This window comes from Globicephala melas, chromosome 10 (genome assembly GCF_963455315.2).
Source record: "Globicephala melas chromosome 10, mGloMel1.2, whole genome shotgun sequence".
Lineage (NCBI taxonomy): Eukaryota > Metazoa > Chordata > Mammalia > Artiodactyla > Delphinidae > Globicephala > Globicephala melas.
This window is the reverse complement of record NC_083323.1, coordinates 94366232-94438320: the sequence shown is the minus strand read 5'-3', so window position 1 is coordinate 94438320 and position 72089 is coordinate 94366232. Positions and strand designations below refer to the sequence as shown.

The 72089-nt window shown below is 35.9% G+C and overlaps 3 protein-coding genes across 3 annotated transcripts; 1 reads left to right on the top strand and 2 right to left on the bottom strand.

The window, feature by feature from the left end:
- The first annotated feature begins 12143 nt into the window (after positions 1 to 12143).
- On the top strand, positions 12144 to 15820 carry LOC132598037 (natural killer cells antigen CD94-like). The gene is made up of 5 exons (XM_070046455.1): positions 12144 to 12208; positions 12356 to 12418; positions 13861 to 14012; positions 14782 to 14885; positions 15700 to 15820. Exons 1-5 carry the CDS (start codon positions 12163 to 12165, stop codon positions 15818 to 15820), a joined length of 486 nt encoding a protein of 161 aa, XP_069902556.1. The 5' UTR covers positions 12144 to 12162.
- A 10633-nt stretch (positions 15821 to 26453) lies between these two features.
- Positions 26454 to 62872, bottom strand: LOC132598036 (NKG2-A/NKG2-B type II integral membrane protein-like). The gene is made up of 11 exons (XM_060306990.1): positions 62737 to 62872; positions 61532 to 61630; positions 51155 to 51306; positions 50089 to 50177; positions 42514 to 44557; positions 42024 to 42122; positions 41487 to 41540; positions 40809 to 40960; positions 38802 to 38902; positions 38370 to 38486; positions 26454 to 26580 (listed from the first exon to the last, which is right to left on the bottom strand). Exons 5-11 carry the CDS (start codon positions 42698 to 42700, stop codon positions 26454 to 26456), a joined length of 837 nt encoding a protein of 278 aa, XP_060162973.1. The 5' UTR covers positions 42701 to 44557; positions 50089 to 50177; positions 51155 to 51306; positions 61532 to 61630; positions 62737 to 62872.
- Positions 55283 to 58544, bottom strand: LOC115850731 (YTH domain-containing protein 1-like). Its single transcript, XM_030852403.2, is given in 3 exon segments — positions 55283 to 57159; positions 57214 to 57294; positions 57297 to 58544. Coding segments are annotated over 3 exon segments (2133 nt in total). The 5' UTR covers positions 58192 to 58544; the 3' UTR covers positions 55283 to 56002.
- Positions 62873 to 72089: the final 9217 nt, after the last annotated feature.

Genomic DNA, 72089 nt, shown 5'->3' with positions numbered 1-72089 from the left:
TAATATATATTATATATATAATATTATAAATATTAATATTTCCTTGATAAAACATTGACGATACCATAAAACAGCATTTTTCTATCATGATTCACGAAGTTTTGTGGCTGTCAGGAAGGCAAACCCTTTAGTTCCAATGATCAATATTAGAAGTGGATTGAACAGAAAGAATACTCACCACCATTTTTAGAAGATAGTGTGGGAACAGGTGATCTTTTTCAGTTTTGTTCTTCTCTGCTAGAAAATACTGTGGTAAAAATTATGGTAGTAATTAGTTCTGTATAGGACAAAATAATTAAGACAACGTAAAAATCAGTCTTGAAAGCAAATCATTGAAATGTATTATGTTACTGATTTTAATAAAAACAGATTATTTTCTTAATTACTTACAGTTTGCAAGCGAGGCACCCACTGTTGTCATCCAGACCACACACAAGATCCCTAGACTCCCAGCCACCAGTTGCCATGCTGTAGATGGGTGGTGTAACACTAAAGAAAACAGAAACAATGATGAAGTTTCATCGTTTCCCAGAAGTCATCAAATGTAAAATTTAAGACCATTGTGTTTCACCCTTAGAGGGCAACCATTCATTTTCTAATTCTTGAATGAGTTCATCCTGAATAAAACTATTTCTCAGCCACATTGAGAACCCTAGTTCTTTGATACGCAAATTTCCTCCCTATTAGCTTCTTGTTGACTTCAGTTCTTTCTTATCAGAAATGGACATACATTTCGTATGTACCTTTCTTGAGTCTTCCTCTACTCAAGCCTTATATGTTGCTTTTCTCTATGATAGACTTTTCACCCCCATCATCTCTATTTGCAACCTTACCTACTGAGTCTTTCCCACCCATTTCCATCCTCTTCTGGAAGATCCAGCCTTTTAAATCTAATTTCATTATGGACCTTGTCCTCTGAAGTGATCAAGAGACAATTCAATGCCATATATGATCTGACTTTTACTGGATTAAACATTATTTTTCTTAATGGTGAGTAAGATGATTAACTACTTAGTCACTTAAGCTAGAAACCTTGTTATCTTATTCTACTCATTTCTCACCTTACCTCCAACTTCCAGTTAATCATGAAGTCATATAAGCTCTACCGCCAAAATACTTTTTTTCTCCATAATCTGTCTTTCCCCTAACAAATTCTGTTAGTTCTTTGAAGCTAAGTGGTTATTGCTTCTTCATCTTTGTAGGTACCCTAAGTCCAGAGCAGGCCCACAGAACAAATTCAGACATAGTTGTGGGACTGAGTTATATTGAACTGAATTGAAGACTAATATCAAGAATTATTTTAAAATAACACAAAAAAAGTAATAGAATTTTCACAGTAGTTCTTACAAGTAATGCAATTCTGTAGGAATTTGAATCAATGCTATTTTAGAGGAAATGAACATAGTGAAGGACTATTTAAGAGACAAACAATTCCATGGTAATATCCTAAAATAATTAAGGAGAGTGTTGAAGATAGATAATTAGTGTAATGAGGCAATTTTATAGCGGTTTTGAGAAAAGTAATCTTCTAAACCCAAGAATCAAGATCTAGCAAATAACAAAATATATATAATATTGTACCTTTTCTTTTTTTCCTAAACAACCGTTTTCTGTGCTGAAGGTGAGAGGGCCTTGGAAACTTCAGTTCCGTGTAGTTTACTTGCTGTTCACTTGATTTGACACTTCTCTGGTTTGCCTTGGGTATTTTTTGCTTCTGTTGAGATTTGGAAAATTTTGGTTCTGTGTAGGTTACCTCTTGCTTGTTTACAATACCCTTGTTTTGCTTACTCTTAAACATTATTTTTTGGAAAGACTTAGATTGTTTCAGCTCAATCTTGATATCTTTCTGTGTCTCTCTTTAATATCTATGCAATAGAGAAATGTGAGGAAAAGAGTTACATGGTGACTGTATCAGCTCAGACAGTGAAAATTGCCTTCATTCTGATGTACAAGTAAACATTTAGGTATAACATTAAAAGGGTAAAAAAGGGAGGAAATGAGAGACTAAATCTCTCTCCCAACTTTGCAGTCCTTCTTCAGAAGAATAATTTTATTCCCCTTTAATGAGATTATACATTTCATTTCCTCTTTGAATCAGGTTTTGAAAGGAGCAGATTAAGGAGTAGATATGTTTTTCCCTCTCAACATTCTCTGTATAATGAATCATGTTGACAATGTGTAGACTATGGCTAAAACACAACTACATTAACAAAGTGTTGATTATTTAAATTTAATATTAAAGTTTTTATTTCAAATCAGGTTGGCATAAAGTTTATTGTATCACTGAAATAACCCATTACTCAGTAGATTCTTTACTAATAGAGGAAAACCCCAACTCTTTCAAGAACTGGGTAGAGTCTACATTTGTACAATAACCATGTATCTCTCAATCTGCCAGCCTAACGTCTTTTTTCTACTTAACTAGATTATATTTACCTACAGGCACATACTCACACACAGAGGCAGACACACAGACCATCTAAATTAAAGAGACAAGGCCAATGAATCACCAAAAATAAACAAAAGAAATTAAAAGGTAATGTATAAAATTTTTTAAATTTATTCAATCTCATTAATAAAGAAAGAAAGCAAATGAAAAGAATAGAACAACTTTCACCTGTGAGAACACTAAATAACTGATACTTTTCTGAATTGGCAAATGACTGTGAGTATAAAATTGTCGATAGTTATTAAAACATAAAATATACAGGCTTTTTACCAGCAATTCTATTTTAAGTAATTTATCTTACAAAATATTTTTTAAATATTCAAAGTTGTGTAGCACCTGTTTTTGGTTTTATTTACTAAAAGCTAAATTGGAAAAACAAAAGAACAAAAAGTTGTCAAGAGAACGGTTCACAATTAAGGGAGTTGTTAAAGTTATGAGACATTTATACCCTAGTATACCATTGTTTAATATAACAAATATTATTTTAAATTTTTATTTATTTATTTATTTATGGCTGTGTTGGGTCTTTGTTTCTGTGCATGGGCTTTCTCTAGTTGTGGCAAGGGGGGGCCACTCCTCATCGCGGTGCGCAGGCCTCTCACTATCGCAGCCTCTGTTGTTGTGGAGCACAGGCTCCAGACGCACAGGCTCAGTAATTATAGCTCACGGGCCCAGATGCTCTGCGGCATGTGGGGTCTTCCCAGACCAGGGCTCGAACCCGTGTTCCCTGTATTGGCAGGCAGATTCTCAACCACTGTGCCACCAGGGAAGCCCAACAAATATTACTGATGTGTAAAGCAAAATAATAGATTTGTAACGTGCTATGTCTTTGGTGGTTACTTGTAGGTAGAGTTTTGGCAGGTTTGCACTGCTCTCAATTTTATTGAAAATTAAAGAACATATGTTAAAATCTATTTAAAGGTGAAAATTTGAGTATTTAAAAATATTGAATAATAAATAATTTTATACATAGGGCCTTTTCTATATTTACCCTTCTATAAATTTACTGAGTAAACTCAAAACAACTGGGATAAAGTTATTTTCAAATTAAGAATTTTTTACACTTCCTCAAATTGTTTTCTGAAAGTTTTGACCAATTCATTTAGCACCAGCAAAAATGATATTTAAGAGGAACTGGCATTGTAAGAATGTTGCTGTTTAAATATTTAGAACAATTAAACTATTTTTGGTACCAGAAAAGGAAGGAAAATGACTATTGTTTTTGAAAATAAATAATTGAATAAGCTGATCTAGAAAATGTTAAAAGTGATAGAATCAGGTGGAATATTGGTTCAAATTGAAGCATTACATAGACTTAGATCTCTAATTTCACAACATATAATTGAACAAATTTCAGATAAACTGAAATGTTAAATGTAAACCATGAGATGATAAAACTGATAAACGACTGAAAGAAAGTGTAAGTAAATAGTTATAACTTTCTAGTCACACACAGACAAGAAAGAGAGTTAGGTTAAATTATAGAAACATCATTTTCTTGCTAATGTAAAGATTTTTATCAATAATAATCACACTAAAAGACTTTTATTTCATCACTAACCAAAGAAATACAAACTACTATATTAATGATATACATTTTCACCTACAGAATCAGTAAATATTTATAAGCCAAATGCAACCACACAGAGTTGGACAAAGTGCAGGAAAACAGGCATTCATTTACACGGACTTTTGGTTAATCTAAATCTTTCCCTTCTGGAAAATAATTTGTCAGTATGTAAATATCAAAACCAAATAATAAAAACATCTACTGATAAAAGATTTCAAAATAATGTGAAAATGATGGGTTATTTCAAAAAAGAGCCTAAATAGTTGGAAAATAAAACGACAGAAAAATTCCAAGACAAAGAAACAAAAAAGTTCAAGGGATAGCTGGGTTCATACTCCACAACATTGTTTACAAAATGAGCATGTAACATAATTTTACAAAAATTATTTTTTCCTAAACTATCATTTAATACATTCTGAGTTAATTGTTGAAAGTAGTGTTAAAAAGTTACATACATTTTTAACTTCTTGAGAGAAGGAAATAAACAAAAGTAATACTCAGTGACTTGAAGAATAAATTTAAAAATAAATTTTGTAGGGGCTTCCGGGAAGATGGCGGAAGAGTAAGACGCTGAGATCACCTTCTTCCCCACAGATACACCAGAAATACATCTACACGTGGAACAACTCCTACAGAACACCTACTGAACGCTGGCAGAAGACCTCAGACCTCCCAAAAGGCAAGAAACCCCCCACGTACCTGGGTAGGGCAAAAGAAAAAAGAATAAACAGAGACAAAAGGATAGGGACGGGTCCTGCACCAGCGGGAGAGAGCTGTGAAGGAGGAAAGGTTTCCACACACTAGGAAGCCCCTTCGCGGGCGGAGACTGCGGGTGGTGGAGGCGGGGAGCTTCGGGGCCGCGGAGGAGAGCACAGCAACAGGGGTGCGGAGGGCAAAGCGGGGAGATTCCCGCACAGAGGATCGGGCCGACCGGCACTCACCAGCCCGAGAGGCTTGTCTGCTCACCCGCCGGGGCGGGCGGGGCTGGGAGCTGAGGCTCGGGCTTCGGTCGGAGCGCTGGGAGAGGACTGCGGTTGGCGGCGTGAACACAGCCTGCAGGGGGTTAGTGCGCCACGGCTGGCCGGGAGGGAGTGCGGGAAAGTCTGGAGCTGCCGAAGAGGCAAGAGACTTTTTCTTGCCTCTTTGTTTCCTGGTGCGCGAGGAGAGGGGATTAAGAGCGCTGCTTAAAGCAGCTCCAGAGACGGGCGCGAGCCGCGGCTAAAAGCGCGGACCCCAGAGACGGGCATGAGACGCTAAGGCTGCTGCTGCCGCCACCAAAAAGCCTGTGTGCAAGCACAGGTTACTCTCCACACACCCCTTCCGGCTGGTGCAACGTCACGGTGACCTCTGCCGCCGCTGGCTCGCCCCGCCCTCCATGCACCCCCCCCCCCCACCGCCCGAGTGAGCCAGAGCCCTCGAATCAGCGGCTCCTTTAACCCCGTCCTGTCTGAGCAAAGAACAGACGCCCTCAGGCGACCTACATGCAGAGGTGGGGCCAAATCCAAAACTGAGTCCCCGGGAGCTGTGAGAACAAAGAAGAGAAAGGGAAATCTCTCCCAGCAGCTGCAGAAGCAGCGGATTAAAGCTCCACGAACAACTTGATGTCTGTGGAATACATGAATACACAACGAATCATCCCAAATTGAGGAGGTGGACTTTGAGAGCAAGATTTATGCTGTATAGCTTTGCTTCCACCATTTGTCCTAGGGTTCTATCCGTCCGTTGTTTCTTTGGTTTTTTTTCTTTTTTTTCTTAATAATTATTTTTTATTTTAATAACTTTATTATATTTTATCTTACTTTATTGTATTTTACTTTATCTTCTTTCTTTTTTTCCTTCCTTCCCTCCTTCCTTCCTCCCTCCCTCCCTTTCTTTCTTTCTTTCTACTTCTACTAATTCTTTCTTTCTACTTTTTTTCCCTTTTATTCTGAGCCGTGTGGATGAAAGGCTCTTGGTGCTGCAGCCAGGAGTCAGTGCTGTGCCTCTGAGGTGGGAGAGCCAACTTCAGGACACTGGTCCACAAGAGGCCTCCCAGCTCCACATAATATCAAACAGCAAAAATCTCCCAGAGATCTCCATCTCAACACAAGCACCCAGCTTCACTCAACGACCAGCAAGCTACAGTGCTGGACATCCTATGCCAAACAACTAGCAAGACAGGAACACAACACCACCCATTAGCAGAGAGGCTGCCTAAAATCATAATAAGGCCACAGACACCCCAAAACACACCACCAGACGTGGACCTGCCCACCAGAAAGACAAGATCCAGCCTCATCCACCAGAACACAGGCACTAGTCCCCTCCACCAGGAAGCCTACACAACCCACTGAACCAACCTTAGCCACTAGGGACAGACACCAAAAACAACGGGAACTACGAGCCTGCAGCCTGCAAAAAGGAGACCCCAAACACAGTAAGATAAGCAAAATGAGAAGACAGAAAAACACACAGCAGAAGGAGCAAGATAAAAGCCCACCAGACCTAACAAATGAACAGGAAATAGGCAGTCTACCTGAAAAAGAATTCAGGATAATGATAGTAAAGATGAACCAAAATCTTGGAAATAGAATGGTCAAATTGCAAGAAATATTTAACAAGGACCTAGAAGAACTAAAGATGAACCAAACAATGATGAACAACACAATAAATGAAATTAAAAATACTCTAGATGGGATCAATAGCAGAACAACTGAGGCAGAAGAACGGATAAGTGAACTGGAAGATAAAATAGTGGAAATAACTACTGCAGAGCAGAATAAAGAAAAAAGAATGAAAAGAACTGAGGACAGTCTCAGAGACCTCCGGGACAACATTAAATGCACCAACATTCGAATTATAGGGGTTCCAGAAGAAGAAGAGAAAAAGAAAGGGGCTGTGTAAATATTTGAAGAGATTATAGTTGAAAACTTCCCTAATATGGGAAGGGAACTAGTTAATCAAGTCCAGGAAGCACAGAGAGTCCCATACAGGATAAATCCAAGGAGAAATATGCCAAGACACATATTAATCAAACTGTCAAAAATTAAATACAAAGAAAACATATTAAAAGCAGCAAGGGAAAAACAACAAATAACACACAAGGGAATCCCCATAAGGTTAACAGCTAATCTTTCAGCAGAAACTCTGCAAGCCAGAAGGGAGTGGCAGGACATATTTAAAGTGATGAAGGAGAAAAACCTGCAACCAAGATTACTCTACCCAGCAAGGATCTCATTCAGATTTGATGGAGAAATTAAAACCTTTACAGACAAGCAAAAGCTGAGAGAGTTCAGCACCACCAAACCATCTTTACAACAACTGCTAAAGGAACTTCTCTAGGCAAGAAGCACAAGAGAAGGAAAAGACCTACAATACCGAACCCAAAACAATCAAGAAAATGGGAATAGGAACATACATATCGATAATTACCTTAAATGTAAATGGACTAAATGCTCCCACCAAAAGACACAGATTAGCTGAATGGATACAAAAACAAGACCCATATAGTTGCTGTCTACCACAGACCCACTTCAGACCCAGAGACACATACAGACTGAAAGTAAGGGGATGGAAAAAGATATTTCATGCAAATGGAAACCAAAAGAAAGCTGGAGTAGCAATTCTCATATCAGACAAAATAGACTTTAAAATAAAGACTATTAGAGGAGACAAAGAAGTACACTACATAATGATCAAGGGATCGATCCAAGAAGAATATATAACAATTGTAAATATTTATGTACCCAACATAGGAGCACCTCAACACATAAGGCAAATACTAACAGCCATAAAAGGGGAAATCGACAGTAACACATTCATAGTAGGGGACGTTAACACCCCACTTTCACCAATAGACAGATCATCCAAAATGCAAATAAATAAGGAAACAAAAGCTTTAAATGATACATTAAACAAGATGGACTTAATTGATATTTATGGGACATTCCATCCAAAAACAACAGAATACACATTGTTCTCAAGTGCTCATGGAACATTCTCCAGGATAGATCATATTTTGGGTCACAAGTCAAGCCTTGGTAAATTTAAGAAAATCGAAGTTGTTTCAAGTATCTTTTCCAACCACAACACTATGAGACTAGATATCAATTACAGGAAAAGATCTGTAAAAACTACAAACACATGGAGGCTAAACAATACACTACTTAATAACAAAGTGATCACTGAAGAAATCAAAGAGGAAATAAAAGAATACCTAGAAACAAATGACAATGGAGACACGATGACCCAAAATCTATGGGATGCAGCAAAAGCAGTTCTAAGAGGGAAGTTTATAGCAATACAATCCTACCTTAAGAAACAGGAAACATCTCGAATAAACAACCTAACCTTGCACCTAAAGCAATTAGAGGAAGAAGAACAAAAAAAAAACCCAAAGTTAGCAGAAGGAAAGAAATCATAAACATCAGATCAGAAATAAATGAAAAAGAAATGAAGGAAACGATAGCAAAGATCAATAAAACTAAAAGCTGGTTCTTTGAGAAGATAAACAAAATTGATAAACCATTAGCCAGACTCATCAAGAAAAAAAGGAAAAAGACTCAAATCAATAGAATTACAAATGAAAAAGGAGAAGTAACAAGTGACACTGCAGAAATACAAAAGATCATGAGAGGTTACTACAAGCAACTGTATGCCAATAAAACGGACAACTTCAAAGAAATGGACAAATTCTTAGAAATGCACAACCTGCCAAGACTGAATCAGGAAGAAATCTTGAGAATGAAAAACGGAGCTGGAGGAATCAGGCTCCCTGACTTCAGACTATACTACAAAGCTACAGTAATCAAGACAGTATGGTACTGGCACAAAAACAGAAAGACAGATCAATGGAACAGGATAGAAAGCCCAGAGATAAACCCATGCACATATGGTCACCTTATCTTTGATAAAGGAGGCAGGAATGTACAGTGGAGAAAGGACAGCCTCTTCAATAAGTGGTGCTGGGAAAACTGGACAGGTACATGTCGAAGTATGAGATTAGATCACTCCCTAACACCATACACAAAAATAAGCTCAAAATGGATTAAAGACCTAAATGTAAGGTCAGAAACGATCAAACTGATAGAGGAAAACATAGGCAGAACACTCTATGACATAAATCACAGCAACGTCCTTTTTGACCCACCTCCTAGAGAAATGGAAATAAAAACAAAACTAAACAAATGGGACCTAATGAAACTTCAAAGCTTTTGCACAGCAAGGAAACCATAAACAAGACCAAAACACAACCCTCAGAATGGGAGAAAATATTTGCAAATGAAGCAACTGACAAAGGATTAATCTCCAAAATTTACAAGCAGCTCATGCAGCTCAATAACAAAAAAACAAACAATCCAATCCAAAAATGGGCACAAGACCTAAATAGACATTTCTCCAAAGAAGATATACAGACTGCCAACAAACACATGAAAGAATGCTCAACATCATTAATCAGTAGAGAAATGCAAATCAAAACTACAATGAGATATCATCTCACACCAGTCAGAATGGCCATCATCAAAAAATCTACAAACAATAAATGCTGGAGAGGGTGTGGAGAAAAGGGAACCCTCTTGCATTGTTGGTGGGAATGTAAATTTATACAGCTACTGTGGAGAACAGTATGGAGGTTCCTTAAAGAACTACAAATAGAACTACCATATGACCCAGCAATCCCACTACTGGGCATATACCCTGAGAAAACCATAATTCAAAAAGAGTCATGTACCAAAATGTTCATTGCAGCTCTATTTACAATAGCCCAGAGATGGAAACAACCTAAGTGTCCGTCATCGGATGAATGGATAAAGAAGATGTGGCACATATATACAGTGGAATATTACTCAGCTATAAAAAGATATGAAACTGAGCTATTTGTAATGAGGTGGATAGACCTAGAGTCTGTCATACAGAGTGAAGTAAGTCAGAAAGAGAAAGACAAATACCGTATGCTAACACATATATATGGAATTTAAGAAAAAAAAATGTCATGAAGAACCTAGGGATAAGACAGGAATAAAGACACAGACCTACTAGAGAATGGACTGGAGGATATGGGGAGGGGGAAGGGTAAGCTGTGACAAAGCGAGAGAGAGGCATGGACATATATACACTAACAAACGTAAGGTAGATAGCTAGTGGGAAGCAGCCGCATAGCACAAGGATATCAGGTCAGTGCTTTGTCATCGCCTGGAGGGGTGGGATATGGAGGGTGGGAGGGAGGGAGACGCAAGAGGGAAGAGATATGGGAACATATGTATATGTATAACTGATTCACTTTGTTATAAAGCAGAAACTAACACACCATTGTAAAGCAATTATACTCCAATAAAGATGTTAAAAAAAAAAGATGTAAAAAAATAAAAAAATAAAAAGTAAATAAATAAATATTTTAGAAAAAGGAAACTTATGTGTGGAATTTTATTATACCAAGTAAATTTACCATTAAACATGAAAAAAACTTCCTGTCACCTTCTTTTGTGATAGTCAAAGGGTGTGCATTGCACAAGTTCAGTGAGAATTTCCTGTATTGTGGTTCCAGAAACATTTTAGAAGATAGTGATTTTACTGCTTCTTGTTCATACTACACATCTGTGTCTCATCAGCAGATGATGCACGCACACTTGAATACACAAGTTTTCTTTTTGAAAAAATTTCTTCATACACAACTTTCAGGTTCCTTAGCCTACAGCTCAGCTCCGTGATCTAACCCAGTTCTTGAACAAGCAGCCATCGTGCCTTTCCTGCATGAACACTGGAACAACATTTCATATGGCAGGTATGTGCAGCCCAAGTCATAAAATGAAAAAATTAAAATAACCAGGAAAAATATCTTGTGGGTATGGCTAATTTGAGGCAACGCTGTAGGACAAAAGTATACATTTTTAGGCTCCCCATGTATCTGTACTTTCTACTTTAATTTCATTTTTCTGATTCTTCATTCTGTAACTTAGAAATGATTTTGTGAAGATTTTTCCAACAGGTTTAAAGAGTGGATTCTGACAGGGATAGCTCTAAATTCTGATTGGCATCTGAATTTACCAGGAAAAATATAAACAACATAATTCTAGCATGAAAATATATAGAGAATGTTAAACATTATCAACAAAATGTTTAAAAGTGTTTTTTTTTTAATTTACCATTTGTGTTGTGACATCCCCCAAACCACCCAGATTAACAGTTTGACACATTGAACTGTTGTGAATGACGACACCCTTTGGGAGTACTCTAATGTTAATGCAGAATCTCCTGATGCTAAATTATTTTAGGGGAAATGCCTGTGAGCAAGTAATTTTTGGTATGAGAAGACGTAATACATGTAAAAAATGGTTCCTGTAAAAAAGTGGTTTTTTACGTATCATAATTCAATGTACTGTGAAATGAACTCAGGTTCCCAAGTTATTAGCGCTACATTGGTTGGGGAACCTCTCATCACACCATGTCTTCTCTTCACAGTACAGCCTCTACAAAGCTATGAGCAGCCTGACATTTCTCAGAGTAGCGAATACACTGAGATTAGCAGAAGGACACACTCCCAAGTAGTATTAATATTATTGTAACAATGATGGAATACATGTCATTTAAATGAAAGACTCTGGGTCTAGACAAACTTTCATTTGATTTCTGACTTGGGTACTTAATAGCTCTGATTCCTTGAGAAAATAACATTATTAATGGATCCTACATTTTCTCAGCTACCTAATGGGAATCAGATTCTCTATCTTGTGATTTTTTTGTTGCTGTTACAAAACTAAGAGTTTGTTATATCAGCCCACAAGACCGAACTTGGTGCCTGTTGATCTCTTTTTACTACAGATCTCTAAACTTCTTTGTCAAATTTAAAAATAAGTGGTAAGTACAGTTTGATAAGATAGAGCTGATAAAGAGGAAAAGGTATGGCTAATCTCACTGAAGAATAAAGTACATCATATAAAATTTTTGGTATTGGGTGGAGTTCTAAATGGAATGTCTTCATTTTCCAACATTTCATTGACAAAATTATGGGGTTATTAAACCAAGGAACTTTTTGGATTCTCTCACTGGTTTCTGCTTTTAAGAACTTCAGCTCCTGTGTTTGTTCTTTAAATCTATACCCTATCTCTCTTTCTTTATAGCTTTTCAGACCATTCCATGGAGGCTGATTTCTGGGGTCTTAGGAGTAATGTGCCTTTTGTTGGTGGCTGCTTTGCGAGTTTTGTTGGAAAATTGTAAGTTTTTCTAATCAAGACTATATAAAAAGATCAAAATTGTGATGAAACTGTCTTACAATAAAGGTTTCATTTTGCTAATGTGTAATATTTTGTTATTTCATAAATCTGTGTCTGATGAAGTAAATTTCTAATTACTTCTTACAGCATTTACTAAACAAAATGTTCAGCCGACATTCTCTCCAGGACCCTCCACAGATCTCCAGGAAGGTGGGTTCCATACTTTGGAAAACTTTAGTGCTGTTAGAGAATGAAATATTCTTGTTTTTCTCACACAGAAGCATGAAGGGATATTATGCTTAGTAATAGAAATTATAGGATAGTCTCATTTTATGGCTAACTTAGTTTATTAAATTACATTGAATGTGTGTCATTTATATATTAAGTAATAAGGAAAATATTAGCCGGAAGTGACCTATTTTTCCTATGTGACTGCTCATGTTTAAGTAACAAAAGCAAATTACAGTAAATATTGTAGCTGATCCTAAGTGCCTGTTTGTGTTTCATAACACATACTTTGATACCTCTTTACCTGTACCTCCGCTTCTTCCATAACTCAGAAAGAAGCACAGAGATTTCTGCAATTCTAAACTCTACTTAACCAGTGAACGTCAGCTCAAAGATATTTTTAAACATATCTTTTCCTAAATGATGTCTCATCATCTTCTGTGTTCATATAGCACTTCATTCATATCTTTTTTCCCTCAGCGTTTTTCCAACTTTATTGAGATATAATTGACATATGACATCGTGTAAGTTTAAAGTGTACAATGATTCACTTATTACAATATTATTGCCACCATAGCATTAACTAACACCTCCATCATGTCACACAACTATCATGTCTTTTTGTGGTGAGAATGTTTAAGAAGCTCTCTTGTAGCAACTCTCCCAAGTATATAATACAGTACTGTTAACTCTAGTTATAATGATGCACAGTAGATCCCTAAAACTTAATCATCTTCTAAATGGAAGCTCGTACCTTTTGACCAACAGCTCCCCATTTCCCCCACATCCCAGCCCCTGGTAGCCCATTCAACTCTACAATCTCAGCACCACTCATTTGACAAAGATTTGAGTGCCTACCACATAATATGACTTTTATCACTGAGGATGGTAAATGTTGAAGACACTATCACTAGTAAACTGGATGGTCAGACTTCAAGCTAAGTGCTTTATTAACTTCATTTTGAAATAAAATATCCAGAATTATTTTCTGACTCAGGAAGTATGCTAAAATGCTTTCCTCCTTTAAATATCTCTTTTATCTAGTTCACTTTTAATTACACAGCAGAGATCAACTTTGGGTCACTTCCTCAAAAGAGGTTCTTCTAACCGCCCCCCATCCTATACTCTGCTACACAGTATTTTAACATACTGAATTTCTTGTGTATACTTACACAAATTATCATTAAATATAATTCATAAATGACTGAAATTTGTATAATTCTGTCTCTATCTCTAGACTATAATCTTCATGAGGAAGAAGGGTCATGTCTGAGTCATTCAGATTAATATCCCCTGAACTGTGGTGTATGCAGTAAATTCTCAAAGAATAGTTGTAGAAAAACATTAAATAACAAATGAGTAAATAGCACTGAAAACAACGGAATCTCCAATGTCATCAAGTCACGTTTTGTTTTTTCTCTTAGGATCTGGCTGCTGTTCTTGCCAAGAAAAGTGGATTGGCTACCAATGCAGCTGTTACTTCATTTCTAGTGAATCAAAAACATGGAAAGACAGTAGAAATTTTTGTGTTTCTCAGAATTCCAGTCTACTTCAGATACAAAACAGAAATGAACTGGCATGTATTTAATTCTGATTTTTCTACAATTTTTTTGACCTAGGAAAATATTATCTAAGTAAGCTGAATACTTTGATTCAAGTCTTTAATCAGATAGTAAATAGGCAGTTATATTTGAACTAATTTCCTACACTTTGAAACAGTCAAACAATATACACAAAATTTCTCAAAGATTTACATTATAGGAATGTGACAGATAAAGTACAAGAAACTTTTTAGAGAGAATTCAAAGAATAAATAATAGATCATTATTTTTATTCAAAGGACTTTGAATTTTTAGTTCATTAATTGAATTTATAATTTGTTTTGTAATTATATAGCTTTTGTTATCACTCTTGGAATGAATATGAAGAATATTATAAAACAATTACCCAACTCTTAAGAAAAAGTGAAAATTTTCTCTAGCTCCATGCAGAACCTGTGCTAAGATTTATCCCTCAAGATACTGTTGGTTTGGGATCAAATTTGATTGCTGATCCCCTGTGAAGGAAGTGTTCCATGAAAGCTCTAATTCCCTTTATGACGTTTTTCATTCTTTCAAGAAGTGAGATTTTGTGGTACGTTTTCCTCCATAAATGAATGGGCCTGATGAATGAGAACTATGAGGCATGTGGCTTGACTATACCTCCTAAATTAAAAGTTAAAAATGATTTTAGTTTGTATAATTGAAAAACTGAATCTGAATAATAGACACTGACTTTCTTAAAAGTACCTGATCCCTAGAGTAGATTCAAAATAGATTAATATGTTGGTCTTTGTTTCCAAACAGGATTTTATGAAATTCATTTCCTATCATTACTGGATTGGACTCTCTTACAGTGAAGAACATCATGCCTGGTTGCGGGAGGATAATTCTACTGTCTCCCAAGATCTGTAAGTTTCTGGCACTCAAAACCTTTTTCTGTTCTTTTTGAGTTTATCCTTAGATCTGATCAGAGAACGTAACATCCAGGAACACTGTAGGTAAGATATCCTGTTTAGGACGTGAGAATACAGAAAAGAGAATTGATACAACAGAATAACAATTTTAGTCCCAACCACAACACCCAAGTGTATGCTCAAGTGACATGAAGTTAGTGTACTTGTGACTCTAAAAGAGCTTTTGATATATGCTTTTATTTCCTGCCTTGGTACAAGCACTTGGATATGTATGTACATATACAGATTCTCACATACACAAAAGCCATCCAGAGAAAAGAGTATATCCACTATTTTCCTTATTCTGGTGGAGCCCAATATTCTCAGCATCATCCCATATTTCAAACATTCTGGGCTTATTTTCTGTGTATTTGTAATCTTCAAATCTCATTTTCATTCATAAACATGGGATTTACAGTATCATACAATGACAGGTTTTATGCTCTGATTTTTTCCCTAGACTAGATTAGCAGATGCATCTTAGAAGTAAAGTATATAACATACCCAAACCATTAAAAACAACAGCAAAAACAAAAAAATCCCCAACTTCATTGCTATTGATTATTGATGCAATAGCCGAGTTTTTGTAACATTGTACTCTGAAATTGTGAAAACTGACTTGAATGGAAAAAAGATAATGTCTCAATGTGGTAATATCTCATTAAAATGCTTTTAAAATGTCTGTAGTTCTATCATTTAACAAAAACATCATCCTTGAACATTCTCATTTCCTTTTCCCAATATATTAAAACATTATTCTTCATTACAGATTTCCATCCTTTCACCCTCTAAATCCAAAGAACTGCATAATATATGACCCAAGCGGAGGAGTTTCGGATACAGACTGTGGGAGTCAACATCGTTATGTCTGTAAGCAACAGCTTATTTAGATGTCTCTTGGGGCAGAAGGGGTGTGCAATGAAGATTCAGTATACTTAGAATGGTAACATATATTACTAACTACCTACTTCTGGGATCTGTAAAATGTTTCAAATTGTGTCTTATCAATCATAATTTTCATGTATTTGAAAATGTGTTTAAATTTTTTATCAAGATATAATTGACATATAACATTACATTAGCTTCAAGTATACAACATAACAATAACTAGACACTAGGTCTAATTAACATCCATCATCATATATAGTTATAATTTTTAAATTTTGCCATGTGTCTTAAAATGGATGAAAGGTGTGCCTACACCTAAAATTATAGTCCAGACAAGTAATTTCATGAATATTAATGTATATGGTAAAGAGTGAATTTAATAGTTTATACATATATTCTTGGAAACTCTCTGCAGAAATTTAAATAAAACTTAATTCATGCCAAATAATATATATCACATCGTATCAGTCCTTTGTGTGGCATATGAGTTGAGAAGTCCCATCCTCATCTCTCTTTTTCCGGAAGTAAAAATAATTTTAGTGTTCCTTTTCAGTTCTTTCTGCATTTCTATACATCTATATGTTCTAATTTAGAGCTGGAAGTGCCATATAATAGTTTCTTCATATGTGTCACCTGGCCTCAGAGGGGAACACATTTGTGTGTCTTCTCTTGATGCTACAGAGTTCTGCAGAACAGTTGGAAGTCTCTGGCCAAATATATGGTCTCACGTGATTGCTTTCATATTTTGCAAGAGGCAAGGGCATCTAAGCCCTGATCATATAAATTTATAATACTTATTTCTTTACTCCACCTATCTTTCTTGCCTATGCTTATCCATCAGTAAAAAAAAAGCCATTCTTACATGTACATTGAAGATTTTAATCTCTAGCCAGTCCCCAAAGCCTTTTCCTAAAAGTATGTACCAAAACTAAATACTGTAAGATGTTACAGAAAAACCCAAATGAACTTCTGGGCCAACCCAATAATTACCCTTTTTTTTGGGGGGGGGTGGAGGAGGGGCTAGCTCATTTTATTGAAGGATTTCTAAATAGGTAAAAGAAAGGGTGGGAACACAATGAGTTCTGATGCCCGTCTGACCTGGAAGAGATTTTCCCAACCTCACAGATATCAAAAGCCAATTCCCTTTTTGTAATTGTTGCATCTACATCTTAAAAATTGTGTATTGACATCTATATTTGCTCTCTAGTTTTATATTTTAATTAAATAATAATAATTAAGAACCCAAAGTTGATTTTTAAAATACAAAGAGTCAGGAAGAGGAAAGAGCCTCTTATGTTTTATTTCTCAAAATATAAATATAATAGTACTACAACTTGAACTCTTCACATTCTTGTATGCAGGTTGACTTAGGAAAAATGCACTTAAGTTATACTATGCAAAATTCAGGATAGACTATAACATCTTTCAAATGTTTAACTTGGACTAAGTGAACATGCATTGCACTTTCTAGATATTTGAAATGTTTTGCCTGTGCTGTCCATGTGATTTTCATAATAATATCGTTTAATTGAATTTAAAAAGAACATTATAGGCAACCTTATAATGAAAATAAATACTTTTCTGTTCCAACTGTCCCATCAATCTGTCCTCTTCCCACAAAAATTTCCTCTGAGTTTTTTGTGTGTTTCTTTGTTTTTTCCTACCTGGAGTAGTTTTCTCTGTAATGAACCAAGGATAGTCTATTTTCATAATTTTTGTCCAGGATGAATCTCAACTGTATTTATTTAGCCACATTAAAGTATAGGTTCAAATTGTTACTTTCATATCATTACACTATGAAGTGTCCAGAGTTCAATCAGCCTTTTTTTTTTTTTCCTGAGAACTCATGAACATTTATTACAATGCTGCAAGAACAATGAGGGAACGGAAGGTGTTAAATATGACAGATGATGTCTAATTTCAGAGAGTAATCTATGTCAAAATTGTCTCCATCGAGGGAAGAAAATTCCTGTTGCCACCCAATTATAGCTCAGATGTTTTTTTAAGCTCCCATATCTTTTCAGGGCATTGTGATGGAAAGTGCTGATTCGAATGAAGAGTACTGGTCACCCATGGCAGTGGCCTGCTCACATCTGGCCCCATCATACTAATCACAGTCAATCCAGGAGCATCTGACCCATTTCATTTTTATTATTTTTTCTGCCACTCTTACCTGCATTCTATTTTCCTTCATCCTGAAAATATCTTTGTAGTCCTTGGGATGGGAACAACATTTTTTTTTTTTTTTTTTTTTTTTTTGCGGTACGCGGGCCTCTCACTGTTGTGGCCTCTCCCGTTGCAGAGCACAGGCTCCGGACGCGCAGGCTCAGCGGCCATGGCTCACGGGCCCAGCTGCTCCGCGGCATGTGGGATATTCCCGGAGCAGGGCACGAACCCGTGTCCCCTGCCTCGGCAGGCGGACTCTCAACCACTGTGCCACCAGGAAAGCCCTAAAATAAGTTAATTCTTAATGTGTAATGAAATATAACATAAAAATAAAGACACTATCATGAAAAAGACAGGGATCTAGGGCATTAGACATGTGTTTAATTCACAGAGCCACGTTTACTAAGTTAATAATTTCACAAATTGCAAGAAGAAGAAAAGAAACAAAGAAAGAAACGGAGAAAGACAGAAAAAAAGGGGGAGAGGGAGGGAGGGAGGAAGACAAAGAATATTAACAAAACCTGGTGTGGGTATTTTAAAAAGTAAAAGAAAATGAAATGCATCTTGTATCAATAATGTAAATCATGTAGTAAAGTTCTTTATAGTGAAGGACTTACAAAGAATAAAATAGTAGGTTCTAAAATTTTAGGAAAAAGACAAGTAAAGAATCTCGCCTCTGAATAACACGAGTGAAAAATAATTTTTTTTCTTTTTGAAATAATCACTACTGAATATGTAAGAGCCTTTTATAAATGAAATGTGAATATGAATTACATTTTGCACCTAAAATTAAAACTTTTTTTAGTTTATACATACAATATGTAATTTAATTTAAACTTCATTATTAAGTATGTGGAAAATGTGGGTATTATTTTATTTCTTATTTATGTATTATTTAGGTAAATATTTATTATTATTTTATGGGTGAAGAAATTAAATCTTAGAGGCGGCCAAAATCATACTGCTTATTCAGTATAAACCTATCAGCTATGAGTAATTTATAATATTTTTAGTTAAAAAAGCACTTTTAAATTTATGTCACTTGAGTTGAATATCATAGAAATCCACTAAGGTAAATATGGCATGTCTTATACCTCTATTTAATAGAAAAGGAAACGTAAGTCCATAGAGGCTGTTATTGTCCCAGATCTCAAAGCTAGAGACTGGTAAAATTTTGATTAAAACCCAGTTCTAACTCCAAATACTAAGGCTGTTATCTCAAATTGTGAGATACATTCCTTTAGGTAGTTATTGAAATGAAGGAGGAAAAAACCTTTCAAGTTTTTGAAGCCAGGATTTAAAATATAACATGACCATAATATAAAATGAACATAAGTGAATCATAGTAAATTACTTTTCTATGACTTATATGCTTGTATCAAATTCTGGGTATCTTAAAATTGTACAGAAAGACCAAACTACATTTATGTGGAAAGTACATACCCACGCTGTGATGGGCCTACGGATCTCGGACCAACCCCATCATAGAATTATGACTGCCCATCTATCCCACAGATGAATCCAAATGCTTCATTTTTTACAAAGGATTACTGAATAAAATAAAAATGTGAATTTTTTTCCTGTTTCCTCTCCTTGGGGTGAGTTGATATATTTAGATTAGAAAAGTGAGAATACAGAAAACTTTCACCCATGCAGACATGAAAAAGGAAAGAATGGAAATGAGAATTCATATAGAGCCAGGTAAAATTACTTTTAAATTTTCTCTTACTATAAAATAAAAAACAAAATGTTAAAAAATGTAATAGCTGTTTTTAGTTCACCTACACTAAGATACTTAAAGATGTTTTTCATCACTGATAGTGAATGATAACACACACAGTTTTTTTTTTTTTTTTTTTTTTTTTTTTTTGCGGTACACGGGCCTCTCATTGTTGCGGCCTCTCCCCGTTGCGGAGCACAGGCTCAACGGCCATGGCTCACGGGCCCAGGCACTCCGCGGCATGTGGGATCCTCCCGGACCGGGGCACGAACCCGTGTCCTCTGCATCGGCAGGCAGACTCTCAACCACTGCGCCACCAGGGAAGCCCCACACACAGTTTTTTATTTATAGTCGTCTTATTTTATTTGGTGGTAACTTTATTGGTGGTAATTGCTTTCTTTGCAAGGTACGTCTGGGTAGGATATATGAATTTTTGTTGAATGAGTTTTTCTAGTATACTTTAATTAAAGTTCTGTCCACATCGTTGTCATCATTTACAAGTTATCGTTGTCATCATTAACAAAACTAATCTCACATTTGTTAATATAGTAACATCTTAACATTGCCTAGCAGAGCTCTCAGGAAAAAATAAAAGGTGTTTAATAAATGCGCATAGTGCTTAGATTTTTAAAAATATAAACTGTTCTACATTTGATCATGATAGTTGGAAACAATGAAAATAATTTGTTTCATTTTGAAAGTAAGGTTGTGTGTCACATCTTATAGTAATATCATAACCTCTGGTTCTTCAATAAGTATATCCTACTTACCTATCATTAAATAAAATGGAGCAGAATATACCTCAGAAGTAACAAGTATTCATTGCCTTCAGTAAGTCAATTCAAACACTTAAGAAACAATTAGAATTACCTTATAGCGCATATATTTTTAGAAATTTTCTTGAGGTTAAAACCTCAAGAGTTTCTTATTTATTAAACAATAGTTGTTAGAAACACACACACAAACACACACAGACACACACCTGATTAGAGAAGGAAGGTCCTGATTCTTGTGGATAAGAGCCTCCTGAAAAAATTAGACCTGTCATGAGTTCCTGATTTAGATTTGATACTAGCAATATCCAGTCAATTCTGATCCCTGAAAAGGACATGACAAGTGTTATTCTAATCTCATCTTTCTGTTGAAAAAGCATAGCACAAACCACAGTGCTTCGACCTCTCACGACACAGAAAATTTCCCTTTTTGGTGGAATAAATGTTAGGTCCCAACATCACTTTAGGACTTAAAAATGGTGAATTCAGTGATAAGAAGTCACCAGAGTTTTAAGAAACAAATGGTGGGATCACATAATCTCTTTCTGAATTTTTTTCAAAAGTGAAAAATTTGTAATAAAATATGGTTATAAGTACTTTGTGGAAAAAATAGAGAAAAAATTAAACTTCTTAATCATTTTGTGCATAGGCTTTTATAAGTTTGAGTGGAATTAAGTATGCTGTATCATATAAGCTGTAACAACAGAGAGATAGCTTTCATATATATACTACATAGGTACATGTATATGCATACATACCTACATGTATATGCATACATATGTATATATGCATATGTGTGTATTTATATGACCTTTTAATAATGAAAATATAAGTGTATACAGGATAAAAATTCCATGATGAATCATCATATGCCTAATTTAAATAATTATCAACTTGTGACCAATATTATTTCAGTTATGATGTATGTGATTCTCTCAGATCTACCTCTGCTCCTAAATAGGGCTCTTTTCTCCTTCTTCCTTGTGTACACCACTCATTATATTACTCTCTCTTTATTGCTTAGAACAATAGCTCCAAATCCCTTACCAGAATAGTAACATAATCAACTAATGTCTTAATGCTCTCATTTTTAGCTATTTATAATTTTTGTTATATTAAGAAATGATGACAGCCAAAAGGAGTTTAAATAGACTGAATGACTAAAAGTAGCATGGTATCCTGGATGGCATAATGGAAGAGAAAATGGATATTAGGTAAAAACTAAAGAAATACAAGTAAAGTATGTTCATTAATAATAATATATCAGTTCATTCATTGTGAAAAATGCACCATGCTAATGTAAGCTGTTAATAATAAGAGAAACTGGACACTGGGTGTATGGGAACACTCTGTACTACTTTTGCACTTTTTCTGTAAATTTAAGACTATTCTAAGATAAAAAGTTTATTTAAAAATAAGTATTGGTGCTTCTTTATAATGTTATATTCTACAGAATAGTAACAATCATTATCTTTATTATTATTATAAATTAGATGGGGCAATTTGAAAAAGAAAACCAAAAAACGACTCTAAAGGGAAACAGCTTAAGAAGGAGTCATTCATATGAACTTTCACTGAACATGCGCTTCTGAAAACAGAACTTCAACCAGTAAATCCACAACCTATTCAGTCAATAAGAGAATTATCAAGCAATAATTTTTAGTCAATAGAACAATTACATAGACACTGTAACTATTTACTATGTACAATATGTGTGAGATAATTTAACATAGGTAAAAGTCAATTCTGCAAAGTTTGATAAAGCTATAATAATTTTTATGAAATCAATACATTATTTAAAATCTTCCTATAGGGATAACACAAAAGCCAATTTTTTTTTTTTTTTTTTTTTTTTTTTTTTTTTGCGGTACGCGGGCCCCTCACTGCCGTGGCCTCACCCGTTGCGGAGCACAGGCTCTGGCCGCGCACGCTCACGGACCCAGCCGCTCCGCGGCACGTGCGATCCTCCCGGACCGGGGCACGAACCCGCGTCCCCTGCATCGGCAGGCGGACTCTCAACCACCGCGCCACCAGGGAAACCCAAGCCAAATATTTTTACAGGAGAGAAATAATAAACTTTCAAGGAAGAAATAATTAAAACATAAAAACTTTCCTAAACTATAGGGGAGAAAGGAATTGTTGCTATTTTTTTTCACTACGACTAGAGTTGTGTTGATGTCCAAATTAGATGAGAATGTGTTAACAGGAAAAGGAAAAGTCAATCTTACTGTGAAAATTGTCACAAAATCCTAAAACAGTACCAAACCAAATCAAACAGTACATAAAACTGTCTAGTCTATAGATGACCAAATTGAGTTTATTTCAGCCTTGTAATAATAATTTTATTTTGGAAGAAAAATTGTTAAATGAAATTTGCTCCAAACAGTAGATTAAAGAAATAAAAGATGAATATACCCAGATGGAATGCATATTTATTATAATTCAACAGCTTTTCATGATAAAAACAATCTTTAGCATGTATATCAGAATCTGTATAAACATCATTCTTAACCTTGAGGTATTAGTAGCTTTTTAGAAAATCATTAAGACAAAATGATAATAATACCACTTCTTTTCAATATCATTGAGGAGATTCTCCAGCACATTTAAGACCACCATAGGAAATTAAAAAGAAAAGGACTTAAAAAAAATTTTTTCTGATGATATATTTATCCACATAGAACATAAAAATATAATTTAATGACCAGTTAATAGAAATAATATTAGTATAACTGAATGTAACATTAATTTGCAAATACTATTAAAGTTCAATAATAAACAGAAATAATTAATTAACTTAACAACCACAACAGAAACACTGTAAGGTACTTATGAGTAAATCTAACAGGAATAGACAAGATCTATATTGAACTTATTGTATAATTTTATAGAAATATTTTCAAAAACAACTAAATTTTGATAGGACCACTGAATCTAATAACGATGTCAATTAATCCTAAAATATTTTAGAGATTCAATTTAATTCCAATTAATATCCCAGGTTATCCTATGTTCATTAATGCAAAATCCAAGAGTAGACGTATCACTATTGAAGAAGAAAAAATGGTGAGGGACTTGTCCTACTAATTTTTAAGACCTTTGCTAAAGCTATGTCCCTTACAACAAAGTGACATGAGAACGTAGACAAATCCGATAAATTGAAAGAGAAAAGATACAGACAATGAAAAGCCATGTGAATAGATGAAAAAACAGATGAGGTAGCATTGCAGATAAAGTAGGAAATGAGATACTATTAAATAATTACTGCTGTGAAATTTTTTATGCCAATATAAAAACACACACTTGAATCCCTACTGTATATACATCATATGCAGAACAATTAGGAACTTAAATCACAACCCTGGTGTGCATTAAAAAAATAAGTAAATATATGAGAGTTGATATCAATTTATAAGATTGATTCAGTATATATTTTATTTATTTTCATTTATTCAAAACATTGAGATAAAGTATAAAGTAAGATAACAAAACATCATAAAATTTTAAGGAAAAGTAAGATATCAAAGTCAAAATTCTTAAAAATATACTAAGGAAATAAGGAAAGCAAATTTGTTGATATGTTTCAACTTGGACAATAAACAATTTTATTCAACATAGGTTTTTTAGGGACAACTATTTGCTGGGTGCTTTTCTAAGCCTTGAAAATGTTAAACAATCTAGGCAAAATTTCTTGCCATCATGGAGTTTACATTTTAGTGTAGGTGATAGAAAAATGGACAAGAAAGTGTGAAACAAGTTCAAGAATAAACAAGATAAGTGAATATGAAACAAGTTGAAGGAAAAAAGAATAATGTTATCTTCTGACAGTCTTTGAGCAAAATTCTTTTCAGCTAATCCACATTTTCCATTGACTATTTTAGAGTAAAATTAGATCTCTATATATGAAATGTAGGCTGACATTTACAACCACATTTTAAAAAAATATTTGGTTTATAAAAGGAAATGAATGTGGGCTTTTTATGGGGAAATCTAAATCACACTTAGTTGAAGAGCTATTTTCTATGTTAGTGGTTTTTTTTGTTTTTTTGTTTTTTTTTTTTTTTGCGGTACGCGGGCCTCTCACTGTTGTGGCCTCTCCCGTTGCGAAGCACAGGCTCCAGACGCGCAGGCTCAGCGGCCATGGCTCACGGGCCCAGCTGCTCCGCGGCATGTGGGATCTTCCCGGACTGGGGGACGAACCCGTGTCCCCTACATCGGCAGGCGGACTCCCAACCACTGCGCCACCAGGGAAGCCCTAGTGGCTTTATATTTAACTGATATTATGTGTCTCTTAAATAAAAGACCAAGAAAAAGAGATAGCAATAGGGAAGAAACAGAACATCTGAATATTCTACTATTTCATTTAGTTCAAATAAGAACTTAGAGTCCTGTGGGAAAGTCACAAAACATACCTACAGGTACAGTTTCTGGAAATAGATACAGCTGAGCACGGAGAGCTATGGTGTCATATGTAAAGCCCTGCTACATCAATTGATGGAGTGAGGAAAGGATTCTTTTTCTTTGAAGTGGGGGGGGGGGGCAAAGTGTTTTTAATTAATTAATTGAGGCGTGATTGGCATATAACATTATATTAGTTTTAAATATATGACATAATGATTCGATATTTGTATATACTGAAAAATGATCACCACAACATCTAGTTAACATCCTTCTTTAAGGATTCTTAAAGAGATATATTCTGCGTTAGGATGGTGAGTTAAAAAACTTAAAAGGCAGGGGAGAGGTTACAAAAACTTACTTGTATAAAGAGACAATATAGGGCTTCCCTGGTGGCACAGTGGTTGAGAGTCCGCCTGCCGATGCAGGGGACACGGGTTCGTGCCCCGGTCCGGGAAGATCCCACATGCCGCGGAGCGGCTGGGCCCGTGAGCCATGGCTGCTGAGCCTGCGCGTCCGGAGCCTGTGCTCCACAACGGGAGAGGCCACAGCAGCGAGAGGCCCGCGTACCGCAAAAAAAAAAAAAAAAAAAAAGAGACAATATGTACAAAGAAATTCCAAAATCTTTCTCAATGCTAAGCATATATTCACCTTGCATCTGTCATCATGGAACATTTATTGAGGATGTGCTGAAGAGTAGTGATGTTTCAGTGACATGTGAAATTGCAGAAAGACATGACATTGCCTTCAGAAAACATACCTTCTAATAAATGGAATAAAACCAACAAAATGAATTTATGCAGAAAGAGTAATTTGAGTACAAAAGTACATGTATAGGTTGCATAAGGACATATTTATCTGACCTTTTAAAACTACTGGATCTAGAAATTTACAATGCTTTGCAAACAGCCTGGGTTCAAGTCATCTAACTGCCACCACTTCCACAAACTATGCAGAAACTAAATTCGTTAAGTGAGAAAAACCACCACGGCCTAATCCACAGGCCTTCTTGGCCAGTAAATAACAGTCTGGTTAACATGACTGAGCCTGTATTAAGCTCTTCCTGTGTACCATAAGGGGAGAAGGTAGTGAGGCACAATGCAATTTTGTGGTGAGAAACAGTCCTCTGGGCAGGATACTGACTTCAAGCTGCGACTCTAAAAGTAGATGTAGTCAGGGATGTTTACTGGACAGTTGCCTAGAAACACAAGCATATGATGTATGGCCATGACCAAGGGAAACTTTTGTAGTCTTGACTTTTCTGTAAATGTGTTTGGATTAATAAGAGACATGACAAAAAGATTCTAAAATTCACATGAGCAATGAAGTGAATAAATGGGACAGGGAGAAACAGAGCTGAGTCTGGATATGCATGGGGGCATATTGAAGCAGAATTGAAATGCTGAGTGATAAAAAAGTGAAAAATCTGCAAACACACTTGAAAAAATATTTATTCAGAACCTAAATATTTATTCAGAACACTTAGTGGGTATTACGTACTGTGCAAGGAACGTATGCTGCCAACTAGTACATTGTAGTAGAATGAACACAAGGCAGGTAATTCATAAATCTTGAACTTCAGCAGGGAGGGAAAGAGAAGAGATCACCATCTTGGCAACTAACTGATACTGCTTGACACAGTTGCCTGAGCTTGTAATGGATAAATAATTTCTTGGCCCCATCTCGGTTGAAACCTTCTGTAATTCTAAAAATAAACAATTCTACTGAGATGTCATTTCTTTCACAAAGAAATATTTTCATTATATTCACTTAGGCCATGCTAGAAAACTTCATTGTTTGTTTAATATCCATCTATATGATATAATGAAACTGAAAACTTTTCTCCTCCTGTGGTATTAACTTAGAATTTGAGAATAAACAGCATGTAAATAGTAACTCTTTTCAAAATTGCTCTCAAGTGAATCACATGCGTGACTTACAAATTAGAGGACTTCAAATTTCTATTAGCATCCTAGTTATTTTTGTTTGATTGCTTGTTTATTTGCCATTTGACCTTACACTTCCTGCCACAGCAGTAATCTCCACATTCATGGAAAAAAAGAAAGATGCTATTTACAACTTCTGCATCTTGCATCCAAGTGGATTTTGTGTTTACTTCAGTACTTTAAATATCAAAGAATAGTAGAATTGTGTAAATATCATGAAATTTGGACAGTACTTATCCCAGGTGCCCAAGGACATAGAGTTAGGAATAAGACAGCACTTTTCCCAAAGAAAAAGGCTCATTAGTTGAAGATCTAGGTAGAACCAAGGTCTCCCAAGTCACAACTTTTTTTTTAAATGCACCTAATAGCAGTTGGTCAAATTCTAATTTATGTATTGCTTCTTCATTTGTTCCCAGTAGATTCATTTGTGTACACAAGAATAAAAATGCATTCAGTTTAAGCTCTACAGTTCTCACATTATCCTCTTGGAGAGTTTGAAAATAACTACTAAAAGCTTACAATGTTCCTTCTGTGGTGTTAGCCCATCTCCTGGAGCCTTTTTAAACTGCATTAATTTTTTTCTCCATTATTTTACACAGAATTAACAACATCAAAGCACAACAGAATATATAAATAAACATACAAATAGGAAACTGCTGTATTTTCATGAAGGCTGTTTCTTGTTTCTTGTTTGAGCTAGTATCCGTTAAGGATTTCTGTGTGTCAAGCATATTGTTTGGCAATGGATATACATAGTTTAATAAAGTATATAGCACAATCCCTATCATCGAATTGTCCACAATCTATTAAAGGCATAGACATAAGCATATGGTTTTAAATTAATATGCAATTTGCAATGGTAGACACAGTTACTGGGTAGTAGAGAAGCTAGGATTATACATAACAATTTTGCAATGGATGACCAGTATCGACTATGAGGAAATGGTGTTAGGGAAGATGTCCTTGATTAGGTGATTTAGAGGGAGTGTTTTTTAAAACAATATGTTAGATATCAAGTTGAACGGGGTTAACACATACCAAGAGTTGAAGATGGAAACGACAAAGACTCAGAAGAAAGAGACAGTAAAATGAATAAAGAGAGCTATACACACTCCGGTACTGTTGGTTTATTAGGTGGGGTTATGAATATCTGGAGATGGATGGAACCTGGAACAGTCTGGAAGGACAAGGAGTGGGTGTGTGTGAGTGAGAAGAAAGATTCATAATCTAAGCTTGAATAGCACCATACAGTCAGTAAAAGCCCTTTGAGGAGTTTTAAGAAAGGATTGACAAGGTCAGGTTTCCACACTGTGGGTAGACAATTTGACCTGTTCAGAGGACAACAGATTTGATACAGATGGGGATAAAGAACAAATAAGAAAAATAGTTAGGGACAGTAGAAGTAAATAGTGTTTTTATCCAAAACTGTGATGTTAGGAATTGTGAAGATGACAATAATTGGGAGGTTACTCACATAGTTGATGACATTAGATCTGACAGTAGGTGAAGACAAGGGTGGGGAGAGGGGGCTTCCCTGGTGGCACAGTGGTTGAGAGTCCGCCTGCCGATGCAGGGGACACGGGTTCGTGCCCAGGTCCGGGAAGATCCCACATGCTGCGGAGCGGCTGGGCCCGTGGGCCATGGCCGCTGAGCCTGTGCGTCCGGAGCCTGTGCGTCCGGAGCCTGTGCTCCACAACTGGAGAGGCCACGGCAGTGAGAGGCCCGTGTCCCGAAAAAAAAAAAGAGTGGGGAGAGGGAAAGGATAAGAAAGATGCATACGTTTTTATTTTTTACTGAATGAAATAATGATGGTACCATTAACATAGAGGATACTAGAGGAAGCAGTTTAAGGAAGGGGATGATGACCTAATATATAGACATAATAAGGTGTAAAGCCAGCTGGGATTTTTAACCCATTTCTATTTTAAAATACAAATGGACCTCATGGGCCTTAGTTTTATGATTCAAAACATGAAGTTTTACTTTCTAAATATCTTTAATGTTAGACAGTTTGTTTAAAAAATACTCTGTGGTTTACAGAATTTTCTCTTAATAAGAAATGTCAAGAAGACAAGTTAAAAAAGAAATTTTCAAACGTGATGTGTTCTCAAGGTTAATAGGAATAATCACTATTACACTAAAACAGGGTTTGAGTGGTGGTTCCCGATGTGATTACAAACCAGAAAGCCAAATATTTCCTTGTAATTAGATGTTGTTTTAGATTATTAAAGACATATATGCTTGTGTCTTTAAGAGCAATGACTCACATTTTCAGTCTCAGCGGAGTGATGCAGTCAAAAGAATGAAAACCATCTAAAAAGTACTTGCAAAAATGTGTACCTCATTTCTGTTTTTTTAATACTCAGAAGTGGTCAAGCACTAGGTCCATATCAACTTTTCTTCTCTCTTGACCTATTCTTCATCTTCTTTCTCTCTCTTTAGACTCATTGTTCTTTTTATTGTTCCTCACCAACACCGTTTATTTCTTTGGCCTTTCTGCTCCGACAGATATGAATTTTATTTGCCCAGATAAGTTCATTATTTCGTTTAACTTCTGTCAAATGTTATCTTCTAGAGTTTCTTTTCCTGAACACACTATTAATATGTTTTATTTCTTAATGTAACTTATTTTTACTTGTATCATTTATTCTAACCTGTTTATTTTGCTTTTTATATTTCTTCCTCACCAGAATATAAAATATGAAAGGACAGGAAGTTTGTCTCCTTCACTGATGTATCTTTAGCACATAAAATAATGTATGGTACATAATAAGTGCTCATCAAACATTAGTTATGAGTTTTATATATTTTCCATTATTTATTTGACATAATTGTTATGTTACGTAGATAAATATTTCTAGTCTTTTATTTATTGATTAGGGGGTGTACTGGGTTGCCTACAAAGTCTTCTGTTGCTCTAAGTTTATATAAATATTCTGAAGCATTTCTAAATTGCCTTATTGATAATAATTTTTGCTTAAAGAATAATATGACAAACACTAATGTACCCACTATCAAGCTTAGGAAATATATTATGAATAGATGTAAAATTTTTATCTGCTCATTCATAATTTAATTCCCTCTTTTCCCTTTAGAGGATCCCTATTACCTATTTATTTATATCTAATACATACGGCTATGTCTTGCATGTATTTTTAAAAAGGACATAAACAATGTATAATGTGTATTTTTAGAATTATTTATATTGGCTCAAATTTGTATTTTTGACCTCCCTTAATATTGATATACTCAATATTGTGCTATTTTATTCACTTTCTTCATAAAATATAGTCTATTCTATGAATATAGGACAATATTTTCACCTATTTTCTCTTCTAAGGATATTCAGATTCTTCCTGTTTTTCATTTTTATTATCACTCAAAATTCTGTCTTGAATGTTCTTCAATATCTTTCCTTAACCATATTTACAGGAGTGTTTCTTCTAGACTATGTACTTACCAGTTTTGGGGTACTAGTATAAGTATATTCAAAACTTCACAAATATTGACAAATTGCTTTTCAAAACTTGTTATTACTTTCACCCCAAGCAGAAGTACATGAGAACTTCCATTTTTTTACACCATATCCATGATTTGGAATCTACAATCTTTTCATATTTCTAATATTGTGAATACAAAATTTTGTTAGGATGTCTTGGTTTGCCTTTGCATGATAATTACTTACATTTAACTTTTATAATAGTATCATTAAGGAATATTCAGGTCTAATTCTCTGTGAATTGTCTTTTCACATATTTTATGTTGAATCGGTTGCCTTTTTATGGACTTACATAAGTTCTTTGTATATTCTAGATAGAAATCTATTGTTAAGTGCACCCAGTGTAAATTAGTAAATGTTTAAAAACCCACTCTATGGTGGTGGGGAAGATCTCATTGGTAGAGTTTGCCAATTTTATTTGTGTAAGTACTCTGACCATAATCAAATTTAAAGCTACTAACCTGATACCACTGAATGCAGAATTGAGAAGGGAAGAGATTTATAGTAGTACAACATTGTACAGTATTTCAACAACCAGATATGATAGATGCAAATAACTTCATAAGTATAGTAAATTTAGCAAAATAACTAAAAATGAGTTTTGAGTATTTATTACTTTTATTGTTACTATGATTTACAATATTTATATTTATATAATTGAATTTTAGTAATGATTGTGTTTAACAGCTTGTTTTCAAAATTCCTGAAATTTTAACAATAATCTCTTTTGATTAGCTATGAGCCCGATCCAGCAAACCACTCACTGATTGTATAATCTGTGCTAGTCTGGGTGTATCTTTCCAATCTTAATAATATATTTTACTGTACAGATAATAAATTTACTTATTTAATTATTACTTTATAGCATCGTTTGCATTTATGATTTGGATTTTTGGAAATTTGATTGAGAAGTGTATCCTTCACCAAAGGTTTTGAAGTTTGCAGCTGTATTTTCTGTTAAACTTGTGAGGACGTCTTTCATAATTAGATCTCTGATATTCAATACTTTTCCACAGGGAAATGATTTTTTCCACCATCTTTATTGAATAATCTATTCTTTTCTTAGGATCTGTAATATTACCTCTGCAACCACATATTTATTGTTCAATATATTCATAGACTTTTTTTTTTTTCCAGAATTTGGTTCGGTTCCTCGGACTCATGACAAAATATATTCTTCATGCTCTTCACCCACACTGTTTTGACTATTCTTGGTGTTTTCCACTTTATATGATTTGAAATTGAGTGATACAGAACTCAGTCCCATCTGTGGACCCTGCAGTTGCCTGTGAACCAGCTCCAGTTCCTCCCTCTTTCAGGGAACCTCTGGAAAACAATGTCTTAGACAATCACTCACAGACAAAAGAACCCTTGTGGAGGTCCAGGCTTCCAGAGAAGAAGTTCCACCACACCACTGGAGCAAAGAATATGAGATTGGATGCATTAGAGAAGATAAGAGGAGCAACCTGACTTTACCTACGTTACCCTTCCTCCATGGAAACACAGTTTTAGGGCCAAGAGAGACCTTCTTGGCCCATGTTTTTTCCACTAGGAAAAGTAAGAGAGTGTGAGTGAGCACCCGGCCTTCTCAGCTATATGGGAGGCTGCCAAAGAGGCTGATTTCTCTCATGCCTCACCCAGGGCACTGAATCATATGTATAACTGGGGGGCTGAGAAGAGTCTAAGATAGCAGCAAATAGGACTCTAAAAGGGCATTAAAAGGATGCAGATCCTACTAACTGTTTCACTGGCTCCATCAGGAAACCTGCCTATGAGCCACTTGGATCCGCCCAACTGGCCCACAGGCACCCTCAGTAATAAGCTCACCTCACCTCAAAACACCCACACCCTGTAGTTGCCTCCCTGTGGGCACTCCCAACTGTAGCATAGAGAGTGAGCTTTGGCAGATGGCTAGTGAGCATGTGCAGAAACCTAGTCTGAATCTGAAGGCCAACAAGAGACCACAAACATGAACTTTAACATCATGTTTGTGAAAACAAAAGAAAGGCTTTCAGCATCCAGCCTGGTTCATTGCAAAATTAAGATAAGGTATACAAACTTAAAACTTTTGCCACAAGAGGGAGCACAAAGTGTGGAGCAGGGGCATCCATAAAAGGTTCTAAAAAGCCTCAGAATCACTAGCAGTTTTGATGGAAGGTAATTCTCTCCTGAGGTCAGTGAGTAAATGGGAGAAGGTGGCCACTACTTCAAATACAAAGACAGCAATAGAAAACTTCAAGAAGCATGAAAAATGTCACCACCAAAGGATCACAGTAATTTTCCAGCAACCAACCCCAAAGACATGGAAATCTATGAATTAACCAATAAAGAATTCAAAATAGCTGTTTCAGGGAAGCTCAACGAGCTAGAAGAAAAAAAGAAAAATAATTCAACACTGTAAGGAAAACAATAAATGAAAAATGATAAGGTTAGCAAAGTGATACAAATCGTAAAAAGAACTAAACAGAATTGAAGAATACAATAGATGAAACAAAAATATAATGGAAGCATCAACACCAAATGGATCAAGCAAAAGAAAGAATCTGTAAACTAGAAGACAAGACCTTTGAAATTATCCAGTCAGAGGAGAACAAAGAAAGACCAACTAAAAAAGTGAATAAAGCCTATATGATATATGGCATATCATCAAAAGAACCAACTTGCAGACTACTGGAGTTCCAGGAGGAGAGAGGAACAAGGGGGTGGAAAGTTATTTTGAAAAAATAATGGTTGAGAACTTCCCAAGTCTGCTGAGAGATTTTGATATCCACATTTATGAAGCTCCTGAGTCACCAATCAAAATCAACTTAAAGAGATTCTCTCCAAGACACATTATAATAAAACTGTAAAAAGAAATCAAGGACAAAGAGATAGTCTTAAAACCAGCGGGAGAAAAAGAAGATAGTAACTTACAGGGGAACTCCTAGAGGGCTATGAGATTTCCAAGCAAAACCTTACAAACCAGGAGGGAGTGGGATAGTGCCGGGGGAAAAAACTGCCAAGCAAGAATATTCAACCTGGCAAATTTGTCCTTCAGAATTGAAAGATAAAGATCTTCTCAAAAAAACAAACAAAAGCTGAGGGAATTCATCATCACTAGACCTGTCTTATGAGAAATGCTGAAAGGGGTTCTTTAACCTCAAATGAAAGGATGCTAATTAGTAACATGAGAACCTAGAAAATATACAGGACATTGGTCAAGGTCAAATCCAGAATACTCTAATACTGAAATAGTATAAAGGTTAAAGGAAAAGAATATTAGAAATAACTATAGCAAAAATAATTTGTTTTTAAACACACAATATAAAAAAAGGTAAATTGTGATATGAAAAACATAAAAAGAGTGAGTAAAAAGGTAAGGTTTGGTTTGCAACTGAAGTTGTTATCAGCATAAAATAGATTGTTATATCTATAGCATGTATTATTTAAGCCTGAAGGTAACCACAAAGTGAAAACCTATGATAGATTCACAAAAAAATAAAGAGAAGAGAATCAAAACATACCACTATGGGAAATTATCAATTCACAAACAAATGCAGCAAGAGAAAGAGAAAAGAACAAGGAAACTACAAAAGATCCAGAAAACAATAAAATGGCTTAAGTAAGTGCCTGCCTGTTAATAATTACCTTAAATGTAAATGGATTGAATTCTCTAACCAAAAGGCATAGAGTGACTGGATGGATAAGAAAACTGAGACCCAACTACATATATACGTATAGGGACTCACTTCAGCTTTGAGGATTCACTTAGGCTAAAAGTGAAGGGATGAAAAACGATATTCCACAGAATTGGAAACCAAAATAAAGAAGGGGTAGTGATACTTATAACAAACAAAATAGAATTTAAACAAAAATGGTAACAAGAGCTAAAGAAAGTCATTGCATATAATGATAAAAGAGTTATTCATCAAGAAGATATAACAATGCAAATATACATTGTTCATACAATGTTCATTGCAGCACTATTTACAATAGCCAGGACATGGAAGCAACCTACATGTCCATTGACAGATGAATGGCTAAAGAAGATGTTGCATACATATACAATGGAATATTACTCAGCCCTAAAAAGAAACGAAATTGAGTTATTTGTATGTGGTGGATGGACCTAGAGTCTGTCATATAGAATGAACTGTCAGAAAGAGAAAAACAAATACCATATGCTAACACATATGTATGGAATTTTTTAAAAAATGGTACTGATGAACCTAGCAGCGGGCCAGGAATAAAGACACAGACATAGAGAATGGACTTGAGGACACAGGGTTGGGAGGGGAAGCTGGGGCAAAATGAGAGAAGTATTGACATATATACACTACCAAATGTAAAATAGCTAGTGGGATATAGCTGCATAACACAGGAACATCAGCTCCGTGTTTTGCGACCACCTAGAGGGGTGGGATAGGGAAGGTGGGAGGGAGGCTTTAGAGGGAGGGGATATGGGGATATATGTATGCATATGGCTGATTCGCTTTGTTGTACAACAAAACTAACACAGCATTGTGAATCAATTATACTCCAATAAAGATGTATATATAAAAAAAGAAACCCTTATTCTAGGTGAAAACCTGGATATGCAGAAGGGAAAGAAGAGTTGTAAGAATTATGTGGATATATTTAATGGATATCGAGTCGACAAAATATTAACAATAAAGTTTCAAATTTTAAAATATATATTTGTATTCGAATTCAAGGGAGCAAATACGGCATAAGCAGTAAATAAAGGTAGAAGGTAGTTATGTCTTTTCACTTTTCGAGAAAGGGTAAAGGTATTAATTTGTTAGACTTTACTGAGTTAAGAATTTATGCTGTAAAATGTGGGGCACTAATAACATAATATTTAAAACATTAAACTGACAACAGAGGATAGTTAAAATAGTTAAAATAGTTATTGTGAAAGATAAAAAGAAAACAACAAAAGAAGTGGAGTTCAAAGAAATGGTAGCATTCATCTCTGATTAAGGATAACTATATTATACTTAATTAATTATATATACATACAATACATACTTATATATAAATAATATATGTAAATATATCTTAGAATAATTTAAAAATTATGTTAAATATAGAGTAACTTCCAATTTAAATTCTAAGAATATTTAAAATAACTGTTCACTATCTTAATGAGAAACTCCTTTAACAAAAGCCTAAAGAAAGAGGAAAGTAAAAAGATGAAAAATATACCATGCAACACAAGCCAGTAGAAAATTGCTATAGTTAGTATACTGTTATAATAGAAGGCAAGAGCCGTATTGGAAATGATGAAGCATGTTTCATAATGATAGATAGAGTATCTAAACTATTAGCAATGTTTTCTAAAAAATCTTTATGTACTTAATAATACAAGTTCAACATAAGTTTGAAAGAAGTGAACTATTACAAATAGAGATTTAAACGATTCTCTCTCACTGCTTACAAACAAGCAGATATCAGTAAGGCTAAAGAAAGATTTAAACTAGACAACTCATCAATACATATATGTAGAACACATACTATATACTAGTATGGACTATTCATATTGTTTTACATAGAAATTTTCAAAAAATACACTATAAATCATATTTCCAAGCATATTCATATAAAAATATAGAAGTGGTGTCACTGCAGTAGCCGCTAGGCAAGTTTGGCAAGTGGGCACTTGAAATGTGGGCATTCAATTTTAATTAGTTAAAAAAAATAATATTTTAATATTGGTTCCTCTTTCACACCAGCCACTTTTAACAAAGATGTGGAATATTTCTAGCTTCACAGAAAGTTCTCTAACCAAACAGAATGCTCTTTACTATATGCAGAAGTCAATAACCAAAACTTTGAAAATCCTTATATGGTGTTAAATTCAGTAATAAATGTCTAAGTAACAGATGGACCATAGAAATGACCACAATGAACGTTCAAAATTTTTATAAGAATTACAAGGAAAATATAAAACCAAATGTCTGTCTTGTGAAGTATTGATTGCCTTAAATGCTTACCTTACAAACTAAATAAAACAAAACAAACCAGAAATCCAAGCATGCATCACAAGAAACTAAAAATGGAAAAGCTAAATTTAGGTGAAATTAAAACCAAATGAAGTAGAAGGAAGAAAACAATAAATAGTACAAAATCAAGACAAAGAACAAAATTACAATAGAGAGGAACAAGGCCAAATGTATTCTCATTGAAAACATTTAATAAAATTGATAAAAGACTGCTGAAAGAAAGGTGAGGAGAGGGAATCCCTGATGGTTCAGTGGTTAAGACACCACGCTCTCACTGCCGAGGCTCTGGGTTCATTCCTTGGTCAGGGAACTAAGAGCCCACAAGCCATGCGGTGTGGCCAAAAAAAAAAAAATTTGAGAAGAAACAAGTCTTTTATGTCTATAATAAATATGGGGATACCATGTGGTTTTTACAGATAAAAAAAGCAATATTATGAAAACATTTTAGTATCTATAAAAAATAGAAAAATCCTAAATTGAAAATTACCAAAATGCATCACAAAAAATAGAAACCTGAGTAAACCTAACACATATTGTAAAGAAATTGAGTTCGTTATATAAACCTTCCCACAAAAAAGTTCTAGAAGCTCAGATGGCACTAGTAGTGAATAATAACACTTGAAAACGTAGCAGTACTCTTTCACAAAGGTCCAGGTAAAAGAAAAGGAAATGCTTCCTAAAAATAGCCTTGGTAACAACTTGTCAAGTACATAACGTAAATGAAAACTCAGTCAAATTTCTTTGGGAACACAGATAAAGAAAAACTTCAGCTTGACCTAGATATAATATATGCATTGATTTTTTAAAAAAGGACAACACATGATCATTGTGATTTTACTTCAAAATGCAAGACTGGTTTAACATATGAAAGAAATAAAGGTAATTTACTTCATAATCATTATACAGAGAAAACGTTTATCATTCCAACTGATGGAAAAACAATACAAATGTAACGTCAATTGATTATAAAATTTGTTTGAAAAATGAGAATATTATGGAACTGTTTTCATATGAGAAACTTATGATGAAAAAAACCTTAAGATGAATCTCATATTGATGAAATACTGAAATCTTTTCCTCGAAAATAGAAAAGGATACATATAGAACCTTTACTGTACCTTCTATTCGACATTGAAAATAAAATCCTAGCCTATAAAAATAAGTCAAGAAAAAAAATTGCATCTGGAAAGAAGAAATAAAGTGTGATTATTTACAAATGCAAGAGCTGTTATATAAAAATCCAGAAGACTATATATTTGAAATGACAGAATTAATACATAAAGTCAGAGAAATCATTGGCTATAAGACCAATATGTAAACCTCATTGTATTACTGTTTACAGCAGCAAAACTTACTAAAAATTTTCAAATAAGGATGTCATTTACAAAAGCATGAGAGTGAAATACCAATGTATCTTTAAGAACTCAATATAGAAAAATACAAAATATAATAGGGAGAATTTAAAGAAAACCTAATTCATAGAGAGATAAAGCATGATATTGCCTGGAAGAGCCAATATTGTTAAGATGACTATCTTTACAAATTACTTTGAAGATTAAATGCAATCCCAAACATAATTCCAGGATTTTTTTTAAAAACAGCTTTATTGAGGTGTAATTTACATGGCATGAAATTTATCCACTTAAAGTGTATAAATCAGTGATTTTTTTTCTTTAGTATATTCACAGAGTTTACAACCATCAACAGTAACAAACTCTAGACGTTTTCATCGCCCCCAGAAGAAACATAGTAACCATTAGCAGTCATTTTCCAATCCTACCTCTGCTCAGCCCTTGGTAACCAACAATCCACTCTCTGCCTCTAGAATAGGTTTCCCTCTTCTTGATATTTCATATAAATGGACTCACACAACATGCGATCTTTTACAAAGGTTGAAGGCCATAAAAATAATGTAGAGTAAAAAAAGCCAGACACAAAAGTAACGATATCTATACTTTTTGGTGTGCATATTATATTTCAATATAATTCATTTTAAAATTTATACAATCATAATATTATTTCCATTTCATAAAAGTTAAAGTTACTCAACAGCATCCAAATTCACGTTTTCTCGAGCTGATCCTTGCAATTATATGTATGTGGAAGCTCACAACTGTCTGATTTAATGCCATCTGAATAGAGCAGAGCACAGTTATGTTCAGCAGGTGATCGGTCTGTTATACTGTAATGGAAAAAAAAGCACAATTCTGTTATATCATATGAGGACAACTCATGAAACAATAGCATTTTCCATGTCACTGTAATAAAAGCTATTTTGAAAATGGGTAATGATATTTTAATATAATTTTAGTAAGAGCTTGTTATTAGGGAAATGGGCTATTGAGGAGCCCATTCTTTAATAACTATATCAACATTTTATTAACTTTCAACATCCTCCTTCATCTTTCTATAATTCAACTAAAACAAATGTTTTAATATTATTCTTAAAATTTTTAATCTTTTCCTCCTCTATACAGTATTATTTTTAAAAACTTACTTTAGTTTGGAAGTTGAACCATTTAGCCACATCCATGGATGATCACGGCCTTTACGAAAGACTGAAATCCATGACATAATTGATAGGGACATCAGGAATTTCTAGCCCAAAATAAAGAATTTTCACTTAAATAGTCGTCATGAAAGATTTTTATTAATTTTTCAAAGGCAAGTAGTGTGTTCTTTCATAGGATCCTTAGTTTTCTGAACAAAATGAGTGTTAAGAGTCTCATCTAACACTAAAAATATATTAAAGTTCAAAGTTTTAATATTGCCGAATACATTAACCAAGGTCAGTACTTTTGATGTAAAATTAACTCAAACAGTTATGCTTAGCAGTTTCACTGTTTTTCTTAGGTTAATAAGGAAAATTCTGATTCATGTAATTCAACTGTTACCCATGTTGTCAAAACTAACACAGCAAGGCTTTAAATAAGATTTTAGATTCTGTGACATCCATTTCTCAGGATACTGTGACCATATCAATGGATTTCTCCTCTATGTTTCTCAGAGTTTCGGTTTTAGAAGGAAATTAAGGGAATGAAATTGAGAAAATAAGTGACACGAAAGCCAAAGATTTGGTTTCCTGGGGCTCACACCGTTCTTTGACTAGATCAACCCCCAATCACTCTGTTTCTGTGTTGCTAGAATCCAAGGGACCAGACAAGGAGTCAGAGACTCATTTCTCTCAGCTGCGCCCAGTTAAGTACAACTGTAAACACTGGAACTAATGAAAGACACAAGTCAAGGAGAACTCTGAAAGGTGGAAAGAGAAAGGCGAAATGGTTTGCGACCCTGGGGTTAAGGAACAACTATTAGGGGCATCTTATATCCACCACCCAACCAAAGAAAGTGACCTAGGCCTGCTGCTTCCCAACACCCAGCCTAGCCATTCCTCCTTGGTGTTGAGGGGAATCCTGTGGGCGACACCAGGTGAGCCTTACAAGGTGATCCAGCAGGACACCTGCTAACAAGAAGCAGCCAGAGCAAGGGCTTCTCCTCCCCCTCCACCGAGAGATACCAGAGTTGGGGGGTAGGGGTGGAGGTGGGACCAGCGAAGGGGATCCCATGACTAAAAGTACTGAACCCAGGAAGCCTCTTTATATCTGAGGGCATAAGACGCCATCTGTAACCAGAGACATTGGGTACATTGGATTTTAAATGTTATATTTACATAATGAGCAGTGGAAATTTACAAACTACACATAAATGCAATAATATGGATGAATTGCAAAAATAGCATATGGGGGTAAGAGGAGACAAGAAGAGAAATGCATACTCTATGATTCCATGTATATGAAGTTCAAAAACAAGCAAAGAGGGGCTTTTCTGGTGGCGCAGTGGTTGAGAGTCCGCCTGCCGATGCAGGGGACACGGGTTGGTGCCCCGGTCCGGGAAGATCCCACATGCCACGGAGCGGCTGGGCCCGTGAGCCATGGCCGCTGAGCCTGCGCGTCCAGAGCCTGTGCTCCGCAATGGGAGAGGCCACAACAGTGAGAGGCCCGCGTACCACAAAAAAAAAAAAAAAAAACAACAACCAAGCAAAGAGATTCTATAATATCAAAAGTCAGGACAGTGGGTATACACGAAGGGTGGAGAAGTGATGAGAGAATACAGAGGAGTGGGGCTGCTATGAAGTGGAAACTTCTATTCCACGATCTGATATGCAATTACATGGTTCTATACATATTGTGATCAATATGCAAAATCATGATATGTTTATTTTCCTTTATATATTGTAAAATTAAATAGCACAGTTTATTTTAGAAAATAATAGCATTTGTAGAAACATTTTTTTTTATGAAAAGCAAGAACTGGAAATTATCAAACGTGTATTAATGGTATAAAAATATAAATAGAATATCATAAAGTTGTATTCTGTTTAATGGAACATTAATAGGCCTTAAACAAACTGCAAATATGTACAAAACCACAAGTGAATCCTAGCAAATATAATATTGACTGAATCAAGCCTTTAACAAAGTGTTTGCAACATTTAGTATCTTACCATTTCTTCTTCATTATCTATATAAAGCAGAGTAGAGTTCTTAGCAGCACAGGCCGTCACACTCTCATTCCATGTTTTTTTTTCCAAATGAATACAATAGCAATTGTTGGAACATGTAAACCACTGTTTTGGACAATGACCAGAATGACATTCTGAAGAAAGATTGTGAATTATTATCTAAAAACAATTTGAATTAAAAAAAATGAAAACTAACTTACATATATGCATAGGTATAAATATATATGTGTGTATATATATAAAACACATCTATGCACCCTCAAGGCTGGTGCATATAAAACAAACCACACTCATACATTCACAGAAGTGTCAGTCTCTCACCCCCCAATTTATGTCTCCGTATAAAGCAAACACACAGAAATAGCCACTCTTTACATGTCCTGAAAATCAAGAAATGAAACCTCTGTTTTAGAATAGCAAAATTATTTGTCTCTTATCATATTACAGAGGGAGGAAATTTGAGCCAGTGGCAACAGTGGGTACGGTGATCATATTGTCGCATAGGGAGAAACACTCTCCTATAATTATTATTTATGAATATTTGTTGCCATATTTTGTAATTTATGTTCAACCCCAAAATCTATTCTTATTTTCACTAGCCTAAGATAGAGACAAAATACAAACTGTATTTATATCAGAACTTTGAAAATCATTATGTACCTTTCTGGAGCCTTTTTATCGGAGAGGAGTTATTCTGCTCCCGTATTGCAGTAGCTACAAAATTAATCATTATAAAAGTTAATATTGATCTAAATAAATCATAATGATTGTAGTTTCTGAGTTGAAATTTGGTTTATTGCTTAGGATTAGAATAATCTGGAATAAAATTGATTTTACCAAGAAAAATTAAGTAATGAAGATTTGGTTGAAAAAATATTTCAAAAGCCTAAAGGAACAGATCACCATCTCTTATAGTATTTGTTTTAACCAATCTCAAGAATTAATTTGTATTTCTCAGTAAGATCTTTCAATATCCTAAAGCATGCTTTTGAGTTATGAAATCAGAATATACATATACATACTCTCTGTAATTATTGTGTTGTATACTTTTGACAAATTCAGAATAACCATTCCACATTTAGTCTAAATGCATACATTTTAATGAGATGCCCATTCCATAATATTATGAACTGTTTAGAGGCACTGACCATCATTAAAGTGTAAAGTTCCCTTACAATTTTTCAAAAATCTACTTACAGGGAGTAAAAACTATCATTGTTACCACACTGGACATCAAAACAAGGCAGATGATTCCCAGAACCCCAGCAATGAGCTTCTCTGGAGGTGATGGTAAATCTGCAGGGAAAGAAAAGGAAACACTGAGAAAAGAGTGATGGTGACAGTTGTTTAGAAAGTTTACAAACAAGAGAACCCACATAAACAGGGAGTTATATATATAAACTTGGACCCCAAGCCCATTTCTACCACTATAATCTTTCTCTCAGAATATACCTTTGCATTTTCAGCATATATAACGCTTCATGAGTTGTTGATCAAAGACTACAAATTACAGCAATGCCAGAATAAAAGTAGTCCTCCAATTTCACATTAGAATCCCATCTCCAACTTTAAGTTCTGTTCCTCAAAATGAAAAATACGTGAACTTATCCCCTACTCTTTCTCCAACCTCTGTACTCCAACTGCGTATCCTAGAACAGTTCCATCATGTGACTATTAAATGCTTTACCTTTGCAGTGGTAGTTCTTGTCATTCCCTCGAAGATTCTGAGAAGCATTTTGAAGATTTGATTCTGCATAGGTTATTTCCTGCTCAGTTATTGAAATGGAACTTTTAGTGCCCTTAGGTTTTATTTGCTGCCTCTTTGAGTTCTTGGCTACCTTCAGTTCTGCATAGGTTACTCCTTGGTTATTCATCTCTGCAGCTGAATTATGTCAGACAGTGCCCTAAGCGTACTTAGGAATGAATGGTGTATGTAAGATGAGATCCCTAGTACAGTAAAATGGGCGGGGTAGAGTCTAGTGCTCACTTCGCAGTAGAACAATCTTAAGGCCTGGTTCTAAATTCCTTAGAGCTTTAAACAAGTGTCTCATGGTAGAATACTTTTTTTTTTAAGTTATTCTACATTTGACAATATATTTTTGGTTGAAACAATGAAAAGCAATAAATTAGGGAGGAGTAAAGAAGTTCATGACTAATAATATCCTAGTCAGATTCCACAGAAATATTTTAACACCATTATAATGCTTGTATTAAAATTAAAATGTTTTATTAGAAAAGAGAGATTCACCTATATTTATGATAATTTTGAAATCCAGTAATGGTTAAAGATAGAGTATTTTAAAGATGGGGAAAGTGTAATGTTGGCATGTACAACAATCTCCTACACTAAATTACATTATTTGGTGACTTACATTTACTTATGAAAAGTGTTACCAAATGGTCGTTATTTTGAATGGTTGAGGAGTTCTGAGAAGACATTAAAAATTGAGGAAATACTTCATGTATTGGAAAATGTTACATGATACACTAAACTTATATATAACCTAGACAATATTGAAAATAAAACAACAGAAAAAGACTAAAAAATACTTAGTTTGTAAAAGTAATCGATAATTGACTTAATGGCTAAGATATGAACCCACAAAATAATAAACAAATATAAGTAATTTATGGAAGAACACTGTTAATTCAAACTTCCAGAAAGATCCTATAGGTGTCAAAGTTAGTAAAGGTCATTTTAGTTGTATAAGTGATGGTAATTACTTATAAAAATTACTTATAAAAAAATCCAGATAACATAACTTAATAATTCAGTCAATGGATGCTGTAGTCAGAAAGACCTGGAAATAAACTATGGCTTTGAAACTTACAAGAGTGTGACTGTTAAAAAATTATTTAGTATCTAGTAACCTATCTTACTAATCTAAAATGGAAATAAGAATAGGTAATATACAGTGCATGTAACACTGAGCACTCAACTTGACACTTATAAGTTCTCAACAAGTATCAGTTTTAATTATTATTTTAGTCACAATTTCTATGTTACTATTTCTAATTCATATCAGTTAGACCCTGTTAAGTAATTTATTAAGCAGGAGTGTCTTTAATTAGCATGGTACATTTTTTTGCAGTGTTTGTTCAATTTTTTAAAAAATTCTTTCATTACTTACAATTAAGTTTAAATTAGCATTTAGGAAGCTACCTCATCCTGATTTTTGTTATAAAATCAGGCTGCTTTTATTGAGTCTAAGTACACGTATGAGGAATTATGTTTGGCTTTTGTTATGCAATGAATTCCTTTCCAAGAATCTATTTATAAAGGTTGAGCAAAATATATATTAACATACTATTATACAAAAAACCCACCTTCTACTGATTATAAAATCCCAAACTAATTCTTCCCTGTCATGATGTCTGTGGGTTTCACTTAATAGTATATTGATTTATAAACCCAAATATGCAAGTGCATATGCAACTAACTTCCTACAGACAATAAATTGAATACTTTGAGAAATCTTCCAACATATTTCATGTTTTATGGTTGCTTTTTACCCTGAATTATTTTAAAAAAACACCAATATTCTACTTTGATTTTGTTGTATATTAATTGTACCTCACTTGCATTACATTTAACATTTGTTATTTCCCACTAAGTGAGGTGGTCTAGTAGAGAGACAGGAGAGGAGGGACACATACCTTCTGTTGGCCAGAAAGTTGTGCATCCTTTAGTGGGGAGGTCAGGTTACTCTCATAAAAGAGGCCTGCTATAGCTGGGTAGAAAGAAGAAATTTAAAGAAGAATTTAAAAAATTAAAAGAAGAAATTTAAAAACATAAATCTAGGACAAGAATAAACAATGTCTGTGACCTCCACAGACTGCCCTGTGAAGGCTCAGAGTGAAACAAGAGTGGAAAAAGTTGATTTCTCATCAATGTGTCACTTCAGGTTTGAACAGGAAATTCTCACACATAGGCTATTTTGAAGACAGTTTACCTCATCACAAACCTCCAGAAACTAGGAGACTTTGGGCTCCAGTTGAAAGGACAAATGGACCTCTAAGTGTGTCATTTAGATTTTCCATTTTCAAATGTCTCTGAGAAATTGTTTTCACATTCTACAAGATCTGAGGAGATGGCGGCTTAGCCACCCTGCAGTTATCTTATTTCCATCTCAATCATGAACACTGCAAACTTCAAATACCTCAAGTTTTACTTTTAAACTAGTTGCTAAATCTTGGCAGTACATACACTATTTCCTCATATCCATTATTATCTCATTTCTATTGTCATGGAAGAATTTCTAAAAGCCATAATCCCATTTTCAACAAGTATTTAAGGATATTTGTCACTAATTATCCTGAGGAATTTCTACATTCTCAACCATACTCTACCTGGCACAAAGTCCATCGTTTTCAAAATACCATCTCTATTTCTCTGCCCTAGTTCTTACGTTCCATTTTATTCTTATTAAATAAATAATTTAATCTGCAGATTTCCTCTGTTAAAAATAAATGCCCCTTGAAAGGATAAAACACAAACAATATTAAACTGTATCACCATGACATAGGTGGAAGTATTAAATAACTACTCATTATACCATTCATGAATTCATCCTCCAATCATGACTAGTTGTCTGTATTACACTAGGAATATATATATATATATATATATATATATATATATATATATACATATAGTTTTTTTTTTGGTGGTACGTGGGCCTCTCGCTGTTGTGGCCTCTCCCGTTGTAGAGCACAGGCTCTGGACGCGCAGGCTCAGCGGCCATGGCTCATGGGCCCAGGTGCTCCGCGGCATGTGGGATCTTCCCAGACTGGGGCACGAACCCATGTCCCCTGCATCGGCAGGCGGACTCTCAACCACTGTGCCACCAGGGAAGCCCTACGCTAGGAATATTTGATGTAACGACATAAACCCAAGTCAAACTATGCAGTTCAAGAAAAGGTAATTTTTAAAAATATCACCTAACCAAACAATGGGAAGGGGAGGAAAAGAAGGCTTAAACCACAAGATAAATGGCACATGCAAATGAAAATGACAAGAAACTATGGGTAGCAATACTCATATCAGACAAAATAGACTTTAAAACAAAGTTCATAATGAAAGACAAAGGACACTATATAATGATAAAAGGATCAATACAAGAAGAGGATATTACACTTGTTAACATGTATGCACCCAATATACTTAGGAGAATCTAAATACATAAAACAAACACTACAGACGTAAAGAGAGAAATTGATGGGAATAAAATAATAGTAGGAGTCTTTAATACCCCACTGACATCACTGGACAGATCTTCCAGACATAAAAAGCAATAAGGCAAAGGAGATCCTAAATGACACAATAGAACAGTTGAACTTAATTGATGTCTACAGGATGTTACATACAAAAAAACCATAATACACACTCTTTTTTAAGTGCACGTGGAACATTCTCAAGGATAGGCCACATAGTAGGACACAAAACAAGCCTCAAGAAATGTAAGGGATAGAAATTATTTCAAACATCTTTTCTGACCACAACCATATGTAACTAGAAATCAACCACAGGAAAAAAATGAGAAAAAAAAATGATTACATGGAGACTAAACAACATGATACTAAAAACCAATGGGTCAGAATGAAATGAAAGAGAAAATCAGAAAATACCTGGAAAGAAATGACAATGAAAAGACAACCTTACAAAATCTATGGGACACAGCAAAAGCAGTTCTAAAAGGGAAGTTTACAGCAATACAGGCCTTTCTCAAGAAAGAAGAAAATCTCAAGTAAACAACCTAAGCTACCACCTAAAAGAATTAGAAAAACAGGAACAAAAAAACCCAAAGTCAGCAGAAGGAAGGAAATAACACACATCAGAGAGGAAATAAATAAAATAGAGATAAAGAACAATAGAAAGATCAATAAAGCCAAGAACTGTTTCTCTGAAAAGATAAACAAAATTGACATACCTCTAGCCAGGCTCACCAAGAAGAAAAGAGAGAGGAGCCAAATTAAAAAAAAAAAGAAAAAGGAGGAATAACAACTGATACCAGAGAAATACAAAAAATCATAAGAAAATACTATAAACACTTATGTCAACAAATTGGACAACCTAGAAGAAATGGACAAGTTTTTAAAAATGGACAACCTGCCAAAACTGAGTCAAGAAGAAAGAGAAAATTTGAACAGAATGATCACTAGAAGTGAAATACAATCTGTAATTTTTAAAAAAACTCCCTGTAAATAAAAGTAGAGGTCTCGGTGGCTTCACTGGGGAATTTTACCAAATATACAAAGAACTTATACCAATCCTTCTCAAAGTATTCCAAAAGACTGAAGAGGAGGGAACTCTCCCAAAGTCATTCTAGGAAGCCACCAACATCCTGATATCAAAATCAGACAAAGATATTACAAAAAAAAAGAAAAGTACAGGCCAATATCTTTGATGAATATGGATGCAAAAGTCCTCACAAAATATTAGTAAACTGAAGCAACAATACATAAAAAGGATCATATGCTGTGATCAAGTTAGATTCATTCCAGGGTTGCAAGAATGGTTCAACAAATACAAATCAATCAATGTGATATGCCACATAAACAAAAGAAAAGACAACAACCACTGATCATCTTGATAGATGCAGAAAAAGCATTTAATAAAATTCATGATAAAAACTTTCACCAAAGTGGGTATGGAGGGACTATACCTCAACATAATAAAAGCAAACCCATAGTTAATATAATACTCAACAATGAAAAACTGAAAGCCTTCCAACTAAAATCTGAAAGAAGACAAGGATGCCCATTCTCACCAGTTCTGTTCAACATAGTATCAGAAGTCCTAGCCATAGCAATCAGACAAGAAACATAAATAAAAGGTATCCAAATTGGAAGGGAAGAGGCAAAATTGTCACTATATGCAGATGACATGATACTATGTATGTAGAAAACCCTAATGACTCCAACACAAAAACCACTAGAACTAATAAACAAATTCAGCAAAGTAGCAAGATACAAAATTAATACACAGAAGTCTGTTGCATTTCTTTGCACTAACAATAAAATATCAGAAAGAATGTAAAAAAAAAAATCCTGTTTAAAATTGCATCCAAAAAAAATCCTGTTTAAAATCGCATCCAAAAAAAACACCTAGAAATAAACCTAACCAAGGAGGTGAAAGACCTATACACTGAGAACAATAAAACATTGGTAAAGGAAACTGAAGATTATTCAAAGAAATAGAAAGATATTTCATGCTCTTGAATTGGAGGAATTAATACTGTTAAAAGGGTCATACTACCCAAAGCAATCTACAGACTTAATGCAATCTCTATCAAATTACCCATGACATTTTCCACAAAACTGTAACAAATAATCCTAAAATTCATATGGAACCAGAAGAGACCCAGAACTGCCAAAATAATCCTGAGGAAAAATAACAAATCTGGAGGCAGAACCTTCTCAGACTTCAGACAATACTACGAAGCTACAGTAATCAAAATAGTGTGATATTGGCACAAAAATAGTCATATGGATGAATGGAACAGAATAGAGAGCCCAGAAATAAACCCACACACCTATGGTCAATTAATCTTTGACAAAGGGGGCAAGAATATATAATGGAGCAAAGACAGTCTCTTCAGCGAGTGGTATTGGGAAAGCTGGACAACCAGCTTAAAACACTCCCTCACACTATACACAAAAATAAACTCAAAATGGTTTAAAAACTTAAATATAAGACATGACACCATAAAACTCCTAGGAGAGAACAAAGGCAAAACATTCTTTGACATAAATCATAGCAATATTTACTTAGGTCAGTCTCCCAAGGCAAAAGAAATAAAAGTAAAAATAAACAAATGGGACCTAATGAAACTTCAAAGCTTTTGCACAGCAAAGGAAACCATAAACAAGACGAAAAGACAACCCTCAGAATGGGAGAACATAGTTGCAAACAAAGCAAATGAGAAAGGAGTAATCTCTAAATCATACAAACAGCTCATGCAGCTCAATATCAAAAAAACCCAAACAACCCAATCAAAAAATGGGTGGAAGACCTGAACAGACATTTCTCAAAGAAGACAAACAGATGGCCAACAAACACATGAAAAGATGCTCAACATCACTAATTATTAGAGAAATGCAAATCAAAACTACAGTGAGGTATCACCTCACACCTGTCAGAATGGCCATCATCAAAAAGTCTATAAATAACAAACGCTGGAGAGGGTGTGGAGAAAAGGGAACTCTCCTACACTACTGGTGGGAATGTAAATTGATGTAGCCACTATGGAGAATAGTATGGAGGTTCTTAAAAAAACTAAAAATAGAGTTACCATATGATTTAGCAATCTCACCCCTGGGCATATATCCAGAGAAAAACATTATTCGAAAAGACATATGAACCCAATGTTCATAGCAGCACTATTACAATAGCCAAGGCATGGAAGCAATCTAAGTGTTCATCAACAGATGAATGCATAAAGAAGATATGGCACGTATATACAATGGAATATTACTCAGCCATAAAAAGAAACGAAATTGAGTTATTTGTAGTAAGGTGGATGGACCTAGAGTCTGTCATACAGAGTGAAGTAAGTCAGAAAGAGAAAAACAAATACCGTATGCTAACACATATATATGGAATCTAAAAATTTAAAAAAAAGGTCATGAAAAACCTAGGGGTAGGATGGGAATAAAGACGCAGACCTACTACAGAATGGACTTGAGGACACGGGGAGGGGGGAGGGTAAGCTGGGACGAAGTGAGAGAGTAGCACTGACATATATACACTACCAAATGTAAAATAGATAGCTAGTGGGAAGCAGCCGCATAGCACAGGGAGATCAGCTCGGTGCTTTGTGACCACCTAGAGGGGTGGGATAGGGAGGGTGGGAGGGAGGGAGACACAAGAGGGAAGAGATATGGGGATATATGTATATGTATAGCTGATTCACTTTGTTACAAAGCAGAAACTAACACACCATTGTAAAGCAATTATACTCCCATAAAGATGTTAAAACAAACAGTTTGCTAACTTTATTTAATAAATTAATATTAATATGAGCTCTCATAGGGAGAACACTCACTCCCAAAGAATTTGTGGGTGGTGAATTTTCCTCACTTCGAATACATTTAAAAGTTGAAAATTTAACTAAAGTATTGTGAGTGCAGTAAAAAAAAAAAACTTTAACAATAATTTGTAAAATTCTATAAAGGCAACAGAATATTTTGTACTTCTTTAATTAATTAGGATTCAATCACAACATGTATTAGGAAAACAGCTGCTATATATTAAACTCACAGACGTAAGTTTTCCCAGATGAACAGTTACAAGCATAAACATAATTTCCTTCGATATATGGACAACCATCATTCTCCATTTCCAAGAATCTGTGAAAAAAATTGTAAAGCAAGGTGTGATATCCGCAAATGCTAATTTTATCTCAAGCTTAAAATTAGAAAGAACAAACAAAATGAGAAACAATAAAAGAACAAACTAATCAAAACAAGAATTAAACCCTGAAGACTGACAGTCTTTAATTACAAAATATTAAGCTTAACACAAAATACCGAACAGTATCTAATCCTATCCTGTTTATTTAAGTAGAATTATAAGCCAATATGATAGAAGTTTATGGATTTATCAGCTTGCCTAAAACTATGCATAAATTTCTCCTAAGAGTCCAGTAAAGTTAAAAAAGTAAAGGCCCTAAAGGTGATATTTAGAAAAAACTGGAAATTTTCCCCCAATTAAATCCCACAGACTGATCCTCAAAAACCGTAATGATTTCCTTTTTCTTGGTTGCTCTTTCTGTGCCCTACACACATAACGCACACACACAACGCACACACACATACATGCACATACACACGAATTGTCATATACTCTCAGAAAAGTTCAGTTATCAAAACACTATACTTTCAGGCTTTCAGTTACTGTGACGCCATCTTCCCTTAACCAGGATTTATTGGTTTCATTGATTTTGAGACCTATCCAGCCTTTCATTTCAAGCATGAATAAAATTTCCAATTGGGAAAAGAAATCATAAACCAGAAATGTGTGCGTATTATAATCCACTCCTTTCTGGCTCAGCTGTTATTGGTTAAAGTTCTCCCAAGGGCTTGCACCACATCCACTTAGTATTAATAAGATTTTTTCTCAAGGTATCTCATTTGTTAATGTGGTTTTCTTCTAGCATTAAATGTTCAAAAAGTGGAGTTTCTCCCTAAGAAAATTGAGTCAAAGTAAGAAAATATCATACACTTTTGAGAACCTTCAGTTTTCCCAAATTATGGTGTCAATCACTAATGCTTTGAAACCAGATATAGTTATAGTATAACAAAAAAAACAGAAGTGTCTGCCCTACCAGCTCTTCCTTGATACCGATCTTTAGAAGGTGAGAATTCAGCTCTGCACAGGCAGCATGGCTCTCCGCCCGGGTTTTGGATTTATTGGAAAGAAGATAAGAGCTATTTCCAAATCCAATCCAGTGGGTTGAACAAAGATCACAGGAACATTCTAGAAAATGTAAACATATTTAATGTGTACTCTGTACTATGAATAACTACTACTAACACAATTACTATATCTTTGTGTTTGTTTTACAGATGGATATTAGAGAGAAAGCAAAACAAGCATTTTTTGTAACATTTCTGGGCAAGTTTTACACAAACCATAGTTAACAATAATTAATATTTAGCTCATGTTTTGAATTTTTCTACTAAAAATTTGTATAAAATTTTACCCACAAGGAAAATGCATTCCAAATAATATTATACAATTGTTTGATGTGATTAAAATTACATATGCAGGGCTTCCCTGGTGGCGCAGTTGTTGAGGGTCCGCCTGCCGATGCAGGGAACACGGGTTCGTGCCCTGGTCCGGGAAGATCCCACAAGCCGCGGAGCGGCTGGGCCCGTGAGCCATGGCCGCTGAGCCTGCGCGTCCGGAGCCTGTGCTCTGCAACGGGAGAGGCCACAACAGTGAGAGGCCCGCGTACCGCAAATAAATAAATAAATAAAAATTATATATGCATATTGAAAAGGCTAAAAAATATATAATCATATGAACACAAAAAGCAATTAATGAACTATTGCACTTTTGTCAGAAATTTTTATTATTAATTATTTTAAGTATATGGAATAAAATTCAGTAACTAATTTCATAAAAACTTATACTTCAACTGTTTAATAAACATATGCAATTTGCATATTTTAATAATCTTTTTTATAATCATCAAAAACATACAGTTAGGGAAGGGGATCAAGGCAGTGGAGTAGGAGAATGTGGAACTCATCTCCCCCCACAAACACATCAAAAATACATCTACATGTGGAACAGTTCTCATGGAAAGCTAACTGGAAACTAGCAGAACTACACAACCAAAGTTGCAAGAAACCTATAACTGGGTAGGATGGGAAAAAAAGACATTGGCTCGGGACCTGCACCCCTGGGAGGGATCTGAAAAAAAAAAAAAAAAAAAAAGGACTCTCAACCTGAGGAGCGAGCAGGGTGAGCCACAATCTAGGCATCCTAGTCCTGGGTCCTGCACAAAGGAGACAAGCCCTCTTGCCTGCTGGGAAAACTGCTGGGACAGACAGAAGGGTTGGAGAAGCCTAGATGCTACTCATAAGGAGTGTGCACATGTTGGTTTGCCAACAGTCAGGTGGAGAGAGCCTTGCACTGGTGGCTGCCTCATCACCACACTTCTCAATCCGAAGGGGCAAACACCGCAGCCCTGCTCACTCCACACCACAGCTGGGGAGCAGATCCAGCACCTGGCAGGGCAATGATGGCCACTGAACAGAGAGGAAGTCCCTCGTCACACCCTGCACGAGCATTTGATCCTCCAATGCCAATGACAGTCTCTATCAAGGTGATCGTGGCTAGCACACCCTGAGGAAAGAAGTGGCTGGCAGCTCTCACACCAAAGACACTGAATACACACAGCCTCCACGGGAATGCTCCCACATAAAAACACGCCTTCAAGACCACAATAGACAACTGTTTCCCCTAAATTCATAGAGTCATAGAAATTTAAGTGAAATCTAAGGGCAGAGGAACTACTCCCAACCAAAAGAGCAAGAGAAATCCCCTGAAAGAACAAAATAAAACAGAGCTCACCAGCCTACCAGACCCCAAGTTCAAGAAGGTGGTAATAAAAACGCTAACTGAATTAAGAAAGATTGTCAACAGAAATGCAGATCACTGTAACAAGGAACTAAAAACTACAAGGAAGAGCCAATCAAAAATAGATAACTCAATTACTGGATAAAAAGCAATCTCGGGGCTTCCCTGGTGGCGCAGTGGTTGAGAGTCTGCCTGCCGATGCACGGGACATGGGTTCATGCCCGGGTCCGGGAAGATCCCACATGCTGCGGAGCGGTTGGGCCCGTGAGCCATGGCCACTGAGCCTGCGCGTCCGGAGCCTGTGCTCCGCAACGGGAGAGGCCACAACAGGGAGAGGCCTGCGTACCGCAAAAAAAAAAAAGCAATCTCAAAGCAATGAATAGCCAACTAAATGACACAGAAGAATGAATAAGTGATCTAGAAGATAGAAAAATGGAAATCACCCAATCAGAACAGCAGACAGAAAGACAAGGAAAGAAAAACAAAAGCAACGTATGAGATCTATGGGATAATATAAAGCATGCCAACGTACACATAATAGGGGTTCCAGAAGGAGAAGAGAGAAAAAAGGGGATGAAAAGTGTATTTGAAGAAATTATGGCTGAAAACTTCCCAAACCTAAAGAAGGAAACAGATATACAGGAACAGGAAGCACAGAGGCTCCCAACTCTCAGCCATAAAAAGAAGGAAATCTTCCATTTGCAACAAAATGGGTGGACCTTGAGGGCATTGTACTAAGTCAGACAAATACACTATGATTTTACTTATATGGAATCTAAAAAAAAAGTCATAGAAACAGACAGATTTGTGGTTGCCAGAGGTGAGGTGTGGTGGTGAGGGAAGTAGGTGAAAATGGTCAAAATGTACAAACTTCCAGTTGTAAAATAAATAAATTCTGGGGAGGTAAAGTGTGGTGACTATAGGTAATAATACCATGTTGTATATTTGAAAGTTGATAAGAGAGTAGATCTTAAAAGTCCTCATCAGGACTTCCCTGGTGGCGCAGTGGTTAAGAATCCGCCTGCCAAAGCAGGGGACACGGGTTCCAGCCCTGGCCCGGGAAGATCCCACATGCCTCGGGAAGATCCCACATGCCTCGGAGCAACTAAGCCTGTGCGCCGCAACTACTGAACCTGTGCTCTAGAGCCCGTGCGCCACAACTACTGAAGCCCGAATGCCTAGAGCCCATGCTCTGCAACAAGAAAAGCCACCACATTGAGAAGCCCACGCACCACAGCAAACAGTAGCCCCCGCTCGCTGCACCTAGAGAAAGCCCGCACGCAGCAACGAAAATCCAACACAGCCAAAAATAAATAAATAAAATTTAAAAATAAAGTAGTCCTCTTATTAAAAAAAAGTCCTCATCAAAAGAAAAAAATTATAACAATATATGGTGATGGGTTTTAACTAGACTTATTTTGATGATCATTTCAGAATATATACAAGTGTCAAATCATTATATTGTACCCCTTAAACTAATATAATGTTGCATGTCAATTATAGCTCAAAAAATTCTCTTTGAGGTAAATAGTAAAGAGTATAACAGAGAAGGCATATGTTTGCTTTTGCTCATCACAATTTCACCAACAGTGTATGAGTCTTCCTTTAATCTGCTCATTTTTCTAACTTTTTAAAATTTTCATATTTTAAAAAATCTATACTAATCTTTGAAATTTGAAATAATGTACCATTATTTAATTACAATTTTTTCTAATTGCCCGTGAAAGTGAGCATCTTTTCATATATTAATTATACTTTAAATTTCTTCTTTAAGATTTTCTCTCATTCATATCTTGCTTCCACCCTCAGCCTACATATTGTTCTTTTTTTTTCTTTCTTTCTCCCATTAATTATTCAACTGCATGGGTTCCTTTTGCAATCATTCAAAAGCAATTTAGTATGCAGAACAGAAACATACTTCTGAGCAATTTGCTGTGATATTTTGCTGCTCATTATGAAATAATAACCAGAATCATAACATATTATTTTTTTACTTCAGTTTTTATTTTCCCACTGTTTACACACCCTCAATGACCTGATTTTTTCTCTCCCAAATAAAACTTTATTACTTTATTCCTTGCCTCAGGCTCTGTTTCTTAAAACATCCAGGAAAAGACTAAGTTTGTGTTTGGTCCTTTTGTACTTTCCGTATCAGTTTTTGTGTCTTTAATTCCACTTTTCAAGGCTTTACATATTTGAAAGACATCTAATTTTCATTCTGTATCTGATACTTCAATTACCTGGATGTATTAGCGTCTAATTTCTTTTTTTTGTTGTTGTTGTTTTTTGTTCTTTTTTTTTCTTTTTTAAAAAATTTTTTTCAATCTTTACCAATTTATTTTATACAAAACAGTAGCAATGTAGAATATGGGAATTATCTTCCACTGCCACACACGCAAGTTGTGAACATTCCAAGCCAATGTATACAGTTTGGAGGGGAAGGCTAAACAATAGCATCAACCATGCTACTGAACATAGGAATTTTTTATCTAAAAAGACTAAAAATTAGATAGCAATGTCTTCTTAATATTGCTGTCATCATTGAAGACGGAAGAAACATAAAAAGTGACCTTTTTTAAGATTAAAAAAAAGGAAAAACCAAGAGGCTGCTACAACACTGCCATACAGTCAAACCATCATATTTCAATATTTGCATACTTGATAGCAGCATTATTTTTACTGAACCGTGTGCACCTACATTTAGAAATACATCAAAGCAAAATATTGTGGCAGTCATCCATCAAGATTCAAAAGAAAGAAAACAAAAAATAACTCTAGGATGAACATACTATATGTAGGTGAACATTTATGGAGACTGAATCTAATATCTACATTCTTGGACTGTTCCATTCTGCCCCAATAAAAGTCTCAACTCAAATTGTCAACTGTGCATTTTTTGGAGGATTTGAGTTTTTCCAGTTCTTATTATACTGCATGCTTGGAACAAAGAGGGTCATAATAAATCCTTCTACACAATGAACTTTAAGTAGACAGTTGAAAATAAATTTACTACTTGTAAACACACACAAAAAGAAAAATACAAGATTCTTTTTATTTTTAAACAATCAGTGCTTCCAAAAGCACATTATCTTCTATATCGACCTCTCTCCCCTCGGTCTCTGTCCCGATCACATAATCGCTCTCTTTCTCTTTCTCTATCACGTCCTCTATCTCGTTCTCTGTCTCTTCTGTTATCTCTGGGGCGGTCTCGCTCTCGCTCCCGATCTCTTTCACGAGGTCTACTTCTCCGACCACTGACAACAGCTTGTGTTCGACGAAGGAAATCATCCACCCTCATATCATAATCATGTACTCGTTTATCTCTGTATCTTGCTTCATGTGGTACTGGGGGATGTCCTGAGTAGGGGGGATGAGCTTGAGGAGGTGGAGCATGGTGCTGATAGTAAGGATGGTGTGGAGGTTGTTCCATTCCAGGATAAGGAGTCATTCCTTGCCAAGGTGGTGGTGGTCCCATGTTATGAAATTCCCTCACATAATCATTGTAGGACCCATTTAAAAACACATCTCGGCGAACTCCTGAAAACCGTCTATCTACTTCCTGGTATCGTGGATCCTTTAAATACCCTGGTCTCTGATGAAACTCAGGGGCATAGTCAATCCTTGGTTTCTTTCTGCTGTTATGAATATCATAATCTTCTGGTCGACGCCTTCCCACATCCCGGACTGGTTCTCGACGGGATGGACGTCCTCTTGACCGGGGCTGAGAATGCATTCTTCTCTTGTGACGCATTTTATGAATGACCTGATACAAGTCAATACTTTCATCAGGGGGAAATAGAAGACAAAGCTGGGTTCCACATTCAAGTTCAATTTCCTGTCCATCACGTCCGATCTTTACTGGCTTATGTTCATTCCAAGGATTGGTGAGATGAGCCGACTTAGTGAAGGGTAATTCACGCCTGCAAATCCAGTCAATTTTAAAGACGCCTCCCAGCATTTTAGCATTCATTCCTGCTGGAAGCACCCAATGTATAGGAGATCCTCCATGGTGTGATTCTGAAGAAAGTCTTGCAAATCCTTGAAATTTTCCACTCTCTCTCACAGAAAATATTAAGATAACACTCCTTGCAGATCTGAATGCAGCATTTAATTTCTTCTCATTTACTGGCAGTGTAGACCATACACCCTTAGCTTTGGCAAGGGACACATTCTCATGGTTGTTACTCTTTATGAGAAAAAATCTCGCATCCTGTAGGACATATTTGAGTTTACTGGTTTGATCTTTTCGGACAGCACGAACGGAAGATGATAATTTCTCATGCTTCTTTTCTGAACCTGCATATGACTCTGATGCAGAGCTTCCACTTCTATCAAAAACAACAGGAGATATGCCTCTAGCTCTCTTCCTTTCCTTTTCTCATCTGATCCATCTGTTCCTGAACCAGATCTGACAGACCCATCCGTGAAGGAAACAGATTCAGAATCGGAGTCGCTAGCCTCACTCCGGGTGTCATAATCATTTCCCTCTTCCTTCTGGTCTCTCTCATCCTGTTCATATTCTTCTTCTTCCTCCTCCTCCTCTTCCTCCTCCTCCTCCTCTTCCTCTTCTTCTTCCTCCTCTTCCTCCTCTCCATCATCATCCACCTCTTCATCTTCCTCTGCATCTTCTTCTACTTCTTCATCTTCCTCCACATCTTCCACCCCTTCCTCCTCATTCTCAGTGTTGTTGCCTTGCTCATCAGAAGAACCACTGCTGCCAGTCTCATGGTCAGAGCCATATTCTTCAGAGTTCACTTCCTCCTTGGAAGACTGGCTGGATCTGCTTGCACGTCTATCCACTTCAAGCCCAATTCTCTCAGAACCATCTGGTGTAGGGGATTTGACCCTCCTTTCAGGATCCCTTTTCCGCAGACATGTTTTCTCAGATAGACTCTTATAAGATTCTCTGGAGGCACTGCTTGACAAACGAATCTTCCGATCAGCTTCTAGACGTTTGTTTCTTTCAGATCTTTGATATTCCTCATTTTTATACTCTGTGACTGACTTTCCTTTTGTACTAACCATTCTTTTGTTATTGCTGACTGATGAGCTCAGTGGCTTAGAAATCAATTGTCTTGAATGAACAGAAGGCTTTTGTCGCTTTGTGTCAGTAGATTCCATTCGGTCACTTTTTCTTTTTGAACCCTTTTTCTCATTTTTATCTTGTTCACTCTCTGGATTATAGAGTTCATCGTCCTGTTCTGGTACTTCAGTCAAAATATCATCTAGAACATTAAGTTCTCCATCTTTCTCCTCTCGGCTGTCGGCCGCCATTGCTCCCCTCTTGTTTTCGCTGCTGCCGCCGCAGCCGCCACCACCGCTTCGACGCGACTCGCGCGGGTGCCGCAGCCGCGGCAGCAGAACCACAGGCGCGTCCGTCAGTCCGTCCGCTGGGCTTGCGCGCTTCGCACGTTAGCCTCTACCACTCACCCTTCCCGACCCACCCTTTCTCCCCACTTCTTCCCTTTCTCCCTTTTCCCCTTTCCTCCTTTCACTCCTGCCTCCCCCACCCCAGGCCCAGCCTTCCCGTTGGGGCTTAGGAACGGGAGGCGGTAACGGGGAGGGAAGGGAAACAGATGGCGACAGCGGGCGGCGCTAAAATGGAGCCTGCTTCCTGCGTGAAACAATCCCCCTCCCAAAATGCCCTGCGCTGTTATCTGCGCTTTGTTATCTCAGCTAAGTACTGTTATGACTTTTTCCCTATGCAATTTGGTATTTTAAATTAGTTTTTATATATGACAATCATCTGGACCTGAGCTAGTGTCCTTTTCTTAGATGGATCATCTGCATGTACTTTCTCTGTGATGATTTGGGGTCCTACCAACCCAGGATCACACAGGGAATATAACCTTAAATTCTAAGTGAGTCTGCCTAAGAAATTACAGAAAGGTCTGTATAGTCAACTAGAACTTGAGCTAATATAGAAAAAACTGTTTTAATATCCTCAAGCTTTACATGAGAAACTAATTTTTAACTCTTTTGCTCAAGCTAAGTGAAAGCCTCATTCTCTATCTCTGTTGTAGCGGTTCAATCCAGACTGTACAGTTATTAACATTGGAAATAACCCCAGAGAGTGGTAACTTCAGAGTCAGAATGCTTCTCTCGTTTCAAGCTTTCTCTCCATTTTTGGCCCTTGATGATTTCCGCTGTTTTATCAGAAACCTAGATGTAAAACTAAAATTTAAATTAAAAAAATTGTATCCATCTAGACATCTGGATCTAATGAGGAGAAAAAGGGAAGCTGAACTTCACTAATACATAAACTTAGATGCCTGAGCTGTTAAGCACCATCCCTTAGGTAGAAATTAGAGCAGCAACGCTGGTTCCCTGCCACCTGTCGACTGTAACCCTGAACCTCTTCCCTCCTACGAGAGAGTAGAGCTTGAGTTGCATCTCTTGACTTTTAAAGCTAGAAATTCAACTAAAGTAGTAGTAAAGGAATAAGAAGTAAAAATAAAAAAGAAAGAGGACTATGGAAAGACTAGGAAAACATTAGTAGAAAACAAAGCTATGGGAGAATTTACCTCTGAGGAATAGGACTAAAGAGAGGAAGAAGAGTTAGCTTCACTGCTTTTAATTATGTCTTCCTGTGCTATTTTTAAATCCACTTGGTTGAGTTACAATTTACACACAATAAATTACATTGTTTTGAAGTACACACTTTGATGAGTTTTGATGAATGAATATACCTTTGTAACTTCCTCCCCATTTAAAATTTAGAATATTTCCATCACCTCAAAAGTTAACTCATGTCAATTCCCAACTAATGCCCCACACCTGCTTTACCCAAGCAACCACAGATCTGATTTACATCACTGTAAATTATTTTTCACTTTTGTATGCAATTCGTATACACACAATCCTTCAATATCAACTCGTTTGCATCTTATGTCACTCAACATAATGTTTTTGAGTTTTATTCAGGTTGTGTGTATAGGGATTTCATTCTTTTTCATTGCTGACTTGTCCATCATATGACTAACCCACAATTTGTAATCCATTCATCTGGTGATTTACTTTTGGATTGCTTATAATTTTTAGTTTTTATAAATAAATTGTCTATCAACATTTTTGCACATGTCTTATGTGGACATATCTCTTCATGTCTCTTTTTTAAATGTTTAAGAGTGAAATTGTTGGGGATTTGCACCAGTACAGTTAACTCCATGTCCTTGTTACTGTCAGTCCTTTCAAATTGTAACCATTTTGGATGGTTGTGTAGTGGTAACTCACTGGGGTCATAAGTTGCATTTCCTTAATTATTTACTATTTGATTGCTTTTTATTTTCAGATTAGGTGAATTGAAGAAAAACAAGCAATATGAACAGCTAATATTTGGCATTAATATTTTTTTTCTGGGAGACATCAAGAAGTTTTGAAAAGCAATCACTAATTTAAATAAAAAATTAACAGCTGCTGGGTCTAGTCTCCTGTTTATTGCATCTATTGAGATTTTCCCTTTTTTATTCAAAGAATTTATTTTTAATAAGACTTTCAATTAGTTCTTTCCATATTTTTACTCCATTATTTTAATTTCCTTCCATTTTCTTTTTTTTTTTTATTTGCTTATAGGGACTATTCATCAGGAATACTCATGAGGAATGCCTTTAGTCTCAATGACAAAGGAACCCTACACTTTTGATTTTTGTGTGTGGAAGAGATATTTTTCTTGGTAAATGCATCTGTGCTGAGAATCTTACACTGTTCATGAAAAAGCAAATATTTCTCTGAAAAGACGACAGAGGGGAACCATCCCGACTTCCTGAAAAAACAGACTCAATTAGGAAAGTTCTCTCTTTCCCTCTCCCCCTCTTCCCCCCCCCACTGTGCCCCACCTGTGCTGTTTTTTAAGTGCTTAATTTACTGATAAGGATTTGAATAAACCCGCGATAAGTGAAAAAAAGAGAATTGAAAACAAAAACAGCTTTCTATATTATGGCTATTGTATCTGGATGTATAAAAAAATTAATGTAAAATTTATACGCTTGTAATGTCATAAATGTTAGAGGAATAATATCCGTCAGAGAAAGCTAGAAAGAAAAAAGTGTTAATGAGACACAACTCCCTTGCTTTTCATTTGTTTTCTTTTTGCCTTTTTGACCCCCTTCACACATTTCTCTCGCGCCCCACCTTAATATAATTTAAATCCCATTTTCTCCTAATAATAATCAAATTGCAAACAATAATTATCTTTTATACATAATACTTTGGGTCTTTTCACATTCTCTTATGTCTTCTTTCTTATTTTGCCCAATATTAATATTTCCTTGATAAAACATTGACCATACCATAAAACAGCATTTTTCTATCATGATTCACGAAGTTTTGTGGCTGTCAGGAAGGCAAACCCTTTAGTTCCAATGATCAATATTAGAAGTGGATTGAACAGAAAGAATACTCATCACCATTTTTAGAAGATAGTATGGGAACAGGTGATCTTTTTCAGTTTTGTTCTTCTCTGCTACAAAATACTGTGGTAAAAATTATGGTAGTAATTAGTTCTGTATAGGATAAAATAATTAAGACAACGTAAAAATCAGTCTTGAAAGCAAATCATTGAAATGTATTATGTTACTGATTTTAATAAAAACAGATTATTTTCTTAATTACTTACAGTTTGCAAGCGAGGCACCCACTGTTGTCATCCAGACCACACACAAGATCCCTAGACTCCCAGCCACCAGTTGCCATGCTGTAGATCGGTGGTGTAACACTAAAGAAAACAGAAACAATGATGAAGTTTCATCGTTTCCCAGAAGTCATCAAATGTAAAATTTAAGACCATTGTGTTTCACCCTTAGAGGGCAACCATTCATTTTCTAATTCTTGAATGAGTTCATCCTGAATAAAACTATTTCTCAGCCACATTGAGAACCCTAGTTCTTTGATACCCAAACTTCCTCCCTATTAGCTTCTTGTTGACTTCAGTTCTTTCTTATCAGAAATGGACATACATTTCGTATGTACCTTTCTTGAGTCTTCCTCTACTCAAGCCTTATATGTTGCTTTTCTCTATGATAGACTTTTCACCCCCATCATCTCTATTTGCAACCTTACCTACTGAGTCTTTCCCACCCATTTCCATCCTCTTCTGGAAGATCCAGCCTTTTAAATCTAATTTCATTATGGACATTGTCCTCTGAAGTGATCAAGAGACAATTCAATGCCATATATGATCTGACTTTTACTGGATTAAACATTATTTTTCTTAATGGTGAGTAAGCTGTTAACTACTGTTGTTAACTACTTAGTCACTTAAGCTAGAAACCTTGTTATCTTATTCTACTCATTTCTCACCTTACCTCCAACTTCCAGTTAATCATGAAGTCATGTAAGCTCTACCGCCAAAATACTTTTTTTCTCCATAATCTGTCTTTCCCCTAACAAATTCTGTTAGTTCTTTGAAGCTAAGTGGTTATTGCTTCTTCATCTTTGTAGGTACCCTAAGTCCAGAGCAGGCCCACAGAACAAATTCAGAAATAGTTGTGGGACTGAGTTATATTGAACTGAATTGAAGACTAATATCAAGAATTATTTTAAAATAATTTTAAAATAACACAAAAAAAGGAATAGAATTTTCACAGTAGTTCTTACAAGTAATGCAATTCTGTAGGAATTTGAATCAATGCTATTTTAGAGGAAATGAACATAGTGAAGGACTATTTAAGAGACAAACAATTCCATGGTAATATCCTAAAATAATTAAGGAGAGTGTTGAAGATAGATAATTAGTGTAATGAGGCAATTTTATAGTGGTTTTGAGAGAAGTAATCTTCTAAACCCAAGAATCAAGATCTAGCAAATAACATAATATTGTACCTTTTCTTTTTTTCCTAAACAACCGTTTTCTGTGCTGAAGGTGAGAGGGCCTTGGAAAGTTCAGTTCCATGTAGTTTACTTGCTGTTCACTTGATTTGACACTTCTCTGTTTTGTCTTGGGTATTTTTTGCTTCTGTTGAGATTTGGAAAATTTTGGTTCTGTGTAGGTTACCTCTTGCTTGTTTACAATACCCTTGTTTTGCTTACTCTTAAACATTATTTTTTGAAAAGACTTAGATTGTTTCAGCTCAATCTTGATATCTTTCTGTGTCTCTCTTTAATATCTATGCAATAGAGAAATGTGAGGAAAAGAGTTACATGGTGACTGTATCAGCTCAGACAGTGAAAATTGCCTTCATTCTGATGTACAAGTAAACATTTAGGTATAACATTAAAAGGGTAAAAAAGGGAGGAAATGAGAGACTAAATCTCTCTCCCAACTTTGCAGTCCTTATTCAGAAGAATAATTTTATTCCCCTTTAATGAGATTATACATTTCATTTCCTCTTTGAATCAGGTTTTGAAAGGAGCAGATTAAGGAGTAGATATGTTTTTCCCTCTCAACATTCTCTGTATAATGAATCATGTTGACAATGTGTAGACTATGGCTAAAACACAACTACATTAACAAAGTGTTGATTATTTAAATTTAATATTAAAGTTTTTATTTCAAATCAGGTTGGCATAAAGTTTATTGTATCACTGAAATAACCCATTACTCAGTAGATTCTTTACTAATAGAGGAAAACCCCAACTCTTTCAAGAACTGGGTAGAGTCTACATTTGTACAATAACCATGTAGCTCTCAATCTGCCAGCCTAACGTCTTTTTTCTACTTAACTAGATTATATTTACCTACAGGCACATACTCACACACAGAGGCAGACACACAGACCATCTAAATTAAAGAGACAAGGCCAATGAATCACCAAAAATAAACAAAAGAAATTAAAAGGTAATGTATAAAATTTTTTTAATTTATTCAATCTCATTAATAAAGAAAGAAAGCAAATGAAAAGAATAGAACAACTTTCACCTGTGAGAACACTAAATAACTGATACTTTTCTGAATTGGCAAATGACTGTGAGTATAAAATTGTCGATAGTTATTAAAACATAAAATATACAGGCTTTTTACCAGCAATTCTATTTTAAGTAATTTATCTTACAAAATATTTTTTAAATATTCAAAGTTGTGTAGCACCTGTTTTTGGTTTTATTTACTAAAAGCTAAATTGGAAAAACAAAAGAACAAAAAGTTGTCAAGAGAACGGTTCACAATTAAGGGAGTTGTTAAAGTTATGAGACATTTATACCCTAGTATACCATTGTTTAATATAACAAATATTATTTTAAATTTTTATTTATTTATTTATTTATGGCTGTGTTGGGTCTTTGTTTCTGTGCATGGGCTTTCTCTAGTTGTGGCAAGGGGGGGGCCACTCCTCATCGCGGTGCGCAGGCCTCTCACTATCGCAGCCTCTGTTGTTGTGGAGCACAGGCTCCAGACGCACAGGCTCAGTAATTATAGCTCACGGGCCCAGATGCTCTGCGGCATGTGGGGTCTTCCCAGACCAGGGCTCGAACCCGTGTTCCCTGTATTGGCAGGCAGATTCTCAACCACTGTGCCACCAGGGAAGCCCAACAAATATTACTGATGTGTAAAGCAAAATAATAGATTTGTAACGTGCTATGTCTTTGGTGGTTACTTGTAGGTAGAGTTTTGGCAGGTTTGCACTGCTCTCAATTTTATTGAAAATTAAAGAACATATGTTAAAATCTATTTAAAGGTGAAAATTTGAGTATTTAAAAATATTGAATAATAAATAATTTTATACATAGGGCCTTTTCTATATTTACCCTTCTATAAATTTACTGAGTAAACTCAAAACAACTGGGATAAAGTTATTTTCAAATTAAGAATTTTTTACACTTCCTCAAATTGTTTTCTGAAAGTTTTGACCAATTCATTTAGCACCAGCAAAAATGATATTTAAGAGGAATTGGCATTGTAAGAATGTTGCTGTTTAAATATTTAGAACAATTAAACTATTTTTTGTACCAGAAAAGGAAGAAAAATGACTATTGTTTTTGAAAATAAATAATTGAATAAGCTGATCTAGAAAATGTTAAAAGCGATAGAATCAGGTGGAATATTGGTTCAAATTGAAGCATTACATAGACTTAGATCTCTAATTTCACAACATATAATTGAACAAATTTCAGATAAACTAAAATGTTAAATGTAAACCATGAGATGATAAAACTGATAAACGACTGAAAGAAAGTATAAGTAAATAGTTATAACTTTCTAGTCACACACAGACAAGAAAGAGAGTTAGGTTAAATTATAGAAACATCATTTTCTTGCTAATGTAAAGATTTTTATCAATAATAATCACACTAAAAGACTTTTATTTCATCACTAACCAAAGAAATACAAACTACTATATTAATGATATACATTTTCACCTACAGAATCAGTAAATATTTATAAGCCAAATGCAACCACACAGAGTTGGACAAAGTGCAGGAAAACAGGCATTCATTTACACGGACTTTTGGTTAATCTAAATCTTTCCCTTCTGGAAAATAATTTGTCAGTATGTAAATATCAAAACCAAATAATAAAAACATCTACTGATAAAAGATTTCAAAATAATGTGAAAATGATGGGTTATTTCAAAAAAGAGCCTAAATAGTTGGAAAATAAAACGACAGAAAAATTCCAAGACAAAGAAACAAAAAAGTTCAAGGGATAGCTGGGTTCATACTCCACAACATTGTTTACAAAATGAGCATGTAACATAATTTTACAAAAATTATTTTTTCCTAAACTATCATTTAATACATTCTGAGTTAATTGTTGAAAGTAGTGTTAAAAAGTTACATACATTTTTAACTTCTTGAGAGAAGGAAATAAACAAAAGTAATACTCAGTGACTTGAAGAATAAATTTAAAAATAAATTTTGTAGGGGCTTCCGGGAAGATGGCGGAAGAGTAAGACGCTGAGATCACCTTCTTCCCCACAGATACACCAGGAATACATCTACACGTGGAACAACTCCTACAGAACACCTACTGAACGCTGGCAGAAGACCTCAGACCTCCCAAAAGCCAAGAAACCCCCCACGTACCTGGGTAGGGCAAAAGAAAAAAGAATAAACAGAGACAAAAGGATAGGGACGGGTCCTGCACCAGCGGGAGAGAGCTGTGAAGGAGGAAAAGTTTCCACACACTAGGAAGCCCCTTCGCGGGCGGAGACCTCGGGTGGTGGAGGCGGGGAGCTTCGGGGCCGCGGAGGAGAGCACAGCAACAGGGGTGCGGAGGGCAAAGCGGGGAGATTCCCGCACAGAGGATCGGGCCGACCGGCACTCACCAGCCCGAGAGGCTTGTCTGCTCACCCGCCGGGGCGGGCGGGGCTGGGAGCTGAGGCTCGGGCTTCGGTCGGAGCAGGGAGAGGACTGGGGTTGGCGGCGTGAACACAGCCTGCAGGGGGTTAGTGCGCCACGGCTGGCCGGGAGGGAGTGCAGCGAAAAGTCTGGAGCTGCCGAAGAGGCAAGAGACTTTTTCTTGCCTCTTTGTTTCCTGCTGCGCGAGGAGAGGGGATTAAGAGCGCTGCTTAAAGCAGCTCCAGAGACGGGCGCGAGTCGCGGCTAAAAGCACGGACCCCAGAGACGGGCGGGAGACACTAAGGCTGCTGCTGCCGCCACCAAGAAGCCTGTGTGCGAGCACAGGTTACTCTCCACACACCCCTTCCGGCTGGTGCAACGTCACGGTGACCTCTGCCGCCGCTGGCTCGCCCCGCCCTCCATGCACCCCCCCCCCCGCCCCCCCCCCCCGCCACCGCCCGAGTGAGCCAGAGCCCTCGAATCAGCGGCTCCTTTAACCCCGTCCTGTCTGAGCAAAGAACAGACGCCCTCAGGCGACCTACATGCAGAGGTGGGGCCAAATCCAAAACTGAGTCCCCGGAAGCTGTGAGAACAAAGAAGAGAAAGGGAAATCTCTCCCAGCAGCTGCAGAAGCAGCGGATTAAAGCTCCACAATCAACTTGATGTCTGTGGAATATATGAATACACAACGAATCATCCCAAATTGAGGAGGTGGACTTTGAGAGCAAGATTTATGCTGTATAGCTTTGCTTCCACCATTTGTCCTAGGGTTCTATCCGTCCGTTGTTTTTATGTTTCTTTTCCTTAATAATTATTTTTTATTTTAATAACTTTATTATATTTTATCTTTATTTTATTTTACTTTATCTTCTTTCTTTCTTTTTTTCCTTCCTTCCCTCCTTCCTTCCTCCCTCCCTCCCTCCCTTTCTTTCTTTCTTTCTTTCTACTTCTACTAATTCTTTCTTTCTACTTTTTTTCCCTTTTATTCTGAGCCGTGTGGATGAAAGGCTCTTGGTGCTGCAGCCAGGAGTCAGTGCTGTGCCTCTGAGGTGGGAGAGCCAACTTCAGGACACTGGTCCACAAAAGACCTCCCAGCTCCACATAATATCAAACAGCAAAAATCTCCCAGAGATCTCCATCTCAACACAAGCACCCAGCTTCACTCAACGACCAGCAAGCTACAGTGCTGGACATCCTATGCCAAACCACTAGCAAGACAGGAACACAACACCACCCATTAGCAGAGAGACTGCCTAAAATCATAATAAGGCCACAGACACCCCAAAACACACCACCAGACGTGGACCTGCCCACCAGAAAGACAAGATCCAGCCTCATCCACCAGAACACAGGCACTAGTCCCCTCCACCAGGAAGCCTACACAACCCACTGAACCAACCTTAGCCACTAGGGACAGACACCAAAAACAACGGGAACTACGAGCCTGCAGCCTGCAAAAAGGAGACCCCAAACACAGTAAGATAAGCAAAATGAGAAGACAGAAAAACACACAGCAGAAGGAGCAAGATAAAAGCCCACCAGACCTAACAAATGAACAGGAAATAGGCAGTCTACCTGAAAAAGAATTCAGGATAATGATAGTAAAGATGAACCAAAATGTTGGAAATAGAATGGTCAAATTGCAAGAAATATTTAACAAGGACCTAGAAGAACTAAAGATGAACCAAACAATGATGAACAACACAATAAATGAAATTAAAAATACTCTAGATGGGATCAATAGCAGAACAACTGAGGCAGAAGAACGGATAAGTGAACTGGAAGATAAAATAGTGGAAATAACTACTGCAGAGCAGAATAAAGAAAAAAGAATGAAAAGAACTGAGGACAGTCTCAGAGACCTCCGGGACAACATTAAATGCACCAACATTCGAATTATAGGGGTTCCAGAAGAAGAAGAGAAAAAGAAAGGGGCTGTGTAAATATTTGAAGAGATTATAGTTGAAAACTTCCCTAATATGGGAAGGGAACTAGTTAATCAAGTCCAGGAAGCACAGAGAGTCCCACACAAGATAAATCCAAGGAGAAATATGCCAAGACACATACTAATCACACTGTCAAAAATTAAATACAAAGAAAACATATTAAAAGCAGCAAGGGAAAAACAACAAATAACACACAAGGGAAGCCCCATAAGGTTAACAGCTAATCTTTCAGCAGAAACTCTGCAAGCCAGAAGGGAGTGGCAGGACATATTTAAAGTGATGAAGGAACCAACATTCGAATTATAGGGGTTCCAGAAGAAGAAGAGAAAAAGAAAGGGACTGAGAAAATATTTGAAGAGATTATAGTTGAAAACTTCCCTAATATGGGAAAGGAAATAGTTAATCAAGTCCAGGAAGCACAGAGAGTCCCATACAAGATAAATCCAAGGAGAAATACGCCAAGACACATATTAATCAAACTGTCAAAAATTAAATACAAAGAAAGCATATTAAAAGCAGCAAGGGAAAAACAACAAATAACACATAAGGGAATCCCCATAAGGTTAACAGCTGATCTCTCAGCAGAAACCCTACAAGCCAGAAGGGAGTGGCAGGACATACTGAAAGTGATGAAGGAGAAAAACATGCAGCCAAGACTACTCTACCCAGCAAGGATCTCATTCAGATTTGATGGAGAAATTAAAACCTTTACAGACAAGCAAAAGCTGAGAGAGTTCAGCACCACCAAACCAGCTTTACAACAAATGCTAAAGGATCTTCTCTAGGCAAGAAACACAAGAGAAGGAAAAGACCTATAATAACGAAACCAAAACAATTTAGAAAATGGGAATAGGAACATACATATCGATAATTACCTTAAATGTAAATGGACTAAATGCTCCCACCAAAAGACACAGATTAGCTGAATGGATACAAAAACAAGACCCTTATATATGCTGTCTACAAGAGACCCACTTCAGACCTAGAGACACATACAGACTGAAAGTAAGGGGATGGAAAAAGATATTCCATGCAAATGGAAGCCAAAAGAAAGCTGGAGTAGCAATTCTCATATCAGACAAAATAGACTTTAAAATAAGGACTATTAAAAGAGACAAAGAAGGACACTACATAATGATCAAGGGATCGATCCAAGAAGAAGATATAACAATTGTAAATATTTATGCACCCAACATAGGAGCACCTCAATACATAAGGCAAATACTAACAGCCATAAAAGGGGAAATCGACAGTAACACATGCATAGTAGGGGACTTAAACACCCCACTTTCACCCATGGACAGATCATCCAAAATGAAAATAAATAAGGAAACACAAGCTTTAAATGATACATTAAACAAGATGGACTTAATTGATATTTATAGGACACTCCATCCAAAAACAACAGAATACACATTTTTCTCAAGTGCTCATGGAACATTCTCCAGGATAGATCATATCTTAGGTCACAAATCAAGCCTTGGTAAATTTAAGAAAATTGAAATTGTATCAAGTATCTTTTCTGACCACAACGCCATGAGACTAGATATCAATTACAGGAAAAGATCTGTAAAAAATACAAACACATGGAGGCTAAACAATACACTACTTAATAATGAAGAGATCACTGAAGAAATCAAAGAGGAAATCAAAAAATACCTAGAAACAAATGACAATGGAGACACAACGACCCAAAACCTGTGGGATGCAGCAAAAGCAGTTCTAAGGGGGAAGTTTATAGCAATACAAGCCCACCTTAAGAAGCAGGAAACATCTCGAATAAACAACCTAACCTTGCACCTCAAGCAATTAGAGAAAGAAGAACAAAAAAAACCCCAAAGCTAGCAGAAGGAAAGAAATCATAAAAATCAGATCAGAAATAAATGAAAAAGAAATGAAGGAAACAGTAGCAAAGATCAATAAAACTAAAAGCTGGTTCTTTGAGAAGATAAACAAAATAGATAAACCACTAGCCAGACTCATCAAGAAAAAAAGGGAGAAGACTCAAATCAATAGAATTAGAAATGAAAAAGGAGAGGTAACAACTGACACTGCAGAGATAAAAGAGATCATGAGAGATTACTACAAGCAACTCTATGCCAATAAAATGGACAACCTGGAAGAAATGGACAAATTCTTAGAAATGCACAACCTGCCAAGACTGAATCAGGAAGAAATAGAAAATATGAACAGAACAATCACAAGCACTGAAATTGAAACTGTGATTAAAAATCTTCCAACAAAGAAAAGCCCAGGACCAGATGGCTTCACAGGCGAATTCTATCAAACATTTAGAGAAGAGCTAACACCTATCCTTCTCAAACTCTTCCAAAATATAGCAGAGGGAGGACCACTCCCAAACTCCTTCTACGAGGCCACCATCACCTTGATACCGAAACCAGACAAGGATGTCACAAAGAAAGAAAACTACAGGCCAATATCACTGATGAACATAGATGCAAAAATCCTCAACAAAATACTAGCAAACAGAATCCAACAGCACATTAAAAGGATCATACACCATGATCAAGTGGGGTTTATTCCAGGAATGCAAGGATTCTTCAATATACGCAAATCTATCAATGTGATAAACCATATTAACAAATTGAAGGAGAAAAACCATATGATCATCTCAATAGATGCAGAGAAAGCTTTTGACAAAATTCAACACCCATTTATGATAAAAACCCTGCAGAAAGTAGGCATAGAGGGAACTTTCCTCAACATAATAAAGGCCATATATGACAAGCCCACAGCAAACATCATCCTCAATGGTGAAAAACTGAAAGCATTTCCACTAAGATCAGGAACAAGACAAGGTTGCCCACTCTCACCACTATTATTCAACATTGTTTTGGAAGTTTTAGCCACAGCAATCAGAGAAGAAAAGGAAATAAAAGGAATCCAAATTGGAAAAGAAGAAGTAAAGCTGTCACTGTTTGCAGATGACATGATCCTATACATAGAGAACCCTAAAGATGCTACCAGAAAACTACTAGAGCTAATCAATGAATTTGGTAAAGTGGCAGGATACAAAATTAATGCACAGAAATCTCTGGCATTCCTATACACTAAGGATGAAAAATCTGAAAGTGAAATCAAGAAAACACTCCCATTTACCATTGCAACAAAAAGAATAAAATATCTAGGAATAAACCTACCTAAGGAGACAAAAGACCTGTATGCAGAAAATTATAAGACACTGATGAAAGAAATTAAAGATGATATAAATAGATGGAGAGATATACCATGTTCTTGGATTGGAAGAATCAACATTGTGAAAATGACTCTACTACCCAAAGCAATCTACAGATTCAATGCAATCCCTATCAAACTACCACTGGCATTTTTCACAGAACTAGAACAAAAACTTTCACAATTTGTATGGAAACACAAAAGACCCCGAATAGCCAAAGCAATCTTGAGAACGAAAGAAGGAACTGGAGGAATCAGGCTCCCTGACTTCAGACAATACTACAAAGCTACAGTCATCAAGACGGTATGGTACTGGCACAAAAACAGAAAGATAGATCAATGGAACAGGATAGAAAGCCCAGAGATAAACCCATGCACATATGGACACCTTATCTTTGATAAAGGTGGCAGTAATGTACAATGGAGAAAGGACAGCCTCTTCAATAAGTGGTGCTGGGAAAACTGGACAGGTACATGTAAAAGTAAGAGATTAGATCACTCCCTAACACCATACACAAAAATAAGCTCAAAATGGATTAAAGACCTAAATGTAAGGCCAGAAACTATCAAACTCTTAGAGGAAAACATAGGCAGAACACTCTATGACATAAATCAAAGCAAGATCCTTTCTGACCCACCTCCTAGAGTAATGGAAATAAAAACAAAAATAAACAAATGGGACCTAATGAAACTTCAAAGCTTTTGCACAGCAAAGGAAACCGTAAACAAGACCAAAAGACAACCCTCAGAATGGGAGAAAATATTTGCAAATGAAGCAACCGACAAAGGATTAATCTCCAAAATTTACAAGCAGCTCAT

Coding starts and splice junctions, on each gene's coding strand:
- LOC132598036 (XM_060306990.1), bottom strand. CDS start 42,700: ATGAATAACCAAGGAGTAACCTATGCAGAACTGAAGGTAGCCAAGAAC. Junction 41,541..42,023: donor AATGATAGTTTTTACTCCCT/GTAAGTAGATTT, acceptor TTAATTTTGTAG/CTACTGCAATACGGGAGCAG. Junction 26,581..38,369: donor AAGGATCAGCTCGAGAAAAC/GTGAATTTGGAT, acceptor GTTTATTTTTAG/AATTACAGAAGGTTTCAACC.
- LOC132598037 (XM_070046455.1), top strand. CDS start 12,163: ATGTGCCTTTTGTTGGTGGCTGCTTTGCGAGTTTTGTTGGAAAATT. Junction 12,419..13,860: donor CTCCACAGATCTCCAGGAAG/GTGGGTTCCATA, acceptor TTTTTCTCTTAG/GATCTGGCTGCTGTTCTTGC. Junction 14,886..15,699: donor TCTACTGTCTCCCAAGATCT/GTAAGTTTCTGG, acceptor TCTTCATTACAG/ATTTCCATCCTTTCACCCTC.